The sequence below is a fragment of the Gallinula chloropus genome (assembly GCF_964237585.1).
Source record: "Gallinula chloropus genome assembly, contig: HAP1_SCAFFOLD_221, whole genome shotgun sequence".
Classification (NCBI taxonomy): Eukaryota; Metazoa; Chordata; class Aves; order Gruiformes; family Rallidae; genus Gallinula; species Gallinula chloropus.
The window spans coordinates 34,584-105,710 of record NW_028168274.1 but is presented as its reverse complement, the minus strand read 5'-3'; the positions used below and the strand labels follow the sequence as shown (position 1 = coordinate 105,710).

The window sequence follows — 71,127 nt, the reverse complement described above, 5'->3', positions numbered from 1 at the left end:
GAAAGCCCTGAGCCCCAATGTTCCTAGGGCTGCTAGTGGGCTACCTGGGGAGGTTTCAGCCCAGGAACATCATTCATCCTTCATAGATTTATTTGGGAGCTATTGCTGTATGTTTAGAATTTTTAAAGGGGGACACTAGTAGAGCCACAAAATGACACCAGGGACTCTTCAGACCATTCCAGTGGTTAGGAAAGCCCTGACCCCCAAGGTTACTGGACATGCTAGTGGGCTACCTTGGAGGGTTTCTGGCTAGGAAACTTTTTCAGCCCTTGCTAATTTTTTTTGGTGATCTACAATAAAGATTTTGGATTCTCCCTGTCCCTCCTTTTCTTAATAGTTCTATAAATACATGAATAACAATATTACTGGTATAAATAATAGTTCTTTTATATATTAATTAATATTAAGTATAAATATTAATACCAATGTTAATATTATTATCAATATCAATATTGATAATTCATAATAATTATATAAATATATTAATGACAAATGGAGTGACAGTGAGAATCTCAAACGTTTATTCGACTCAGGGGGACCAATGTAATAGAGGGTGAAGAAAAGGCTGAGGAACTTAGTGCCTTTTTTTCCACAGTCTTTAGCAGTAAGACCAGTTGTGTCCTGATTCCCAGACCCCTGCGTGGAAAAATGGAGATGTGAATCGGACCGAAGCTCTCATAATCCCAGGGGAATTGGTTAGTGACCTGCTCAGCCACTTAGATCTGTACAAGTCAATGGGTCCTGATAGGATACACCTGAGGGTACTGAGGGAGCTGGCAGAAGTGCTCCCCAAGCCACTTTCCCTTATTTACCAGCAGTCGTGGCTGACCAGGGTGGCTCTGCCTGACTGGAAGCTGGCACATGTGACACCCATCTACAAGAAGGGCCAGTAGGAGGTTCCCAGGGAACAAAATGCCTGTCAGCCTGACCTCGGTGCTGGGAAAGGTGATGGAACAAATCATCTTGAGTCCCATCACGTAACACATGCAGGCACCCAGGGGATCAGGCCCAGTCAGACTGGGTTTAGGAAAGGCAGATCGTGCTTGACCAAACTGATGTTTTTCTGTGACAAGGTGACCTGCTCTTTGGATGTGGGGAAGGCTGTGGATGTGATCTACCTGGACTTCAGTGACACCTTCATCACTGTCTCCCACAGCATCCTGCTGGAAGAACTAGCTGCCCATGGATTAGATGTGTATAGTCTTTGCTGGGTTAGAAACTGGCTGTACAGCCAGACCCAAACAGTTGTGGTGAAGGGAGTTAAATCCAGTTGGCAGCAGGTCACACATGGTGTTCCCCAGGGCTCAGTGCTGGGGCCAGTTCTCTTTAGTATCTTCATTAATGATCTGGCTGAGGGGATCAATTGGACCCTCAGTAAATTTGCAGATGGCATCAAAGTGTGTGAGTGTTGATCTGCTGGAAGGCAGGAAGGCTCTGCAGGGTGACTTGGACAGGCTGAAAAAAGGTCCTCCAGGGGAAATTCCTTTGAAATCTAAGGAACCACTAAGGACCCAACTAAAATCCAAGTAGTTGTAGAAGTCTTGAGTTTTATAATGAATGTTACTTGAAGAGCCATGCTTGTAAGGGCTTTCTGGATGTTAATGAGCCCCATGGTGTCTTTTCTTCTGAGTCCACAGACCTCAGACACCAAGAGGACAGTGAAGGAATGTCTCCAGAAGTTCAAGTCAGGAGTAATGCCCAAAGCACCTTGAAGCATTAACAGGCCCCACTGGGAGCCATTGCTGGCAGAACCTCTCCATGGGCTCAACAGAATAGACAACTATAGACAAACCCAGGCAAAGCACAGGCAGCTCTGATGCTGAGGACACCCTGGCTTGGTCTGATGAAACAGAAATGCGAAGTGCTGACCCCCAGCCCCTGGGCAGGGAGATCCTGACCCTCACCTGTGTCTCAGGGCTCTTCCATGGGATGTGGGGAGTGTGACACCAAGGGAAGCATAGGGTTATTACACATGGTGGCCTCTCTTTAGGTGGGTGCAAGGAGGCAATGATGCTTTATGGCCATGAGGACAATGTGTCTCCTCTGAAGCCTCTGTGGCAGGGACATCAGCTATAGCCAAGGGGTTAAGACCTCATTTCTATCAGACCATTTCAGCCTGCCCAGCACCCATGGCCATCTGCACCACAGCCCATCCCACACTTCCCCTTGCCTTGTCTAGTTCACCTACAGACTGCAGGCAACCACACCCCGTTCCCCACTTTGATTTCACTCCCTGATGTCCCTGCCTGTACTGCTGTCTTTCCCTCCTCACCAGCTGATGCTGGAAACACAAAGCTGCCAACTCATCCACACTTCCTCTGAGTGACTTCTAGCACCACAGCACTACCCTTAGAGTGACATTTCTTTATCCTCATGTCCACTCTGACCTTCAAAGTCACAGTTTTACATAGACTTTCTTATGTTCTTTCCACACAGAACGAAGTGGGCTTTCCCTCAGCCTCTATTCCCCAGGCTAAAGATGCCCTGGGTCTCTCAGCCTCTGACCTTCAAAGCTGCAGATTTGCTGTTGTGCTGGAACCTGTTGTGGTTTCGCTCCAGCCAAGCACCACACAGGTGTTCCCTCTCTAAGAGGATGTGTTTGGAAATTGAGGAAGGGGAAAGGGAGGGAAAAGGAAACCAAAACAACCCAATCCTTTTGAATTGGGATAAGAACAGTTTACTGGGACAGCAGAGAGAGAGAAACAACAGTAGGACTTTGTAGCAAAATATACAAAACTGGTGATGCACAATGCAGCTTCTTGCTGAACCGCACAGCTCAGACCTCACAGCTCAGAGCTGTCCTGAAACTAGACAGTGCCCAAAGCCACGTGTCCTGGAGGGGTAGCCTTATCCTCCCACCAGCCTCTCGTCATCTGCTGAGCATGATGTAATTGACATGGAAGACCCACTTTGACCATGTTGGATCACCTGTCCTGGCTGTGTTCCTTCCCAGCTTCCTGGGTGCCCACCACCCTTTCGTTAGCAGAGCAGCATGAACAACTGAAAGGTCCTTGAATGGTTGCACACAGTGAAATCATCCCTGTGTTATCAGCACTGTTGTCACCTGAACTCCAAAACACAGCATTCCACCCGCTGCTAGAAAGAAACCAGGCCACCTTTGTAGACACCAAGTGCAACACAACAGTGGGCTCACTCCTGTGGTCATACAGTAAGGATGATCCCATTGGTCAGTTATGTTCAACTGGGACTGCTCTGTCCTCTTCTAGGTACTTGTGCACTCCCAGTTGACTTATTTCTGGATCAGAATTAGAAAAAAGGCCTTGATGCTGTGCAAGCCCTGCTCAGCAGGGAACTGGCATGCTAATATAGAGTTTTTTGCTTATCAATCCAAACCACAGAATTATAGTGACACCAATATGAAAATTAATTCCATTCCAGCCAAAATCAGACCAGGAATAGAAGATCTGCAGAAGAGCTGGCAGCTGTGCTTGCCAAACCCCTTTCCATCATCTATCAGCAATCCTGGCAGACTGGGGAAGTTCCACTCAACTGGAGACTGACAGATGTTACACCCATAGACAAGAAGGGTCGAGGGGAGGATCCAGGGATCTACAGGCCTGTCAGTCTGACCTCAGTCCCAGGGAAGATCATGAAGAAAGTCATCCTGGGAGCTGTCATGCAGCTCATGCGTGATGGCCAGGGGATCAGGCCCAGTCAACATGGGGTTACAAAAGCTAAACCCTGTCAAACTAACCTGATCACCTTCCATGACATGGACGAGGGGAAGGCTGTGGATGTGTCTGCCTGGTCTTCAGTAAAGCCTTTGACAGGGTTTCTCACAGCATTCTGACTGAGAAACTGGCTGCCACTGGCCTGGACAGGTGGACCTTCAACTGGGTTAAAAACTGGCTGGATGGCCGGGCCCAAAGGGTGAATGGAACCAAATCCAGCTGGAGGCCGGTCACGAGTGGCACCCCCAGGGCTCAGTCCTGGGTCCAGTCTTGTTCAACGTATTTATCACTGACCTGGATGAAGGGATTGAATGCTCCCTCAGTGAGTTTGAAGATGACACTAAGCTGGGAGGAAGTGTTGATCTGCCTGAGGGTAGGGAGGCTCTTCAGAGGGATCTGAACAGACTGGACCGATGGGCTGAGACCAACGGGATGAAGTTTAACAAGGCCAAGTGCAGAGTGCTGCACATGGGACAGAACAACCCCATGCAACGCTACAGGCTGGGGGAGGTTGGCTGGAGAGCTATCAGGCAGAGAAGGACCTGGGGGTGTTGGGTGACACCAGGCTGAATATGAGCCAGCAGTGTGCCCGGGCGGCCAAGAAAGCCAATGGCATCTTGGCTTGTATCAAAAACAGTGTGGCCAGTAGGTCTGGGGAGGTGATTGTGCCCCTGTGCTCGGCATTGGTGAGGCCACACCTTGAGTATTGTGTCCAGTTCTGGGCTCCTCACCATAAGAAGGACATTGAGGTCCTTGAGCAAGTGCAGAGAATTGCAACCAGGCTGGGGAAGGGGCTGGAGGGCAAATCATATCAGGAACGGCTGAGGGAGCTGGGGATGTTTAGATTGGAGAAGAGGAGGCTGAGGGGAGACCTTATCACCACCTACAACTACCTGAAGGGAGGTTGTAGAGAGGTGGGCGATGGTCCCTTCAGCCAGGTGACAGAACATAGAACAAGGGGAAATGGCATGAAGCTGTGCCAGGGCAGGGTCAGATTGGATATTGGAACAGGCTGCCCAGGGAGGGGGTTGAGTCACCTTCCCTGGATGTGTTCAAAAAAAGGGTGGATGAGGTACTTAGGGATCTGGTTTAGCATAGGATGGGAATGGTTGGACTCGATGATCTTCAAAGGTCTCTTCCAACCTTGTGATTCTGGGATTCTGTGTTTCTTCTGCTGCAGCATTAAAATCCATTAGGGATGGCAACAGCTAAGTACTCTCACAACTAGCTTGACTTCCCTTGGTGGTTATTCCACATCAGACTTACTCCTAAAATCGCAGCCTGAAAGGGTAGGGATCAACACCTGTGGCTGCATTTGCTCTTAGTCACTGATGGGGTATTTTCAGCTCCTTTCTGGCCCACTGGGAAAGAGCAGTGGAAAGGGAAAAAATAAAGGGGAAAACAAATACTCCTGGTAGACTGTGTAACACAAAAAGTCTAATCATTTATTGTCAAACCATCTCCAGAAAACTGGGAAGGCATTTGAACCAAACTGGGAATATCTCAGTTGCTGTGAGTGCAGCTGAGCCCAGCCTGAACATACCCCAGCAGCCGCACTGTGCTGGGACAGGTCTTGCGCATCGCCAGGCACTTCTCCTGGTCAATGAAGAGGGAGTTGGATTTCACCACCAGGTCGTGCTCCAAGACAGACTTGTTATGAACCAGCCTTTGCAGCACGTCCTCGCTGTCTCTCAGCCGCTGCTGAAGGCTCTGGATTGTCTCATCAAGTTCACAGACCTCGTTGACAAGGCTGGAAAACAACAAAACACCCTGTTAACAGTCCCCTCAGAGGGATGAACAGGCCCAGGGGTTGGGAGTCAACTGTCTTTGAGCGCCTTCACATAGCCTCATGCCCATGTCAGGCTTCCAGGAGGTGTGAGGTTCAGGGTTTCCTCACAGGCTGCTGCTGGGCACTCTGGGCACTTACCGGAGCTGGGCAGGGTCCCGGCACAGCTCCATCTTTGGTCTGCGGATGCGTTTGTCCAGCCGGGTCTGAGCCACTTTCAAGGGAAACCCTTTGTCCCGAATGGCTTTTTGAATGGCTTCGATGCTCCTCTCCAGGTGGAAGATTTCCTGCAGTGTCTGCCAGGAGAGAGACACGTGTGCATCAGTTAAAAACTACATTCTCAAGTGACCACATCATTTCCCTTTCCCTCTGTCTGCAATAAACCCCAAGTTGGATACATGGGCTCAGACTCCTGTCGCTCTGCCACAAACAGAGGCACAGATCCATCAGCTGTGTCTCTTGAGGGAAAAGCCTCTCTCTGCCCTTGCTGTCACAGCAGAGGTTCCCGAGCAGTGTCCCAGCCAAAGGGAGAGCTTCAGGCTACCTTGCTCAGCTGGGCCTGAATCTTCCTCTTGGCATCAGCCGTCTCTGCGATGCGGTGGGTGAAGGCGCAGTTCACGCAGTGGAACTGCTGTCGCATCTCATTGTCTGTCCCCACCAGCAGGTTCTCGATGCTGTCCCGCAGCTGGGCAGAGGCTGCCCGTTCGCTCTGGGAGCGCAGGATGTTCTTGTCTGTGAACTTGGCCCATGACTCCGGCACTGAGATCCTGGCAGACAGCGGAGAGGAAAGGAGAGGTCCCTGCTAAGCCCGTGCTGCTGAGGGCACAGACCCTGCCAGGGAGCAGCAGGGACTGAAAGTAGGGTAAATCATTTGGCCGTGGGGAAGGGAGACATCTGGACACCACTGGATTGATAACACTTATCAAACCATGACATAGTCATAGAGAAAACTGGGACACTTACAAAAGCTCGGACAAACCAAATTCCCCCAGGAAAACAGAGATTTTCATCAGACCTCAGCTTGATACTAAACCAAGTGAGCACTAGATAATAGTCAATTCCCTGTCTGTATTCATGAGGAAGTTCACGCCTGTGCAGCAGCCCAGAACAAGGTCAGCAAAAGACGTTAGAGACCACAGAAGGTCCACTTCAAACATGCTGATCTGCCACACATTTTACCCGCCTCTGAATTTTGGCATCAATCCTTTGCAATTCATTTGCCTGGCTAAATATGTCCAAGCTCTACTACAGATAATTATTCAAACATCAGAAAAATGGAATCAATCTCTGCCCCTCCATAAACCACATGTGCCTGCATGAGCGGATTTACTCCTCAGCCCTTTGCCACTCTGGGCATTTCTCTGCAAGGGCTGGTTCAGGTCACTGTTCCTTTACTGCCACGCCCAAGCTGAATTCCTGGCCCCCAAAAGCAGCTGAACTCTATCCTAGGACCATGGTCTCTTTATCTTCTGTGTCATTTTGGCTCCCTGCCAGGCCCTCTGTATGCAGGGATGAACTCCCCAGACTTGACATCAATGACGAGCACTCAGGCAAGCACTGAGACATCTTGGAAACAGACATCAAATGTGTGTTTGCATGAGCTGTGCAGAGGTGCTGGGCTGCATTCATTTCCAGGCTGATCTCTGAGCCCTGACAGAATGCTGACCTGGGTGGGAGTCGGTTTTGCCCGCCCAATGTTCGGCATCCTGCTCCAAGCCAGGAGTTGCTCTCCCTTTATGGGGAGCGGAGCCAAAGGTCCCCTCTGAGGCGGGGGTCTCCCAGCGGGATGGACGTGCCATGCAGAGACACACGTGCTTACAGCGAGCTGGGGAAGAGCAGCTCCCTGCCAGGGACAGGCACCGCGCATGCTGGGGACGGGAAGCCCGGCGGGCACTCACGTGGCATCCACGCGCTCGACCCCTCGGAAGTAGCTGATGCTGGTAGAGCTGTTCCTCAGCTGGTGGCACTGCTCGTCGATGCGGTGAGCTGCCTGCTTGTTGGCCAGGTCTCTCTCCACATCGTGCTGGGCCAGCCTGTTGGACCTTCAACACACAAACAGCCACCGTCACAGGGGATGGAGGGGTGCAACGCTTTCCTCCCCACGCTGCTTCCCTGCAGCACCCCTTGGGCAGCTCATAACAAAGGCAAGTGCCTTTCGGCCCCACAGCAGGGGATAAGGAGCTCCTCCTTACACCAGCTGGGCTTCTGCCTGCTCCAGGTGCCGTCGCATCCTCTCTTGGCATGACCTGATGATGTCCAGTTCCTGGGCAGAGGCAAAACACCGGCCCATCAGCATCTGGGCTCAATTGCCCTGCGCACGCTCATCCCCATTCCCCATCAGCATTTGCCCTGTTGGCTTCCAAAATGCTTTCCTCCCCAGGAGAAACCTGATCCATGTGGGACAAGAGCAGGTGGCCTTGACTTTGGTGCCAGTCCCCACCATTTCTCACAACATTCAGCTCCACCAAAGGCAAGCATCTCTTGCTTTCAGCTCCCTTCAGCACACATCCCTCCCATTTCTGATGCCCCAGGTGGTTCGTACTCAAACCCAGTCATTTTGCAGCCCTCCTGCCTGCAGGAGCCAGCTGAAAAGGACACCCAGAATGGGTCCCAAATACTGAAAAGCCAAACAGCTGTTATGGACGTGGCAGCTCGGATTATTTTCCCAAAATACATTTTCATCTTTTCATAGTTTAAAGCCCAACTGATAAGAAAAACTGTTCCAAGGGAGTGGTGGCTTCACACTCCCAGGGCTACAATTCCCTTCCCAGTTCCACGATGCCTTTGCAGCGACTGTATTTTGCCATTCCCTGCGTTAGGATCCCATCTGTCCTGCCAGCTCTTGCCCTGCTTGCAAGAGCTTACAGCAGGCTATACAAGGCAGGCAGAGGGGGGCATGGTTTTAGGATTGCGGTTAAATACATTGCCTAAGCAAACAGAGCAGCAGTCCTGCTGCGGCCTCCTTGTCAATGGCATTGATGAAGATATTAATTAATGCTGGTCCCAGTACAGACCCCTGGGGGACACCACTTTTCACACATCTCCCTCTGGACATCCAGCCATTGACAACTCCTCTCTGGATGTGACCATCCCGCCTCACCAGGAGCCAGTGAGGGAACAGGGCTGCAAAAGCCTCTTAGAGCAGCTTAGGTACAAGTCCCTGGAACGCCTGATCTGCGTTGCCAGACTTACCACAAAGAGCTGTTTCTCCACATCATCACAGACCAGGTCGATGCCCATCCGCTTCTCCCGATGAAGCAGACACTCCTGCGTGACCTGTTGGGGACACACCGTCACTGCTGGCTGCAGGGACAGGCTTCCAGATAGGGATGGTCCCCACATCAATTGAAGGAAGAAAGGTGGGCACAGAGGTGACAGCAGGGGAGAAAAGGGCCCAGGGCATCAGCAGCGAGTTGCTGAGCTGCCATGGCAGCATTGCAGCACCATGAGGGAGCACATGTGCCCCTGGTGCCAGCCCAGCTCAGGGTCAGGCTTGATGCTGACCTCGCCAGGGCCTCATAGGAAGACCTGGGCTTTTGTCTTCTGAGCCGGGGCTTTGGGTAGAGCGCTTCTGGAAACATTGGCTTCACCAAGTGCTGCTCTGATGTGCTCAGCGTGTGCTGACAGGGGATGCAGCAGGTATCAAGGCATTTCTTTGTTACCAACTTTTGTAACTCAACTGTTCCAGAGCTGCAGTGAAGCTTACTGAGACATTTGAACAGCTGCAGATGTGTCGGCAGCAGGCTACAGCTTGCAGCCCCCGGGACAGAACGCTTACCTGGAGAGGGGCCTCCGTGTTGGCCAAGGCTCTCTCCAGCCGGCCCTTCATGTCTGCCAGAGCGTTGGTCTCCTCGATCATCATCTCCTGCTCGTGGCGCAGCTCTGACTTCCAAAATATGATGTCATTGACACGCTGTCCCAGTGTTTTGGTGGTTTCTCCCTGGGTTTTCCGTGTCTGCTGGTATTTATCTTGCATCAAGCGGGAGCTGTCAGCTGTCAGACACTCTGCAGTGTGCCGGACAGTCTCTGACCTGTTGTAGTTGGTCAGGTTGGACCTGTACCAGTCGCCAGGAGTGTATCTGGTGAAGAGGGCTGTTTGGTGGGAGATGGGAGGAAGTGCCTCTCTGGGGGTTAGCTTCTGAGAGCTTTTGGAAGAGGGACCCACAGTGGGTTTGGCCACTCTGGGCATCCAGGGGGAGCTGAAGCTGTTAGGCAAGGGGGAGGAAGGGAAGCGATTCTGAAGGCTGGAGGCTGTGCTGATAGGAGGCAGAAAGTTGCGGGGTGTTGATCTTGGGTGGGTGTATGTAGTCCTCAAGGGAGAGCCGAGCAGCTCCATTCTGGGGTTTTGGAGTGCTCGTGGAGATGCTGAACTCGCTGCTGCACTGCCGAGCTCTGTGGCAGCACTGCCAGGGGCCCGGTGCCCTCAGTGACACAGGAGCAGTGGGCCGTTGCCACGGGCGCAGGGTGCTCAGCAACCCGATTGTTCCCTGGAACACTCCCTGCAGCTGCCAGGGCAACAGGATGCGGCCATTGCGCAACCCAGGGCTCTCCACTGGCAACCCAGTGAGACCCCTGGGCAAGAAAATACCTTCCTGTGACATCCTAGTTCCTCTCCTGCACCACTTCTTGCCCTCGCTGGGCAAGCAGGTACAGCTGTTGGGCAGCTGTTAGTGATATGGTTTAGTCTTTGGTTGTCTTGTAAGGAGCAGGCAGTTGTACTCATGAAGCCTTATGGGGCCCTTCCGACTGCAGAGATTCTCTGATAGGAACCCAGTGCCCTCAATGGGCAACCCACTGCAGATTCCATGTAACCTAAAGCCTTTTCTGGGCCACTTCATCCTTTCCCTGGACAATCCCCAGTGCCCTTAATGGGCAACCCAGTACAGCATCCCAGTGCAAGCCCTGGGCAAACCAGGATCCTCACTGGGCAACCTGTTTGCCAGCACTGCTGGCCCTGGGCCAGCCCGTGGCCAAGCAGAGACCTCGCTGGGCACTACACCAGGGTGTTGGTGCCAGCACCACAGGTGAGGAGGTTCCCAGCATCCCCAAGAGCTCCACCATGGCACAGCCTTGTGCAGCACCATGGCATCATGCCCCAGTAACCCAGTGACATCAGGAATGGTTCCTGGGGAGGGCCCTTTCCCAGTTATTCTAGGCTTTACGTGGAGAAAAGGCACCCTGTCCCGCCACTCCTGCTTTCCATGGACACACACACACAGAGTTGCCCTGCTTAGGAAAGCCATGCCTCTGGTGCCAAAGCTCTGACATAAACTGTAACTCAATGTGTTTCATGTGTACAAAGTTTAACATGCTTTGATTTCACTTGAACCACGTCTTCTCCACATACTGCAAGGGGATCGATCTCTCTCTCTCCAGTGCCTGGAGTACCTCCTGCCCCTGTCCTTCACTGGCCTTGGTGTCTGCACAGTTTCTCACATCTCACTCTCTTCTCTGTTGGCAAAAAGCAGCTGCTTGTGCTGTTTTCCCTCTTAAATATGATTTACAGAGGCTCGGGATATGACTCGTGTGCTGGGCCTTGATCAGCGTCAGGTCCGGCCCTCAGTCAGCTGGTGTTGACTCTGTCGGGCCTAGGGCAAGCTTCTAGCTGCTGCTTGCAGAAGCCACCCCTGCAGCCCTCCCTCCTCTGCCAGAAACTTGCCACACTAAACCAAAACACACAGTTTGTCCCCGAGCAGCGACCATTTGAGCTCAGACACAAAACAACCTGCAGGCAGAGGCATTTTGCCACCAGAGAAGGGACCGAGAAGAAGCAACCAGCTGCGCAGACACCAAGGCCAGGCCCGAAGTTCACTGGGTGTATTAGTTGTGGTAGTTGTAATAAACCTTGTATAATCAATTTGTTAATCAAACCGGTAGGCAGTTAAACTATGTTAACCTCTGTAACTGAGCTGTTATGAATCACAGTTGATGTGAGGGTACAGGATCACGATATACAGGTAGTGTAGTTATGCAGTGTAGTTATGGGAAGCAGCTCTGGGAACTAACGGCTTGGGAAGGACAAGAGAGTCTGTGTCTTTTCCTTTCTTTTTCATAACAAAGGACTTACTTGTGACAGTCTCACACTATCTCTGGGAACAAGGATTCGAGGGCGGGATGGCATCCACCACCGATACATCGTTTATCCCCTTGTTACAGAAAAACTGACTCTCAAGGACATAAAGTAGCTGTGTCAGTTTGGTGAGGCTGTGCTGCTGAGACGGTTTCTTTAAGCAGCAGTTAGAGTTTTCTGCCAGACTAAACTATAAACAATGAGCAATTCAAGGCCAAAGTTGCTGCCTGAGAGACAGTCGAGCGCCTCTGAGAATCACATAGAGGAGAAAACAACCCAAAAGCAGCTGCATTTTGCCACCGGAGAAAGGAGCGAGAAGATGTAACGAGCTGTGCAGACACCAAGGCCGGGAAAGGGCAGGGGAGGAGGCGGCCCAGGTGCCGGAGAGAAAGATGCCCCTGCAGCCCCTGGAGAAACCCATGGAAAAGGCCGAGCCCCCACCTGCAGACTGTGGAGGGGCTCCATGCTGGATGGAGCAGGTGGAGACACAGAGATGCTGTGACCCTACATTGTAACAAGCCCCTGCCAGCACTTGCAGCCATGAGGAGAAACAGAGACACAGAGACAAGTGAGAGAGAGATTTGCACCAGAACAGGTTTGCTGGGGGAGGCTGGTGACCCCACAGAGGACTGGGACTGAGAGACATTGTGATTGATGACTGCACCCATAGCTGTGACCCACGCCAGGGCAGCAGGTGAATAGGTAAAGCCCTGGGGAAAGGATTCACGTTGGAGGAGTTCACGGAGGACGATCTCCTGTGGGTGAGACCCCACGGTGCAGCAGGGGGAGGGTGTGGAATGAATGCCCTCCCCCCTGGCTGAGAAGGAAACCAACTTGCAAGGGACTGACTGAAGCCCCCATCTCCCAGTCCCTGCCCCCCTGTGCTGCAGTTGGGGGAAGAAGGGAGTGAAATGATGACTAGAGTGAAGTCTGCTAAGAATGCAGTGGTGGGGGGAAAGTGTTTTAAGATCTGGTTGCGTTTGTTTTAAGATCTGGTTGTGCTCCCAACGCTGGTTTCTTCACTGTTCTTTGTAGTGTAGTGTAATAAAGTAGGTAGTTTCTCTCTTCTTCACTTTGTGTTGAGTCTGTTTTGCCCATATCATTGCTGACAGAATGATCTCTCCCTGTCCTTATTTTGTCTCCTGAACCTCTTAATATGTATTTTTTCCCCTGTCCAACTAAGAAGGGGAGTAACAGACTGACTTTGGAGGGCGTCTGGCCTCCAGCCAGGGCTAAACCACCACACTAATACACACCTGGAGGCATTCCCTGAGGACTAGTGCAGCTGCACTGCAGTTTTTGGGGGGGTAAAATGTGAGATAGATTTGAGGTTATTCTGTCCCTACAGAGGTCTGGATTTGCAGCAGGTGGCTTTTTGTTGTTTGGGGTTTTTTTTTATCAAATACTTTCTGACTCAGAGAAAGTGGAAATCGCCTTCAGGCTAATAGAACCAGTTGTTTTTTCTTTGCACGCTGAGGTTTACCTCCAAACTGCACTTTATTGAATGCACTTTGTAGATAGAACCTCTTCTTTTGTTACGTTGCAGTTAACTGGGGTTAGTACCAGGCTGACATCTGGCAGACAGCTGATTTTTCATGCACAGAACTGGGAAATAGTGGAAACCAGCAGGTGCTTTTTATTTATTACTTTTTCATTTTAGCTCTTCTAAAGGCATACAGGAGGAAAGAGACACAAGGAACTTCTGCTGTTATTCAGTGTTAGCTGTGTTTTTGGTGCTTTGCCTCTAAAAAGAGCAGTCTCAGATTAGTATTATCCTAAAATAATTCAATTTAAAGGAGCAGCAGAATGCTGGATCTACTTTTACTGCATGACTAGCGTTTTTCAGAGTAGCTCATAGAAAATCATAAACATCAGGGGAATCAGGATAGATTATTTTGTCAGTCTGGCTGCCTGAACATCCAGCCTGGAGGTTTTTACACAGCCTGTAACTGGAAGTTCTTAAAGAGTTGTGGCATCCTGGGAGGGTCTGAAGAGGAGGAATGCTGACGTCCTTGTTTGGCAGAGTCTCTGGATCCCATAAGGCAACAGAGCCCAGAGTTCCAGAACTGAACCACAGGCAGAATGAGCTCCGTGCACTGAACTACAGGGACTGAGGGTGTTCCAGAAGCGAAAGGTGCTGAAGCTGGATGGGTGATACTCTTTTGATGGAATGATAGGTGTATTTTGTAAAGGGAGCAGCAGAGACTTTTCTGGAACATCCTGTATGGTTCTCTGTGGAACTCACATTAGAAGCAGTGCTGTAGGATAGTGGTGCATCACATGGAATTGAAATATATGCAAGCAGACTGATAGATCTTCACAAGTATTGTCTGTCAGTGAAGAATCATGGTGGAAGGGCAATTTTCCTACCAACCTTTTCCAGGTGGCAGTGCTTGATTCAGCCCTTGTCACCAACTGCTTTATTTAGTGGGTGTAAAATTGCTGCTCTCAAGGTATGTGAACCATGAAACATAAAAGAGCATCAGAACCAAAAATGGAAACTAAAGCCATGCAAATTCTGATGTGTCCTGAAAGCAGTATTTGAAGAGTGAGGACACTGAGACTGGAATGAACTGGAAGTGTTTAAAACTCCCTTTTGCCCGGAGCACACAGCACACATCTCAGGGGTTTGCTGCATTCGGGCTGAGAGGCAGCAGAGCCCAAGGAGCCAGGCTGATGCCTGTCTCAGAAACACTTCCCATGCTGATGTCCATGGCCCTCAGAGCAAGGCCTGCAGTGAAGCGCTGGCTTCTGCCTGCCAGCCCTGGCTGGGCTGACTGGGCCTGAAAGCCCTGGCCCAGCCCTTGCAGAAGGAGTGTTCAGCTCTGCCCCTGCCCGGCAGCAGCCTGGGTCTGGCAGGCAGCTCCTGACAGGAATCTCTCCCAGCTGCCTGGATCTTGCCCATGCAGGGAGCTCCAGCAGGCAGGAGAAGCCCCTGCGCTTGGCCAAGGGCCCTGCTGCCTCACGGGGACCCCAGCCTTCAGCTCAGCTTGGTCGCAGCTGGAGCAGAGACTGGGCCTGGCCAGACCCCCATGGCCGCCCAGTAGCCTCATGACCCAGGCCTACAGTTCCCACAATGCCCCGGGAACCACCATGGCCGCCCAGCAGCCTCTGCTCTCTGACTCCCACCATGCCCAGGAACTATTATGGCCGCCCAGCAGCCTCTGGCCCACAGCTCCCATCACACAGCGGGGCCGCTGCTTCCTGCAGTGGGACCGTTAAGAGACACCGTCCCCCAGGCCAGCCCTGCCCCCGCAGGCCCCATGGCTGCCTCCCCAGGGCTGCCCCTGCCCAAGAGGGACAGCAGATGGACAGAGGGACGGGTTGAAAGATGGGCAGGAAGCTGAGGGAGGGAGGAGGAAGGAGGGAAAAGCTGGGAGAGATGGCAGCAGAGGCAGAGATCAGAAAGGAGATGGAGGGGCTGTGGAGAGCAGGTGCCTGAAGAAAACTGGTGCTGAGCAGCAGCCCAGAGGAGCAGCAGGGCCGGGAGGAGGGCAGAGGGACTGGGTGACACAGGCCACGCCAGAGAGCAGGACAGGGGGACACGGAGAGAGAAGAGGCAGAGGGGAGGAGAAAGGATTGACAGGAAACAGAGAAGGGCAGGGAGCAGGAGAGAGATGTGTGGAGAGAGGGAAACAGAGCAACAGGCTGCAGGACAGACAGGGAGGGACCGGGAGGGACAGACAGGCAGTCAGGGAAAGACAACATCAGCCAGTGTCTCTGGGCCAGAGAGGGGAGGATTGAAAGAAGAAGACCAGACAGCAGAGACAGAGAGGGAAACAGACATTTCCTGGTGGGCTGCAGGCTGGGAGGGAGGAATCACAAACTGAGGTCAAGGGTCTGGACAGAGCGCTGTTGGGGAGATGAAAACCAGCATTGATGGGCAACTGCCCCAATTCCTGAGCTCTGGTTTGATCTTTGAAACGTCCCGTGTGCTGGAGAGCTGCTGCAGGGAGTGACAGCGACTGCAGAGCGACGCTGAGACCCGCCGGACAGAGGTGGTGACGGTGGCTGCAGAGCAGCCCAGGTGAACCAGTTCTCTTGACTGTCAAAGCTGAGACCCCTAAATGTGGTAATCCCAAGAAAGGGGCACATGCACATGTCGATCGTGTTCACCTCTCCAAATCATGTTACTCGTCACCCCTGGGAGGGAACACCTGAGCCTGGGCTATAAAGGACAGTGAGGAAGTTACGCCTGGGGTAACTGCTGCCAAATTCCACAGCGTTCAAAATTCTGCTGTTTCAAGGAAATCCACAAGATGAGCCTGTCCAGCTGAGCCTTGTCTCTTTTGGGAAACTTGGGCTGGTGACCTGAGTTGAAAATGGCTGTGTGATCCCAGAAACCTCAAGGCTTGCCCCAGGGGAAGCCATGGTATCTATAAAGTAGAATCGTCCACTTAACAGGGAGAGAAATGGGGGAAAGCAAGGCTTTTCAGGAGGCAGTGTGAGTTCTTTGCTTAAACTCTGCGTAAGTCATATCGGAGAGAGATCCAGCAGCAGCATGGCTTTGTTTCTAAACGCTGTATTGGTAACACAGGGAAGAGATCCCTGGGTTTCTATCTGAAAGTTTGGAATTCTGGCCTAAGAAACGTTGGTTTAGGAAATAATTTTTTGGTACCAAGATGGGTTTCGCTTCTTCCAAGGAAGTTTTTCTCTGTTGTCCCTTTGGAAGCATCTTAAAGAACTGGAGTAAATCTGGAGGGATGCCCCTGCCTAGGGATAGATTAAAATGGTATTGTAATGTGTGGTGTCCCCAGTATCACTTGGTCAGTGGTGAAAATGGCCAGAAAATGGGACCTTGAAATATCCTACTCTATTTCAGGTGCTGTTGTTTTGTCACAGAAATGAGAACTGGACAGAGAGCGCATATGCGGGCTTGCTCTTGGCATTGCAAAGTGATTTGGATATTAGACAGAGATATGGTTGATGGATTTGGAACACCAGAAGAGAACCTGCACTTGAAGTGAGGAAAAAAATAGAAGGAAAAGGTCTGTTTGTGTTGTGCTGCTCGTAAGCTCAGAAAGGAGGGGGTGTGTTGCGAGGATTCTAAGATGAAAACCGAGTGTGTTTGTTGTAGTGACTGCGAGATGAGAAACACTGAAGCATCAGAGTAAACTACTTTGGAAAAGAAGGATTATTGCAACTTCCAGTGTCTTTAGAGCTAGATTGGCTTTTTTTTTGGATATGGGGTATTTTACTCACATGAAAGCAGCTGATCTCAGTAAAAGAATATTCCTGTTTCTAAGAAGAGGATAAAGTAGGCAATATAACAGTTGTGTTTGGCTTCAGACTGTTGATTGTTCCAGAAAGGGTGATACTGAATACAGCTGTGTTCTTAGGCAGGATTGCTGTTAAGTACCAACCATACCAGCAACCAGGGCAATGAAAGTCCTGTCCTGGAACTTCCTGTCTGGTTTGAAAATACCTGTGTGTGTGTATCTGCATGCTTGACTTTGTAGCTGTGAATAATCCTTCTGGGCTTAGGGCAACAGTTCATACCCATAAAATCATTTGCATGTAGAGCTCCAGCAGTGAGGCCAGAGTTGCAGACTGGGGCAGATGGAGCGCACAGAGAGATTTAATATCGAGGACAAAATGAGCTCCTGCTGATGGGATTCAGTAGCTTTAGTCCATTAATGACTATTTGATTGTGCAGGACATTTTTCCCCCTGCTACCTACTTTCTACCCAGACTGGGAACTCACAGATGGGTTTTGTATATAGGAAAGGTTCTGTTGACTATCAGAATTAGTAATCCTTTTTTTTTCATATTACAATGAGGTGTTTTTTGGTAAATGACACCACTTTAGATTTAAATGTACAAAATTATGAACCAGTTGGTGTGTAAAAGTAATGAAAGGGAGAGCAGAATGGCAAAGGGCTCCAGAGATGCTGTTACTTGACAACTGACAAATTATGTGGCAGTGAAGTACTTTAAAATGCTTTTAAATCCTGGGTTTCTGGACACTGGAGTTGGTGTAACTTTCATCCCCACCAGTCAATCCTGAGGCCCACATCCCCTAGTAGGACTTTGCTTAAGAGTGCCCTTCCTTTCCTAGCAGTAGGAATATATTTCCCAGTCAGTCTTTGATCTCTGTTCTGCATTGGTGCCTGCTGGGCTTGCAGTGAGGATCAGTCACTCTGCTGCCCAGCATGGCAGCCGTCCTGCTTGTCATAAACTGCAGTTGGGATTCTGGGAGGCAAATCTGTTCCTGGTTTCCCAGACTGGGACTTCAGACAGCGCTTGTGTGTTTTGGTAGGAGAGTGTTTCCTGTGATCAAAAGCCCAGTCTTTCCCCTTGATTTACTAAGTGATGTTCCTGGACTTTGAGGTTAATTTCCCTGTGAAAACCAGGAGTGTCTCAGTGCAGAAAGATCAGGCAAAGATTTAGGATGGGCCTTCTAGATAATGATGAAAATATCAAAAGCAGCTAAAGGACTTTGAGTGTTCCTAATCAATTTTACAATATATTTGTTTAATAGATGTGGAAGTAACATTTATTGAAGAATGCACAAAGAACAGTGTGCAGCCAGAAGAGAACATCGGAGTGGAAGAATGCTGAAGTCAGTCATGATGGAAGGCATGACTGAAGGCTTCAATTTCTTTCTTCATTTCCTAGGAAGAAGAAAAGACAAACCAGCAGTCAGCATGAACAAGAGCTTCAGGACCCTGCTTATTTATTCATCACAGGAATAAAGAATCTGTCCATACATGCAACTGTTAGCAATATTTAGCAAATACATGTGCTGCTGCCACCACCACCAGGTCTTTCTTTACTTCCACGGATGTTAAACACATGTATCTTTGGATCCTGTCAGCACAGACAAGAGAGACAGTGTGGATCTGTATCACGGGACCATGGCTCTGTATCAACAGTGGTTCCAACAGGTAGAAAGAGGAGACAGTTCCAGAAAAGCCCCAACTAAATGCTGGAAATGCTCCCTTCTGCACCCTGAATCATTACTTGTTAAAGACTTCTCTCTTCATACACAGAGTTTGCTCCTGACTGACTTGCAGCATCACTCTGAATAGGAGGCTTGGGGTTTTTTTGGTTAGAGCTAAAGTAGGAAACAAAGAAATCAAGTCTCTCTTAATTTAAGCATTACAAGTGAAGTCACAAAACCTCACAAGCCCGAGGCAACAGAAACACGTCCCTTCCCATGCTAAGCCACATCACTATGCTGGATGAGAGATGGGCCTGTTTGTCAGGAATGGCATCCCTGAATCCAAAGCATCCTCAGGGCTGCATAGGCAGAACAGAACGTCCGGTCTAACTCTTTGTCAGATGTGGAAGACAAGGGCCAAAGACCAGATCTTCCTCTTTTGCAAGGCAGGCTGAGAAGTAGAAGGAATTTGCTCTCTTCTCAGGCACAAGCAGCTCGAAGACAAATGGATTCAAGGATCTTGTATCTAAAGAGTCAATATCCAACCTATCTAAATGGACTCAAGGCTGGGAACGCCTGACTGGCACCATGGGTGCCTCTGGACGATTTCTGCTGAGTTCTGACAAGTCAGAAGTCCTCTCTTAGAGGAAGGGATCAGAGAATGTGACTATTAAACCGTCAGAGGCAGAAATCTCCCCCTGTGTCAAAATAAAGATGCTCAAGACAAAGGTTGTGGGGAAGGACTCCTGACAGACTGAGGTTAACTGCTTGGAGATGGCTGTGGGGGTGGACCCACTGTCTTCCAGTTCAAGCCGTTCCCTGCAGAAATTGCCAACGACTCTGCCAAGTACAACAAGGGGTTTGCAATACGGAGAAGTGGCCTCAGAGTGAAATGGAAAAGTCTTCTAACACAGGCAACTAAGCAGTGAAGAGTAACACCCTGCTAAGTGCCATGTCCAGAGCTCACACACACGCAGGCGGGACTCACGCTCGCTTAACAGTGATAGAAAGTGCTGTGAGACACAGGAAAGAATCACCTGCACTAGTTGGGTTCTGTCGTAATCTTCCCGATGCCGGTAAATGCACCGAGCAAGAACACCATAGAGTCTTTCCAAGTGAGAGACGGTGAAGTTCTTAGTTGCCACAGTGGCTAAAGTCAACAGTTGCTGAAGAGAAAATGGGAACAAGTTCAGAATAGCCCCAAATCCTCTGAACAGGCTCCTCATGCATATTTTCAGAAACTAACCAGTAACAACGCCAGTGACATCCTACATTTTCTACAGCAAAAGAAAACACGAGGGACCCTTCAGAGAACACATTAAATACCTCCCAAGGTTTAACTGGAGAAAAGGAGTTACTTTTTCATACTACAGAGGAAAGGCAGGCTAACATTTCAGGACAGATTTCGGTACTCATCTGGCTATCCCATCAAGAATCCCAATTGCAAATCAGCTGTTTCCAGAGCAGCACGGAATGCAGGTCAGGGAGCCAAGTTACATCGGCTGGCACCTACTTCTAGACTGGGTAAATGAGCAGAGTGACTCTGCCTGTAGCAAGTTGCCAAGCTTGCGCACAGTCCTGCCTGTTACCAAAGATGTGAATGTGATCATCTCTGGGAAAACAAAGTAGCAGCAGCACCTTCTTCCACTGCTGTGGCTGTTTAGCTTTGGTGTTGTGTGAGGCTGTGAAGATGGAGTTAAAAGAACAGCCATAGCACATGACAATATTCCTGCCTCGCAACTGCCCGTCATCAAACTCTGCCTCCTTCAGATCCACTAGCACCAAAGCCCTCAAGTTCATTTCACTCCACCTGGAGGTAAGACATATGTCCCACTTCCATATTAGCAACATTGAAATTCAACTTACTCTGAGCTCACTGCCATCCACAACCCCTGGCCCTCTGCGAACTCTCGCTGCGTTACCGTCACGGGAACAGCTCGCACCAGTCACAGGGTGTACCAAGGCACCTGGAACGGCACAAATAGCTGCAGTCGGGATTTCTGCTTCTCTGGGTGGGCTACAGGGTCAGTGAATTATCCTGGAATACAGTCTCTCTGCAGGGCCAGAGACAGAACTGTTGCCAGTTATTTCTTCACTGAGAAGCACTTGACTTTTACCTTCTCTCTGGCCAAAGTCACTGCTCCATCAACAGAAGGCACTCGGGCATACAAGAAAAGCACTAGAGAAAAAGGCAGGGTACAGCCGGGGGGAAATACACCAGCGTTGCCATGACAGTCTGGCAGGCTAACACTCACTCCCAAGTCATGTAGGTTAGGAAACACACCTTGCACTGCAAACAGGAGCATGTAAGCCTTCTGTTCAACAGGTGACTCTGGGGCCACACTGCTTGAAGTCCAGCTTTTTAACTCACACTGGTCATTACTGGGAAGATACTCGTACAATAAAAGGAAGTCAAAGGCTGTTTTCCCTTTAGGTACCATTTGAAAAACAACCTGCAGGAGCAGAACACCAGCATCTGCAGAAAGACACGACTTGGGCTTTCAGTAACTACAGGGGCAGCATCCTTACGCAAGAAACACACTGTGCTGACTGCAGAGAGGTGTTACAGGAAGAATGGAACCAAAGATGGCTCATCAATAGTGTAATCCAAAAGCAGCTTAAATGAGCTGCTTGACCTTAGCTTTTGAATCTCTGTCTTCAGAACCTTGTGCTCGTTGGCACCCCAGCATTTCACTCCTTCTCAAGCCTGAATGTTCAGGAAGCACCACACTCTCCTTCTCAGAAGCAGATGTTGCCCACCAGAACTTTCTCGCTTTTATTTTAAGTCCCAGATTTAGTTTCATGACCATTTTCATGTTGTTCCACCACATCAGAAACTCTCATTCAATCCATGCTACCCCAAGACAAACCTGTGAAAAGTTACTGAGAGAAAAACACCACAAAGCAAAAACTCTACAGCTACTGACTTACAGGTACCCACGTTTTGTATGTAGAATATCCTCACCTGCATTGCTTATGGACTCAGAACATGTAGGAGCTTGATTTAGAAGTAGGTCTTCAAAAAACCTTCTTCTTTCTCCCTCATCAGGACACTGGACATTGAAAACTTCATTTTGACCAATAAACAGCTCTCGTATCTATAGTCCAAAGAGGAAAGTTATTTCAGATACACGGCGACACACGCTCAGACTCTATTCCCAGAAGATGAGTACCTGTCTAAATTCTAACTTGTCACCTGAGTAAGACAGACTGTGAGGAGTTGTCTTCCTGCCCTTTCCAAGCATCTGATGACAACCACCTCTAGGTAAGCTGACCCCACATTTGAGACAAAATAGGTCTAGGATGCTCAGCATGGACTCTTGCTGAATTTTGTGAAGGAATACGCCTACAGATCGATTTACAAGTGACTAAACAGGAGTTGGAATTCAGCTATCGACTCTGTAAAGCTTTCACTTCTATGAAAAATGCTTATTCAAGAATTGAAATACAAAGTTACAGTCCATTGTTACAGTGTGACCACTGTACTTTCTCAGTAAAAATATCCCTTTTCAGTAAAAATGTTTTCAGTTTAAATAGGTTTCCCAGCGCCATTGCCAGCACTGCATATTCTTGACTAATGTTCAGACCCAACCATCTTGAACTCACATGAGTTCTTGTCTGAAGAAAACGGACACATCTGTCGAATAGGCAGGAGTGTGTGAGAAGGGGGGAAAAGTTGGGTCAAAGTCAATCCCTTTACTCAGAAAACACTGGAGACAAATGCTTTTGGCATTGCTTTGTCTAAGCAGATTTCAGGAGACCTGGCTAGGGTGCCCAAGTAATAACAGGATGCATTTGTTTAAGTACCCCAATGCTTCAAGGAGCTCTAGATGAACAGGAAATTGAATAAAAAGAGAAGGAAAAGTATTGATGTCAATACCTCTCTTGGGAGATCTGTGTAACTCACATCCAATGTTGCAAGCAGCAGAACTGGGGCAAATGATGGGATGTTCTGCAGTAGTCTTGTAAAGGTTGTTTTCAGTGGATCTCCAACAGCTTTCCACCACAAGTCAATAAGTGGAATATAAATGATACTTGGTGCCTTTCTTTGAGCTTCTTGCATCACCTGGTAAAATGAAAGCCTGGATAAGAAGACTGAGCCATTTGGAACAGGCTCGTAAGTAACCAGGGATCAGTCAAACGCTCTTACCAAATAGGAGTACACGAAAGCCAAAACACAAAACCAAACCACCCCCAGAACAACTCTCCAACCCAAAGGTAGAATTTTCACTTTGACTCAAAGATAGAATTTGTTACACAGACAGGAACAGAGCTGGTGTAAGGAACCTCACAATGTACATGATGTATGTGGTGGTGTGCCTGAAAAGACAAGACTAACCCTGTCTTCTTCAAGACAGCTTAGTTTGGGTAAATGGTTACATGATGGAGACCAGACCATTTTCAGTTCGGAGCAGGAACACATCTGAGTCAGTCGAGTCTGGAGCAGTCTGAACAGGCAGAGACCAACGTGAAAAGATGAGGGCTGATGCTGATGAAGTGGATTTCCAGGCAGAAGTAAACCAAACAGCACGTCCAAACCAGGCCACCTCCATTAACAATGAATGTCACTTCCTTTACTAGTTTAGAGACAGTTTGTGAATCCCATGAGCATAAAAAGAGGAGATACCTGTGCACACGTTTTTTCCCATGATGTGTTGCCAGCAAACAAAACAGGCATGTCCAGCGTATAAACAGGAAACTTTTCCAGGGCATGTATTACTGCAGGTGCCAAATGAGAAGTTTGCCCACACCCTGGCTCTCCAACTAGTAAGCACCGTGGCCTCACACAGGTTGGCTGGTAAGGAGCAGTTCTAGAACAAGGAGGAGGAAAGAACTTTCAGAGTGAAGTGATGAATAGACACACAGCTGTCAAAGGCTTTTCCCTAACCTCCTTTGTTTGTAAAGACTCTCTCTGTTCCAGCAAGTAAGAAGCTGGTCTGTGATCAGAAAGACTTTCAAAACCCATTTTCTTACCAACTCATCCCATAGCTCCCCTACGAAATCCCACCAATCCTGCTATTTGCTTGGCTGGGTGAAGCAACAGCTCTTGAATCACACAGGGGGACTGTCCAGCTCAAATACACACACACCAGCTGGTCAGTAACCTGATATTGGGCAGAACAACCCTCACTCAGGACACACCTCTCTGGATCTCTTCACCACCCGTCCACCCCAATTTTCAGCTGCAATTTGCCTATTGTTACTGGAGACGGAAGGAAGGGAGGGAGGGAGGGAGGGAGGGAGGGAGGGAGGGAGGGAGGGAGGGAGGGAGGGAGGGAGGGAGAAGAGAATTAGGAAAAAAAAATTGAGGTGGGCACTGAAACACGTTCCCCGTATCTGAAGTGCACAACTGATTGGTTAAATTACAGCTGTACCCGAAGTATGTGTAAGATTTACTCAGTCCTTCTCATTGTTTGAATTGTTTGGATTTTCTAGTCATCATTCTGCACTAGCCCGAAATACATTTGTCAAAAGCCCTTGTTGTGTGCTACACTGTTGTGCCTTTGCTGGCTGAAGTCCAAGATCCCAGAGACATAACCAAGCTCAGCAGGTCCGGTTTCTCTGGACAGCACAGCAACAGAGATTGAGAAAAAGAACTGACCCAACAGTAGTGGCAACAGGAAAACTTTTCAGCTGTTAGCTTATACAAGCTGCACATTAAAATGTCTGAAGATCAGCATAAACAGTTACCCTCTAGGATGGAGGAACTGCCTCTCTTCTCTTCTGGGCTTTTTATGCGGTGGCATTTCTTCAAAGGTTGATGGTGATCCTGGTAGGATATTTTCCAGAGATTAGCATAATAGCAGTTAACAAACCTCCATTTGTCTGGGGTGGAGCAAGTTTATCACTTTACAGACTCTCACCAACGGACAGACTAAACCGGCTCAGGCCTGAGGCTGTCATAGGCAGGACCTCACATCTGCTGGGCAAGCCGAGCCCCAGCGTATATAGTGCTAAACCACTCTGATCTCATGTACAAGTGTGCACTGCAATCCACAGGCAGTCAGGTTAAAACCCTAGGGTTAGAAATCATGGTAGCTAAAGCAGTATTTAGCTTAAACCACTTATACGTGTCTTGTGGGCCTGACATTCCTCAGACAGGCATTAGAAGCCTTCCCTTCTGCCCCTAGTTAAATGTTTTGAAAGAGCTACCTTGTACATTCAATCTTAGATCCATATTTACAACTGAGAAATAGGATGTTAGCTACTGTCACAAACAGGATGCTGAAGTAGAGAAGGCTGTTGTCGACTGCATATAGCGAGTCATTCACAGCTCCCATCCCACACTTCACTTTAGAATCCGGAACACAAACTGTGCGTGGTATTCCTGCAATGAAGGTGTGCCCCTGCCTGTTACACAGTGCTGCTGCCATTTCGCTGGAGAGGCTGGTGGATGGTGATGGCACAAATGAGCAGCTTTTGCTTTGGCAGAATGTTAAAGAAGTGAATGCTACTGTTGTACCTTGTTGGTGGTCCTTCTGTAGCGCAGACTCTGTGTGGGGAAACACTCTCTGCAAGGCCTGTAAAATCCTTGCGAGGGAGTTTTCAAGCAGCGGTTTGGCAATAGGGCATAGCGCTCGCCCAGGGGAAGCCAAAGCCCTCTGTGAAGCTGGAGTAATCTTCTGCATAGCCACAAAAAAATCCTCTGCTGTTATTTCAAGAGAAGCAACATCGATTGGCAGCTTCTCGTTACTTTCATAGATCTGAGGATAGTGGCGGCGCAAAGCACAGAGAGCAGCTTCAGCACATAAGGCTCGAATGTCAGCACCGCAATACCCTAAGAAACAAGACAAAAGCCAAATGGGACATCAGTCTCAGGCAGCACACCAGTCAAAGCCCAGGTTTCTGAAGTGCAATACTGAGAGACTTTGCCCGCAGCCAACAATTCACAGGTTAACAGAGCACTTCAAGAGGCACCGCGCTGCAGACAAGTTTTGTTATGTCACTCGCAGCCTGGTCTCCCACACTTAGGAAGCAGTCTCCTCATCAGAACTTTGCTCCTGAGGAAGATGCCCCAAACCCATTCAACGTTCTCAGAGACACAAAAAGAACATTCACGAAAAGAATCTCTTCCCTTCTCCCACGCCGTGCCAGGTGCCTCACTGCCACGCTGTGCAGCAGGGTGCAAGAGCCTGGGTACTGCCTGGTAGAAGCTCAGATTCCTTCGGACTCAGCCACATGCAGAAGCTCACTTTGTTTTCAAACTTACCAACACATCTGTCAGCGAGCTCTTGCAGGAACGTGCCTGGTGGCTGAGGCCTCCAATGTTGTGTGTGAATCTCAAAAATCTCCTTTCTAGCCTGGAAAGAAAATGGTTGTGGTTTGTCCTACGTTTTCTCTTAAAAAAAGCCAACCAAACCAACCAACACAAAAAGCCCCAGATCCTCACATGAATACAAATAGAGAGCAGTGTCTAGGTGGATACAGTACATAAACAAACAGGAACGTCTTTGGGAATGAAAACAAGTTCATTCACTCTGGCACCAGCCTTGGTAAAAGTTTTTCCTAGCAAAAAAGGAATGCTTGTGTGCACAACATTTCTTTCCTTTTCAAGATGTGAAAGCAGTAATTTATAGTTAATTGAGACATTTACTGCCAGAGTCACATACAATCACAGAGACCCAGTACCCGACCTTACTGCCAATGCAGCGTGGCTTTGTCCAAGTTGTCAACACTGATTTTCACCTGAACTGCTCTGCAATACCGCACTGTGACCCTGGTTCTGTTCTCAAGAAGGACTTTGTCACACCAACATGAAGGCTGAATTTCAATTCTGACCTTTGTATCTGGCAATCTGAAGAAGAACTCGCGGTCAAAGCGTCCAGGTCTTCGTAAAGCAGGATCTACAGAATCCAGCCTGTTGGTGGCTCCGATTACCACCACCTCTCCTCTGCTGTCAAAGCCATCCATAAGGGCCAGAAGAGTTGTTACGATAGAGCTAAGGGAAAAAACAGAATTTCCAGTCACTGGTTTACAACATTTTCTGATATTCTACACAGTCTTCTCCAATGATGACTCAAAAAGAACAAGCTTTTATCAGTGAGACACTGGTTAGCTAAAGACCCATTGGAAGACATAAAGAAACCAATAAGCTAACACAGGCCGTGTGCTCCTATCAAGCTTAGTGAATTGATTTCAATTCTTGTTGAAAAATACTCTGTAATTTAGCAGCAATTACTGGTTTGCAGGATCAATTCCCGTGACACAGCGTTAAACAGGTTCTGGTCTTCTTTTCACAGAGGTCGAGCAGCTTCTATGTAGATGCAAAAAAGGCACTACCTATGAATCTGGTCTTGTTTGTCGGACCGCACAGGAGCAAGGCCGTCTATCTCATCAAAGAAAATGATTGAAGGTCGCATCTGGTAGGCCTAGAATGGAAACACAGGATCCTGACATCATAATGCAAGCACTATTTTAAGGAGAAAAAATCCTTAAACAGGGTTTTTTTTCGCAGGGTTTTCCCATTTGCTCTATTTCTCTTTCCCAATACAGGTCAAGACCTCATGCCCCTAAATAACCCAGTGCAAAAGGAAACACTGACAAAACACGAAAGAGCAGGGAGTTCTTCCTAAAAATACTGACCACAGAAGTTTACAGTTACCACTCGGACAGAACACAGGGCACATTTCAGCCTTACCTGATCAAACAATTCACGGAGCTGTCGTTCAGTTTCCCCTGCCCATTTACTCAGGCAGTCGGCACCTTTTCTCATAAAAAAGGCTATTCTCCTGCCACCTCGGCTATATTCGTTAGCCAGCGCACGAGCAACCAGTGTCTTCCCAGTTCCTGGTGGACCGTAGAACAGACAGCCTCTGCAATGAAAACAAAACAAAACCCCACAAAACCCCCATTAAATTCACATATGATAACCCCCCTAATGGAAAAATACCTATTACAACCCCCATCCCTAAACTACACGCCTCTTCTCTCCTAACCAGAACTAGCGGCAACAGCTGAAGAGGGAGAAGGCAAAAAGAGATGGAAGTTCCGGGTTCCAACGCAATTTAACAAGGCAGGAAGTGCAATTGATAGAGAGAACGGAGATGTACAAACCCTGAGAGCACATCATAGCATCCCAGAAGGACACTTCCAAAACTGCCGACAAGCTAGCAGGGCAGGTTACAGCACAGCACAGCCAAGCAAGAATAAACCTTAGCACAAAATCCAAGACTGGCATAACTTGGAAATCACCAGTTCATTCTTCAGTGATATGCTAGAGAGACTGGCATAACTTGGGAATCACCAGTTCATTCTTCAGTGATACGATAGAGAGACCAGCATAACTTGGGAATCACCAGTTCATTCTTCAGTGATATGCTAGAGAGACCAGCATAACTTGGGAATCACCAGTTCATTCTTCAGTGATATGCTAGAGAGACTGGCATAACTTGGGAATTACCAGTTCATTCTTCAGTGATACGCTGCATTGAAATGCTTGTCTTTGCAGAAGGCAAGATTTGACAGTGAAGCATTGCACTGTCCCCTCAAAAGCTCTAAGTTACTGGATTTGCTCTCCCAGACCATGCATTGCTGATGCTAAAAAAGGTGCAGGTCTAAGGCTGGGAGAGAAAACTGCATTTCCAGATAAATACAGTCATCAGTGAGAACAGCTGAAACGTTGCTGTTTCAAAAAGAATTTCAGTGCATAAAGAAGCCAAACCCTGGAAGACTTTCCTTCCGTTATTTGTAATACTTTCAAAGTGACTGAAAGCAAAGAATTTGAAGTCCTATTTCACTGTAGCACAACTGAACTTTGCTGACCAAACACATACAAAGCTAACAATTACATCTCTACTTATTTCCTGACACAGAACTAATTTAGCAGCATAATAAGTGGACAGACTCTTATTTTACCCCAACCACAACCGCCACTGCAACGCTGTGGCTGCAATTCTCAAAGTCATGCTTGATCACTTGCAACAAAAGACTCTTGAGAGAGAACACTGGACTTGCAAGCAATGAATTACAGTTGACTACTGGTATAGTATTCCTTCCTGCTTGTAAACTAATCAAGTTGGCTTGTACCTCAAACTCAAAACAAGAACACCCCAAGCCCGCCTTTTAAAGGCAAGGCAGTGACAAAAGATGCCCTTGCTGCACCTGGATTCTAGATTCTACCCATTTTAAATAAATTCTTTTTTACTACTGCTAAGAAAACCCACCAACAAGGCTGAAGAGTTTGAAGCATGGAAACATATTGATAGCTCAGTTGAATACTCTCAGGAAAATGGGTTAATTAGAATGTACACAGTATGTGTTACCTTGGAGGCTGAATTTGGAATCTCTCAAAGACTTCTGGGTAAAGCAGCGGTAAAATGACCATCTCTTTCAAAGCTGAAATGTGGTCAGAAAGACCACCCACACCATCAAATCGTACCTAAAGAGAAAGTCAACAGAGCACATCTCATACATCACAGAAAGCTACCACCTTGACAAGGTTCCATCAGAAAGTCTGTGTCAGCACAAAGAAGAGCTCTGGGCAGTTTTCAAATTGCTTGAGAGCAGAACTGTAAACCCCCTTTCCATTAGGGGGGTTACCCATAGGCAGCACGTGACTGGAAGCTTTCAGAAACACTGCAAACACCTCTCTGGCACGCTGATCTAGCATTACTTACTGAATGGCCTGTTTGCATTGGATCAACATCAGCCTGACTTGCTCCCCTTTTCCTTCGATCTTTCTTGAGGTTTAGTGGAAGACACCTGATTTGAACGAAGGAGAGGAAGAGGAAAGCATTTGTTAGCATGCAGCTAGAAGATTTTTACATTTATAATGACAGCAGGTGAACCCAGAAGACCACCTAAGTGAGATGAACCTCAAAAAGAGGTAAATATTTGTTCAAATGGTTTACATTTAATGTCCAAGAGTAAGCAAAGGAAAATGGTCACTCCAGACATGAAGCCAGGCTAACTGACAACTCTCAGCACTTACGAATATCCATGGCAGACCACACAACACACAGATGAATGCAAGCTGTGAACAAGGAGTTCCACAGATGCAGACTGTGAACTGACCATGACTTGGGTGATAGAAGAACCCCCCAAAGCACACTTCCAAGTACACACTAAGTAATATCAACATTTAAATGAATTCCATCTCAGAATTTCCTTTGAGATCTATTAGTTTCAGACAATTGTTCTCCTGATGAATCTCACTTCAAAGCCCTTACACGATTTCCCTTGTGACAGGGAAATTTCATGTTTCTTAGGAAGGTAAAATGTTTAACTGTTTTGCAAAGAAATGGCATAAACAAATGATTCATGGTGTCCTCTCTCTCACACACACACATAGAAATGGAGTTTCACCTCATGTCATATATCCACTCTGTGGAAAGTCAAACCTTCTAAACCGGTTTAAAAAGACAGTTTCATGAACCCCTCCTTCTCTGTCTGCTCTTGAGGATGCTGAGCAAAGTGCTCCTCATATCTAGCAAGAGACAGCGTGCTCCATGCTCTCGCTGCTTACAGGATCCAAACCCCCTCTGTCATGACTGTGGTCATTTAGAATTTCTAATTTTATTTTGCCTTTTTCTTGGTGAAGGACAGTTTCCTACTCAAACATGAACTGATTCCAAAGAGAAGCCAAAATCAGTACTTGAGTGATTAAGTAAATCCACACAGGGTCTCCCTCTACCTAAATTAGTTTTAAGAAAGTAACTGGTATCCTCCAAGCTTAAAAAGTCTGAGAGCAAAATGTTTTTTCAGAGGGACATTCTGGCTTCAAGTCAAGAAGGAGAGAATTTCAGTTACATCATCTCAGCCCCACCCTCCATAATCACCTCATCGAGGACAACAAATGCTGCATTTCAAATAATTAATGGCTAATAAAAAGTATGGCCTCCCCCCTCAATACTTGCTTTCCTTCTACCCTTGGACTACCACAGCAGTAATCCTAACGTTCATCTGTAATTCCCACCAATCCAAAACCTCTGGAAGCATTAGTCAGCAGTGTCACTGACAGCACTACTGAGAAATAAGGACCATCACCAAACATTCATGAACCTGTCAGTTCTTTGGCTGCAGGAGTCTTCTAGTCTTTGAGGACTTCCAAATGGGGACCTCTGTCTGGCATCTGAAGAGCAGTCTGAAACTTTGCTCTTACTTTGCCTTGGTTCTGTTGAAAGCAAAGAGAAGTTGAGTGCCTGTATGCATTTTCATTCCAAAACCATCTCACTGAAAGAAATCAGCTCTGAAGGGAAACCCTGCAGAGAGACTACTTTTCAGTGGTGGTTGATAGTCCTCAACAGGTTTCCTCCTCTCTCGAAGGTGATAACTCTTCTGAGTATCTTCTTCATCCTTCTCAACACTTTCTTCTGGCAGAACAACTGTACATTGAGATAAGACTGAACTTCTTCAGTACTCTTGTAAATTAAATTCAAAATGCACTACACAGAGGTTCTGTCCTTGCTGAGATGACTGGGTGGCTTCTCATCGGTCTTAGTAACAACAGTTCTGTCATCTTCTTTAGCTGAGGCTTGAGGCACAAAGGCTTCAGTTTCTCTGCTGTTCTGCTCCCCGTGTCCTTCCCCTTGCTCTGCTGGGAGAGCCCTGGGAGGGGCCCAGGTGGCTGTTCCTCCTCCATTTGATTTGGGTGCCTGCCATTGCGTACCCATGCGCTCGTCTGGGCCTGTGCAGGTAGGGCTTGGATGGGCTGACGGCCCTGGGAGCAGCCCACTGGGGTCTTCTTTGGGCTCCCCCTCCTGCCACTGTGTCTCTGAGCTCCGCTGTGGGGGTGCAGGGTTGGTCCATCACAAAACCTAACACTGGTTGGCTCAACTACCACCACATCCTTTCCTGTCCTTAAGCACCCTCTTGCCTCGTTCTGTCCCATCCAGAAATCTCCTACAAGGATCGCTGGGCCGACTGCCCTCATCACAACCATCATTCCCACTAAACCTTCACATTTCCCCCCTCGCTCCAAGTATAAAGTCAATATGGCCTTTTACATTTTTACCAAATAAACTCACTGCTCATTTAATTGCCCACTGAGCTCTGGGGTGACAGCTCCTAATTACAGGCCTGGGCAGCAGCTGCCTCCAATCACCAGCTAAACACAGAAAGGAACACCACTCTCTTCTCCCCTGCCGATCTTCACACTCTGCAGGAGCTTTCCATACACATCTGGCAACCTGCCTTACTTCCTGAGAAGTCTCTCCCTTCTGCTCACAAGCAGGAAAACTGGCACGCTCCTGTTGTAGTGAGATTGCTCTTCCTCATTCTGAGGAATAACCTCTCTTTGTACTCCCACCTGTGCACAGCCATCTGCTGCCTTTTATCTTGGAAGCATTTTGGAGAAGCCTGATGATTATTTTCCTCTCTGAATACCTGTTCTGAGCTCACTGCAGTACAGCCCTGAAGTACAGCCCTGACTATAGCTTGTAATGCCAATAGCAAGACGGATCATTGTTTTAAAGAGATTAAAAATACCCCACAGTTCAGCTTGTGTCAAGTGATTAGGACAAGGCTTTTGGCTCGAGCATAGGAAAGAAAACTTAAACCAGAACTAAGCCACAATCCCACCTTGCTCATCAGTTATTTCTTTGCCAGCTCTTGGCACTTCTTTCTTTCCCTTGGAGGTCCCATTGAGGTTCTCCTAAATAAGAAAAAAACCAACCCCCAAACCAGAAAGATCAGTCACAGGCATGCAGAAAACCTGACGTGTGTATTTTATCGGGTGCCCCTGTAGTAACATCATCACCGTGCTCCTTATAGACAAGCGACTGAAGTAAGGTACAGGAGGAGAGAACAGGTACATCACTGGCACCCAGGAGCAGTGACAAGAATTCCTCCTCTAAAATGGGACTTTGTACATGTGACACTTAAATACAAAGCCCAGTCTATCAATTAATCACAGATCAATAATCCAAGAACCCAGGCAAAACCTAGGAAAAACAATGTCTAGCAGATAAAACATGCATCTGGGCACTTGAGGGACGATGTACTCGCTGATCCTTAGGGGTCTCTCCCACCTCAGGATCTTGTATCATTCTATGAAACTACCTGCAATTCTGCTTTGATTAAAAACAAACAGGTAACTCAGATCTAAACTAAAACCTGTGAAAGCAGCCTATGAGGATGTTTCAAAAACAAAGTGCCCCTCATTCAAAAGGACAGCAGAACCTAAATTCATAGAGCAAAACTAAGATGTGAAGTGAAAACCCAAGCCCTGAAACAGCTGTATGCAAAGAGCATGCATTCAAACTCACAAGGCAGTTCAGAAAGCGTAGTAGAAGACATGGATTTCAGCATAACACTGCTGAAGAAGAGTCTTCCACCACCCACCCTTACGACTCTCTCTGTAGCCCAGCCGTAAGAGGAAGATGTTACATTCCAATTAGGGAGCAAAACCTCATGTTCTTTTAGAGTAGAACGGGTTTTGGAACCGCTAAATTAAAATCACAACTAATTCATTTCCCTATCTGGACTACACCAGTTATACAAAAAGAACAGAACACATTAGCAGCGCCCACGCTGTGGAATACCCCAGGGTCTTCTCCCATTTGTCCTCTGCGCCTCTTCCCCATGTCGTCCACTTTCTGCTGAACTGCTTCTGCAGTACTAAGACAAAAAGTTGATGTAAGAGCAAGGACAGGAAAATACAAACCAAAACACTGAAAACAGTACACAAAATCAACATCTGAACATAGCATGCACAAGCCAAGAGTCACTGGCAGAATGAAAGACAGGCAGAAACACTAAGACCACTCTGGCTGCATCCAACTTTCCTCAGTATCTCAACTCAACTGAGCATTATAAAAATACTCTTAAGTATGGAAGAAAAGTTGAAATGAAGGCACTTCCAATGCTAAGAACACTGATTTGGAGGGCAACTTAAATCTACCAAAAGTCACAAGGTGAAGTGGTCCTTTTGATTCACAAGGCAACACAGAAACCCACCCAGCACATACACAGAAGACCCTCTCAGATGAGGATCTTTCCACAACTGGCAATCCAAAAGGAAGATGCCAGGGGCCAGTGTGAACACTGTCTGTACCCAAATTCTCTACACATGAAGCATCTTTCCAAATACGTCCTCCTTAAACAGCCACCAGAACCTATTCCCAAAAAACTCCTTTTAAACACAGAATCATAGAATTGTAGGGGGTTGGAAGGGACCTCCAGAGATCATCGTGTCCAACCCCCCCTGCTAAGCAGCCTACCTAGGACAGGTCGCACAGGTCGGTGTCCGGACAGGTCTGGAGTATCTCCAGAGAAGGAGAGATCCCCCTCACAGGGGATATGCTCCAGGCCCTTAGTCGGTGTAGCTGTGAAGAATAAAAGGCCAGCCCTCAACCAACTCAGGGTATTAAGACTGAGCGATTACAGGACCTACTGGAGGACACCCTACCTGCTCAGCAGTTACAGAATGCTAATGAGCACCTCCAGGTCCAATCCCAGTCAGGCTCTATTATGACATGTACCTGCATGTCACGCTGACCATTGTGACTTACCACAGAAGAAGAGAATGATGGGAGTTGGAAGGGCCCTCTTCACAGCATCTAGTCCAACCCTCCTGCCAGAGCCGCATCTCCTACAGCAGGCTGCCCAGGACAGCATCCAGGTGGGCTTTGAGTAGCGCCAGAGATGGAGACTCCGCAACTTCTGGGCAGCCTGTCCCAGTGCTCTACCACCCTCACAGGAAAGATGTTCCTCCTGATGTTTAGGTGGAACTTCCTATATATAAGTTTATGCCAATTGGCAAGGTTATTCCAGCCCCTTCTGCTCCAGCTAAACTCCCAAATGCCAAAAAGCTCCATCGCTTGCTGCTTCAACAAAAGATCAGCCCAGTATTTACCACACAGCATCCTCTCTCACTGCTTCCCTCCTTGAACTGTGTATGGGATTTGCACGGCAAAGTTTTGGTAGGGGGGCAGGGGGGAGCTACACGGGAACTCACTCTTGAGCAGCCTGCTCCTCAAGGTCTGCACCCTTCAGAGGCACATTACAGGATTTCCTTCAGGGGACAGCATTTCTCTACAAAACCAAAGGGAATTCCAGCTAAACTTTTTTATGACTGTTGAACTTTTGGCATTTCTGCAAGGAGGACCTATCACCCTGACTACACGAGGAAAGCTGTGATGACAACGAGGGGGCTCTTGTTCAGTTCACAAGCTAAAGTTTCTTTGGGAGTGCACCAAGCTAAGCTGCGTTCTGAAAAGGGCAGAAAACTTGGTAACATATCTTCATGAGACAGGCCTTTTGACGAGGATGACTTCAACCACCTGTCTCTTTACTGGGACACCCCAGGAGCGCAGTGCCAGGGGAGCAGCCCGGCCCTGCTCCAAGCGAGCCCATTGCTCAGCCCAAGGCCTGGCTCCAGGGTGAGGGACCCCACAGGGCCACAAGTATCACCTAACAGTCCAAGCAAGTGCCTCTGCCTGGAATAGGACTCACTGGGGGAGGCTGATCACTAGTCTGTCCTGGCTTATTTATGTAATGGTGGTTCTGAGTCCTGGTCCAAGTGGCAGCAACAGGAGAAGGGGCTGCAGTTCCTCGCAGCCAGCGCCATCGCTAAGACACCAGGCCAGTACAGATGACAAGTAACTTCACTTGAGGGAACCAGGAAAGGCCACGAGTCTGGGCCACATACAGGAGAGTCTGGGGAGGTCTGAGCCAAGGGCTGGGCTGGTGGGCAGAAGGCACAGCTACTGGAGAGGCCATAGGCCTGGGGCCCATCTGTGTCTGCACATGATGTAACTGAGAGGACAGGTCATTCAGGGCCAGTTAGTGGCTTGACTGAGCATCTAAGGAGAGGGAGAGGGCTATACAGAACACACGCACGCACACGTGCACACACATGGGATCAAAATGCCAACAACCAGAGCAGGGCTGTTGTGTACCTCTGGGGAAAGCAGGGTCACTACAGGCAAACCGGTGCCCATAAACAAAAAATACAGACATGCATGTTGCACATACACACCTCTGTGTGCATTTTCCCTCTAATGGTTTTTCACCCCCCTAGCCAGAGAGGCAACAAACATCAGGCCCTTTGTACTGTCCACAAGGTTCAGCCAGACCGAACATGCAGCACTCTGAAATGAGGACATTTTAACTAAGAGACTTTCTAACAGCAGCGGCTGTTGGTGCGCTCTTAGCGGGTGGGGGCAGTGCCGGCGCCGCAGCGGGATGGGGCTGCTGGAGCAGAGCGAGGCCGCCTTCGGCTCCTCGGACCTTTACCGCATCCTCGGCGTCCGCCGGGAGGCCTCAGCCCAGGAGATCCACCGTGGTTCCCACCACGCCTCGCTCCGTGTCCACCCTGATCGCGCTGAGCCCGATGCGAAGGAGGAGGTGACGCGGCGGTTCCAGATCCTGGGTGAGGCGGACGCCGTCCTGAGCGACGCGGAGCAGCGTGCGGTGTACCATGAGCAGGGCACGGGGGATGAGGAGGGCGAGGCCCTTCGCGGCGAGCGGGACTGGCAGGAGGACTGGCGGCTGCTCTTCAAGAAGGTCTCTCTGAAAGACACTGAAGACTTTGAAAAGAGCTATAAAAATTCTCAAGAAGAGCTGAAGCAGCGTACGTGGATTTTGAGGGGGACATGGACAGGGTAATGGAGTCTGGGCTGTGCCTGGACTATACAGACGAACCCAGAATACGGAAAATCATAGAAAAGGCCAGCGATTCCGGAGAAGTCCCATCCCACCGAGGCTTTGTAGAAGAGTCGAAGCAGAAAAGGGTCTCAAGAAAACGCTGGGCAGAAAAAGAAGCGAGAGAGGCAGAAAAGATGAGGAACGAAGCGGGCCTCAGTGGAGAAGATGATGTGAAAGCGCTGATTCAAAGCAGAAATCAACATTGAAAAATGGAAACGGAGGGCTTGTTGGCACAACTGGAAGCAAAATACAGCAACAATGCTAAAAAAGGAGGAAAGAAGAAAAAATAATTAAATTTTTGTGGAGCTGGCTGTGTTGTGTGCTGTCTCCTCCACTTGTCAGTAAGAGAGTTCCCTGAAGTGTCTCCTTCCCTTGTTATTCCTCAAATTCTTCCCTGAAATTCTGTTTTCACTGCCATGCCTGGGAAGCCAGTGCTTATCCTGATTTCCTTAGACAACTAATGCCTTGTGCTCTCTATCCGCAGTACCTCATGTGATCCCATGGTGCAAAAAGCCCCGTGACATCTGCAGTGCTTCCTGATGTTCATTATCAGTTATTTAACATTATTTGAATTGCTTGTTGTATGCTATATAACAAAATATTGTCGATTCCCCATTGTTTTTCAGTCTTTATCTATTCTTGCTTGTAATGTTTTGGTTGGTTGCTGATGTTCTCTTTTTGTATTTATGTTGGGGAAAAAAAATGTCTCTTGAGAAATGGGATGTTTATGCTGTGACCTTCTGTCTCTGGAATTTGGAATGGCATTAAAAGGATGCTGTTAATACAGCAAATGTTTCATTGCCACCTCTGTTACATTCATTCAGATGCAGCTTGTCCGGTGTGAAAATCAGAGTTTCATTGAATTGTGGATTTGACCTTTGGAGTTGCAGCAGGTACTTTGCATCTGCTAACTAACAGTCCTTTTGTTTTGATGCAATGTTGCTTTATCCACTGTTGCCTGTTTTTTCACTCTTACTCCAAAGGATACAGTTTTAGTAGATAAATGCTAAATTCAGGAATGGGTTATCATTTAAGCCCACTCCCACATTTTGAGGATTTGAACATACTATTGCTGTTAAACATGGTGGGGGGGAAGTGTTGCAGCAAGGAGGGATGCAAGCGAGCTGGGGTTTTGCTGTGATCTTATTTGAGATCTGCAGGCACTCTTTGTTTCCAATGAAACGTGCTTCCACTTCCATGTCCCTCCTCCTCTTTGCAAAAATAAGGTGTTACATTCTTCTGCTAAAAGCATGAAGAAGACTTCCATCTTCTTTCTTTTCAGCCCTTCAAGTACCTGAGAGGAACATACAAACAGAAGGGGAATCAATTTTTTAAAAGGGTAGACAATGGCAAGACAAGGGAGAATAGATTAAAACTAAAGGAAGGAAGGTTTAGATTAGATATTAGAGGGAAGTTTTTTTACAGAGAGAGTAGTGAGGTGCTGGAACAGGCTGACGAGAGGTGGTGGACTGATCAGCTCCCGTGGCAGTAAGGACAGCTACGGCTGACCATGGCCACACACTACACCAACGCACTGCTCTATCCCTACTATGTTCAGTTCTGACTTGCAGCTGCCACTGCTCAGCCAAACCCACCCCCTTTCAGACCTGCCAAGTGCTTTGATGTCAGACAGCATATCCTTGGGAACCAAATCCTTCAGCCCTTCTGCAGAGAGGAGGATATTTGCATCATTCACCGCCACACCAACCACCTGGTCTGGTTTCACAGTCCCCAGCTTAAAGCCCTCTCTGTCCCCATCAAATTGCCCAACACGACTGCACAGCTCCGACCAGAAAGACACCGGAAAGATGTCCCTGACAGACATGGAGAACAGTCACTCTGCTCAACGTAAGCAAGGACACAGCATGGAAAAGCAAACTGTTAGTTCTCATCCAGGCTTTTCCCTCATCTGATATTTTAACAGCAGTTCAATCCCAGACACATTCTGCAGCACAGCTGGGTCACTTGGGGCCACACCAGTATGACCACACGAGACCCAGCAGTCGCAGCAGAGCAGAGATGCTGGAGGAAAAACACCAGGTACTGACACACTTGTAAGAAAATTGAAAAAAACCTCAAGAAGGACCCCCTGAAATAGAGAGAGAGAGAGAGAGAGAGAGAGAGAGAGAGTGTGTGTGTCTGTGTCTCTGTGTCTGTGTGTGTGGGGGGGGGTGTCTGTGTGTGTTTGTGTGTGTGTGTGTGTGTCTGTGTGTGTGTGTCTGTGTGTGTGTGTCTGTGTGTATGCACAAAGACTCAGTAACAGAAAGGGGTCAGCCCTTCCTAGAGTCCTTCCAGTTAGAAATGGCCTTATCCCCACTCAGCTCCTTGGGGGCATAAAACCACCTTGCCAGGCAGTGGTTACATCCTGCTGTGTCGGCTGTCAAATATTCCTGCTGAACGAGACAGCCAGCAGACTGGGGTACAAAAGACAACGCTCCCAGGGAAAGACAGCTTCACAGACAGATGCACAAGACAGCTGGATGGACCACGACCTTGCCCAGACACGTGGCTCTCTTGGAGGAAGAACCCCGCCGAGAGGCACCTTCATGGCTGGCAACAGAAAGGGGGTCAGCTCATGTGTACCTCGGCTTTGTTCTTTCCTTCCAAGCAAGAACCAAAAAGCCACAGAACAGGAGACATGACCCTGGCTCTGGAAGCGCACGGACATTCCCAGCTACACTGAGTCCTCTGGCAATTGCCACCCATGGGCCAGAAGCCCTCTCAGCCCTCCCGGACCCGGCTCTGGCTCACCTGGCACTCATTCTCCATGGACCACAAGTGCACCAGACCTACTGACTGCCCAGAAAGGAGTCACACTGTGCCACAAGGGACACTGCCCAGCCTGCAGCAGACATATTAGACTCTGGGGGGGAGGCCTTTGTTCATGCAGCTCCTCAAGTGTCACGGTACCTTTGTGTCAATGTTTTCTGCCTCCAGGCTGTGAACAACTTCAGCAACGGAACCAGCTACACCAAAAGGCTACAGAGAAATTCAGAAGCATCTGCAGCAGCTTGTTTTAGTCACCCTAAAAGAATTCTAGTTTTTTGCTTGTTAGCTTAGAAGATGATTTTGATGTTAAAGGAGTTACAGCAGCTCTGAGAGTATAAAGCACCTTCAGGCCATTAGCAATAGGTAACTAGGACGGTGTCTGCCTTGATCTCTGTGGGAAGCTTTATGGGCTCTGTATTAAAACAGTGGCTACTGGCTATGGACCTGGACTGAAAAAAACATGATAATCACTTTCAGGAAAGAACATAAATACGCTGAGCATTACCCTCCCTTCTTTATATTCAAAGGAATCAATGAAGTTAACCAATGATTTCTATACAATAAGGATATAGGTAAGGTGAGACGACTGAAAACCAATCAGTACTTCAAGAAACAAAGCCTGAGCCACACAGTAAACCCCTACACCGCTGTCAATTTGGTCCCATTATCTCCCCCCCAAATGACCTTCATCACCTGAGGAGGAAGTTGTGGTCCCATAAATGCAGCCAGCTCACTAGTAGCCACCCGCTGACCAAGGAAGGAACAGGGATCAGATGGTGCTGGGAACTAAGGAGCACGTTCTCCAGGTCTCCAATCACAGCACCTTGGGAAAAGGGCTGTGATCTTGTTTTGGAGTTTTCCCTTCAGCCAACTCTTGGATTAAAACCCATCCTACAATTCTCTGGGAACAGGTGACATGGCACAAAGACACAGGCAGAGACTTCACCAAGACTACTGACCGGACACCAGGCAAGGGTCTTCCTACAGCGACTGTCCTCTTCACAGCAGGAACTCATCCTCCCACCATCGATGGCTCCTCTCAGGTTCTCACACAGCCAGAGGCAGAGAGCAGACAACCAGCAGCAGCTGAAGGCCAAGCACTGAAAGGGAATAAATGACACTGAGACTGTCAGGTTTCACAGCACTGAATCACCCCAACAGGAACCTGCTCCTAGGACAAAAGGAGAACACTTGGCAAGAAGGGAGATGTGAAGACTGGAAAGGAAATATATTCTAAACACATCTGGTATTTGTTCTTCCCTGATCAAATACAGTACCTGAGCTCGCTGACTGGGAGCTGTTTGGGTATCAGAGAAGTGAACTGAGGCATCGTTCATGTTATAGCAAAGTTCATTAGTGCCTGTTGTAGTTTTGTGTGGCTGGGTTCAGGTGGAGCAGGGGGGCTGCAGGGGGGGCTGCTGCAAGAAGCAGCCAGAAGCTCTCTGCAGGTTCCACAGAGCAAACACCACCCAGCTCAAGGCTGGAGTCAATGCTGACGGAGGCTGAGCCCATCAGTGATGATCAGGGTTCCTCTGGGAATCACACTTAGGAGGGAAAAACCCACAAGCAGCTGCTTTGTGCCCCCAGAAAAAGGGAGTGAGAAGATGTAAGAAACTGTGCAGGCACCAAAGCCAGTGAGGGGGGTGGAAGGAGGCACCCCAGGTGCTGGAGAGAATGATGCCCCTGCAGCCCCTGCAGAAACCCATGGTGAGCAGGTGACCCCCACAGCCCAGGGAAAAGGCCCAGACCCCACCTGCAGCCCGTGGAGAGGCCCCACGCTGGAGCAGGGGCAGACAGACAGGAGCTGCTGTGACCTGCATTGGATCCAGCCCCTGGCAGCACTTGCAGCCTGTGGGGAGAGACAGAGACACAGAGATGAGTGAGGGACAGAGAGATCCAAGCTGGAGCAGGTTTGCTGAGCGGGGGGGCTTCTGACCCTGTGGAGGACAGGATGGAGTAGTCTGGGCCTGATAAATATTCTGGGATTTTATGACTGCACCCATAGCAGTGACCCATGTTGAGGTAGCTGGGGAAGAGCTGAAGCCCTGTGGGGAAGGACTCATGTTGGAGAAGTTGGGGAACTCCAAACAAAAACAGAAAAAAGAGATGGAGGAAGGGACAGGGAAAGGGGAAATGGGGAAAAAAATCCCAAACAGAAAAAAAACACAACCCAAGGGAAGACAAGGAGAAAGGGGCGGGTAGGGAAAAGAGAAATAAAAGAAATAACCCAAGAAAAAGAGAAGAAGGAAGAGCCAGAGGAAGGGGCTGGAGGCAGGTAAGTAAAAAGAAACCAACCAAAGAGAAACAGAAAGAGCAAGATGAAGAGGTGGGTGGGAGGAGGGTGTAAAGAGAAAAAGACAAAAGGAACGATCAGGAGAGATCAGGTTGCTTATGGGTGGGTCAAAGGGCTTTGTGGGGGCCCCTCGAGCAGCTCTGGGTGGCCAGGCCTCTTTGGCTGCACAGCAAGGAGAAGCTCTGTGTCGGGGAGCCTTGGGAGCCCCTCAATGAGTCTGCCTGAGACTCCTGGAGAGAACCCAGAGCGCCCAGAACACGCCAGCCAGCTGCTCGAGCAGCTCCAGAAAAGCTGTATGGCTGCTGGGAGCCCCACAGGGCTTTTTGGAGCCCCCTGAGAACCTCCTCACTGCTGGGGATATTCTGATGCCCCTCGAGCAGTCTGCCCGAGGACCTGGACAGACCCCAGAGTTCCCCAACAGCTCTAATAATCTGCTCAAGGGGCTCCCAAAAAGCCACAGGGATGGGATTTTTGGGATCCTGGCGAGGGACACCGGTACATCGTGACATTTCTGGGCCATCTGAGCAGCCCCTGCACTTTTTAAGGGCTGGAGTGACAAGGGCTTTGGTCTGATCTTCAGGCACCTCGCCTGTTTGCCAGGACCCTTAGTGGGGGGCACCCCAGGGCCCCCAGGCACCACCAGCAGCTACAGCAGCCGCCGTTTGTGCCATAGGGACCCATAAGGACCCAGAGAAACAGACAGAGAACCACAGAGACTCATAGAGACCCTAACAGATCCATAGAGACCCACAGCGACCCTGAGAGACCTATAGAGACCCACAGACAGCCACAGGAACCCATAGAGACCCGTAGGGACCCACAGAGATGCACAGAGACCCATATGGACCTATAGCTACCTATAGAGATTCATACAGACCCATAGAGACCTACAGAGACTCATAGAGACCCATAGGGACCCACAGAGATCCACAGAGACCCATAGAGATCTATAGAGTCCCAGAGGAACCTATAGAGATCGACAGAGACCTAAAGGAAGCCGTGGAGACCAAAACCAGACCCATAGGGACATGTAGAGACCCACAGAGACCCATATGGACCCATAGAGACCCACTGGGACCCACAGGGACCTATAGAGACCCATAGAAACCCAGAAGGACCCATAGAGACCCACAGTGAATCACAAAGACCCATAGAGAAACAGAGACCCATAGAGTCCTATAGGGACCCATAGGGAGGCTTATGGAACCATATGGATATACAAGGACCCATAGAAACCCACAGAGACCAAAAGAGATCCATAAGGACCCATAGAGGCCCACAGAGAACCACAGAGACCCACAGGGACACATAGGGACCCATAGAGACCCACAGACACTCATGGAGACTCACAGAGACGCATAGTGACCCACAGAGACACACAGGGACTCATAGAGACCCATAGGGACAAATAGGGAACCATAAGGACTCATAGAGACCCACAGAGAACCATGGTGACCCACAGGGAACCACAGAGAACCATAGAGCCCCATAGAGACCCAAATGGACCCACAGAGACACATAGAGACCCATAGAGACCTTTAGGGACCCATAGAGACCCATACAGACGCATAGGACCTACAGGGACCCAAAAGAAACCCCCAGAGACCCACAGAGATCTATAGGGACCCCTAGAGACCCACAGAGACCCATATGGAACTATAGGGACTCTTAGAGAACAAGAGAGACCCATAGGGACCCTTTGAGGCCCATAGAGATGCTTAGATACCCATAGGTACACATAGAGACCCACAGAGACCCATAGGGACCCATAGCGACCTAGAGAGACTCTTAGGGACCTATAGAGATACATAGAGGCTCATAGAGACCCATAGGGACCCACAGACACCCATAGAGATGCACAGGGACCCATAGGGACCCACAGACAGACATAGGAACACATAGAAACACATGAGGACCCATAAAGACCTATAGAGACACACAGGGACCCCTTAGACACCCACAGAGACCCAAAAGGACTCATAGAGACCCACAGAGACCCACAGGGACACATAGAGACACAGAGACACCCACAGGGACACATACAGGCCCACAGGGACACAGAGAGACCCACAGAGACCTATAGGGACTCCTAGAGACCCATAGAGACCCATAGAGAACAATAGGGAAACACAGGGAACCACAGAGAACATCAGAGACCCACAGGGACTCATAGAGACCTTTAGAGACTCATAGAGACCCAGGGGGACTAATAGGGACCCATAGAGACTCAGAAGGACCCACAGGGACCTACAGGGACCCATAGAGACCTGTTGGGACACATAGAGACCAACAGATACTTACAGTGACCCACAGGGGCCCATAGAGACCTTCAGAGACCCACAGAGATCCAGACAGACACATAGAGACCCACAGGAACCCATAGAGAAGCATAAAGCCTCATAGGGACCCACAGAGACCTATAAAGACCCACAGGGACACATAGAGACCCATAGGGACCCACAGAGAGGCACAGAGACACATAGGGACCCATAGAGACCCATACAGAGACATAGCAACCCAGAGAGACACACAGGGACACACAGAGACCCATAGGAACAAACAGGGACCCCTTAAAGACCCACAGAGAACCACATGGACCCACAGAAACCCATAGGGACCTTTATGGACCTATAGAGACTCATAGAGACACATAGAGACTCATAGAGACACATAGGGATCCCCAGGGATCCATAGAGACCCATAGAGATCTACAGAGTCAGAGGGGGACCCATAGAGACCCACAGGGACTCATAGAGACTCATAGAGACCCACAGAGACCTAAAGGAACCCGTAGAGATTGAAAGAGACCCACATCGACCCAGAAAGACCCATAGAGACTCATAGGGGCCCACAGAGACCCATAGAGTCCTATAGGGAACCATATGGAAATATAAGGAACCACAGAAACCCATATAGACCAAAAGAGATCCACAGAGACCCAGAGGGACCCATAGACAACCACAGAGACCCATGGACACTCATAAAGACCCATAGCGACCCACAGAGACACACAGGGATTCATAGAGACCCATACGGACAAATAGGGACACAGAGACCCACAGAGAACCATGGTGACCCACAGGGGACCACAGAGACCCGTAGAGCCCCACAGAGACCTACAGAGACCTACAGGGGCCCATAGCAACCCATAGAGACCCATAGAGACCCATAGAAAACCACAGGGTCACATAGGGACAAATTCGGGGGAAAGGGCTGGGCGAGGGGTCGGGAAGCACAAACAAAGGGAAGGGCAAAAGGCACGGGGGGAATCGAATAAAAAGCAAAACAAGAGAAAGGAAACAGCAAGTGGAAGGGGCAGGAAAGAGGGAAGGAAAAACCCCAAAACCAAGAAAAAGGGAAAAGGAGAGGACAGGAGGTGGGGACAGGGACGGGAAGAGAAAAAGTCCCAACTACAACAGAAGAAAAAGCAGGAAGCAGCGGGGGGGACACGACATGGAAACACCCCCCAACAACCACCACCACCAAAGAAGGAAAGAGCGTGAAGAAGGGTGTGGAGGAGGGGGTGAAGAAAGGAAAATAAAAGAGGAGAAAGGGGGGAGGAAGCAAAGGAACCCCCTGCCAAAAGAGTAACTAAAGAGCACGATCAAGTTTCGTGCAGGGGGAGGGGGGTTATGGGGGGGGAGAAGTAGGGAAAAAACCACCAAAGAGAAATGAAAAGGAGTGAGTGGAAGGGAAGGATTCTGGGGTGGGGGGGAGAATCTGGAAGCAGGTGGAACACCTCAGTGCTGGGGGTATTTGGTTGCCCCTCCAGCAGTCTGCGCGAGGACACTGAGAGACCCCAGAGCTCCCCAACAGCTCCGGCCATCTGCTCAAGGGGCTCCCAAAAAGCCACAGGGATGGGATTTTTGGGATCCAGGTGAGGGACAGTAATGTGTCCAGACATTTCTGGGCCATCTGAGCAGCCCCTGCACTTTTTAAAGGCTGGAGTGACAAGGGCTTTGGTCTGATCTTCAGGCACCTCGCCTGTTTGCCAGGACCCTTCTTTCCCCTCACAGCCCCCAAGAGCTGCTGGGGGGGGCTGAGGGCACCCCCAAGACCCTTCCCTGCCCGGGAGGGGCTGGGAGGCAGATGGGGTGGGGCAGAGCACAGGCAGCCCCTACGTCACTTCCTGGAGACTCCAGAGAGTCCTTAGCAACCAACCATCCCCAGGGACCATGGTGCTGCCACAGCCCGGCCCAGGGGCCCCCCGGCCCCTGCAGACTTCTGTCCTTCCCCACAGCGTCTACCCCCAGGGAAGGACCCAGCCCGAGCCTTCAGCCCAGGGACACTGCGCTCCTGGGGGCTGAAGCAGAGCTGCCCACCGCCCAGCGCTCCTGTCTCTCTCTCAGGCTCAGCCAACCTGTGCCCACTGCCTGCCCAGCAGCAGCAGCCCTTCCCTGCAGCCCAGGCACCCTCAGTGGGGGGGCACCCCAGGGCCCCCAGGCACCACTGGCAGCTACGGCAGCCCGCTCTGCTCTGGCATATATACACATATACACACACAGCTTGAGAGTATTGGAAGGTTGATGCCCGGCACTGTGTGCACTGTACACATCACCTTGTCTGTGTTTTGGGGCTTTACTGTATTTCCCATTGGGTGTAGCCTTGCCCTGTCTGTATGTTACGGGGTGGGACTGCACTGTAAGTCCCGTGCTGTCCTCTTGCTCTCTGCAGTGCACTTTGTGTTGTATTCCAGGCGCTGCACTGCACTGGATGGTGTTGCACTGTACAATGTACAGCGCGGGTACGTCCGGAAGCGCACTGTGCACTGCACGCTGGGTGCTCTCCTGCACGCTGCAGGGCTGCCTGTCACACAGCTTGTGCCTATTTGATCCCAATGTTGGAAAGAGCAGTTGGAATCCAAACAGAAAGACTAAAAAAAGCACAGGGCTGGAAGAAATAAGAGAGGCAGGTGGAAGAGACAGACAAAGAAGAGGTTGAGGAGGAGGAAGAAGAGGACGGGGAGAACCAGGATTCCAGAAATGAATACAGAGAATGACACGTGGAGGAGTAGGATGTGGTGGAGGAAGATGCAGAGGAGAAGGATGACAGATACTGAACAATATGAGAAAGAAAAATTTAGGAAGAATAAAGAAAAGTGCAGTATAAATAGGAGGAGGAGGATGAGAATCAAAGAAGCAGCTGAGAAAGAGGAAGAAGAAGATGAAGTACAAGAAGATTCCAGACAGGAATACAGGCAAGACTATGAGGATGAGATGGAGGCAGAGGTAAGTGGAGGAGGAGGAGGATGAGACAGAGGAAGAAGTGGATGAGGAGAAAGAAGAATCCAAGAATGAACACAGGGAGGAATATGAGGAAGAGCAGGATTAGGAGGTGGATTTGGAGGAGGACCGACAATGAACAGGAGGAGGAGGAGGAGGAGGAAGACAGACAATGAACAGTATAAGGAAGAATACTAAGGAAGAATAGAGGTAAGTGCAGTGAAAATACAAAGAGCAGAATGAGACAGAGGAAGAAGAGGTTGAGAAAGAGGAAGAAGAGGACGAGGAGAAACAAGAATCCAAAAACGAATACAGGGAGTAACATGAAGAAGAGGAGGAGGATGAGGAGGACAGAGAATGAACAGTGTGAGGAAGAATACTAAGGAAGAAAACAGCTAAGTAGAGGATGGTGAGGAAGAGGATGAGATGGAGGAAGATGACGACAAGGAGGAAGAAGAAAGGAGAAGGAGGTGAAGGTGGAGGAGGAGGAAGACAGTACGAGGATGAGAATGAGACAGAGGAAGAAGAGATTGAAAAAGAAAGAAGAAGAGGAGAAAGAAGATTCCAGAAAGGAATACTGAGAAAAATATGAGTAGAAGGTGGAGGAGGATGGGTAGGAATAATAAGGAAGAATACAGGTAAGTGGAGTAAGTGGAGGAAGACGAGGAGGAGGAGGAGGAGGAGATGCAACAGCAGCACCAGAAGCAGCACCAGCAGCAACAGCAGCAGCACAAAAAGCAGCAGCAGCAGCACCAGCAGCAGCAGCACCAGCAGCACCAGCAACACCAGCAACAGCTCCAACACCTGAACCCGCAGCAGCAGCACCAGCACCAGCAGTACTACCAGCAGCAGCAGCAGCAACACGAGCAGCAGCACCAGCAGCACCAGCAACAGCAGCACCAGCAGCAGCACCAGCAGCAGAACCAGCAGCAGCACCAGCAGCAGAACCAGCAGCAGAACCAGCAGCACCACCACCACTACCACCAGCAGCAGCAGCAGCACCAGCAGCACCAGCAGCACCAGTAGCAGCAGCACCAGCAGCACCAGTAGCAACAGCAGCAGCACGAGAACCACCAACAGCACCAGGAGCACCAGCAGCACCAGCAGCACCAGCAGCAACAGCAGCAGCACCAGCAGCACCAGCAGCACCAGCAGCACCAGCACCAGGTGTAGCACCAGCACCAGCAGCACCAGGTGTAGCACCAGCACCAGCAGCAGCAGCAGCAGCAGCACCAGCAGCAGCAGCAGCACCACCAGCAGCAGCAGAACCAGCACCGGCACCAGCAGCACCAGCAACAGCAGCAAAAGAAGCACCAGCACCAGCAGCACCAGCAACACCAGCAGCACCAGCAGCAGCACAAACAGCACCAGCAGCAGAACCAGCAGCACCAGCAGTAGCAGGACCACCACCAGGAGTAGCACCAGCAGCAGCAGCACCAGCAGCAGCAGCAGAACCAGCACCGGCACCAGCTGCACCAGCAACAGCAGCAAAAGAAGCATCAGCAGCACCAGCACCAGCAGCAGCACCAGAAGCACCAGCAACACCAGCACCAGCAGTAGCCGCACCAGCACAAGCGGCAACAGCACCACCAGCACCAGCAACCAGCAGCAGCACCAGCACCAGCAGGAGCAGCAGCACCAGCAGCACCAGCAGCAGCTCCAGCAGCACCAGCAGCACCAGCAACACGAGCAGCACCAGCACCAGCAGCACCAGCAGCACTAGAGGAGGAATACTAATAAGGAACTAAAGGTAAGAGGTGAAAAACTACGAGGATGAGAAGGAGACAGAAGAATTAGAGGTTTAGAAAGAGGAAGAAGAGCACAAGGAGGAGGAAGAATCTAAGAATGAATACAGGGAGAAACATGAAGAAGAGGAGGAGGATGAGGAGGAAGTTGAGGAGGACGGACAATGAACAGTTTGAGGAAGAATACTGAGGAAGAAAACAGGTAAGTAGAGGAGGACGAGGAAGAGGATGAGATGGAGGAACATGAAGACAAGGAGGAATAAGAATCCAAGAAGGAATATGAAAAGGAGGAGGAGGTGCAAGTGGAGGTGGAGGCGGAGAAGGAGAAAGACAGACAATGAACAGTAGGAAGGGGAATATGAAGGAAGAACATAGGTCAGAGGAGGAAGAATTCGAGGAAGAGGATGGCACAGACAAAGAAGAGGTTGAGAAAGAGGAAGAGGAGGACGAAGAGGAAGAAGACTCCAGAGAGGAATATGTGGAGGAGGAGGTGGAGGCGAAGGAGCATGGACAGTGAACATTATGCGGAGGAATACTGAGGAGAATACAGGTGAGTGGAGGAGGACGAGGGATTGGATGAGACTGAGGAAGAAGAGGAAGAGGAGGAAGAAGGATGGAAGACAATATGAAAAGGAGAAGGAGGTGAAGGTGGAGGAGGAGGCGGAGGAGGAAGACAGACAATGAGGAGTAACAGGTGGAATACTAATAAGGAACTAAAGAGAAGAGGTGGAAAACTACAGGGATGAGAAAGAGACAGAGGAAGAAGAGGTTGAGAAGGAGGAAGAAGAGGACGAAGAGAATGAAGATTCCAGAAAGGAATACTGAGAAGAATATGAGGAGGTGGAGGTGGAGGAGGAACACAATGAACAGTACGAGGAGGAATATTAAGGAAGAATATAGGTAAGTGGAGGAAGAATACGAGGAAGAGGATGACACAGACAAAGAAGAGGTTGAGAAAGAGGAAGAGGAGCACGAGGATAAAGAAGATTCCAGAAAGGAATAGAGAGAAGAATATGTGGAGGAGGAGGAGGAGGAGCACGGACAATGAACAGTATAAGAAAAAAAATTAAGGAACAACACAAGTAAGTGGAGGAGGACGAGGAAGAGATTGAGACAGAGGAAGAGGAGGACGAGGAGAAAGAAGAATCCAAGAAGGAATACAGGGAGGAATATGAGGAAGAGCAGGATTAGGAGGCGGATTTGGACGAGGACCCACAATGAACAGGATGAGGAGAAAGACAGACACACAAGATGAGGACAAGACAGACAAGATGAGGAGGAATACTAAGGACAAACACAGAAAGAGGGAAGATGAGGAGGAGGAAGAGACAGAGGAAGAAATGGTTGCGAAGCAGGGAGAAGAGGTCTGGGAGAATGAAGATTCCAGAAAGGAATAGTGAGAAGAGTATGAGGAGGCGGAGGAGGGGGAGGCGGAGTTGGAGGAGGACGGACAGTGAACAGTGTGAGGAGGAATGATAAGGAAGAATACAATTAAGAGGAGGAGGACGAGGAGGAGGATGAGATGGAGGAAGAAGAGGAAGAGGAGGAAGAAAAATCCAAGATGGAATACGAGGAGGAGGAGGAGGCGGAGGAGGAACACAGACTGTGAAGAATAAGAGGAGGAACACTAAGGAGGAACTAAAGGCAGGAGGAGTAATGATACAGTGATAAAAATAGGACAGAGGAAGAAGAGTTTGAGAATGAGGAAGAAGAGGACGAGGAGGACGAATTATCCAGGGAGATAAACAGGGAGGGATATGAGGAAGAATAGGAGGAGGAATCCAAGGAGGAACATAAGAAGGAACACAGTAAGTAACACGAGGAGGAGGAGGAATGCAAGGAGGAACTGAGAAGGAATATGAGGAGGATGAGGAATACTTGGAGGTGGAGGAGGAGGCGGAGGATGGACAATGAACAGTATGAGGAGCTCTAGGCTGAGGAAGATGAGGAGGAAGAAGAATCCAAGAAGCAATACAGGGTAAGAGGAGCTGGAGGAATATGAGGAGGAACAGAAGCGCCAACAGAAGAAGGAATAGGAGGAATAGGAAGAGGAGGAAGGAGTGAGAACACTCCAGTAGCCACAGAAACTGCACTGGGAGAAAGAAATCTCCGAGCTGTACCTTGTCTTGGTTCCCAAAGTTGAGCTGGCTCTGGCAGGTGTCTGTAGGCATCAGCACGTCCCTGGCCTCAGGCAGAACAGTCTGGGTCATGTTCAGCAGCTTTTAAGGCTCTGTCAGAGTTCAGCTCAGAGCTGCAGGGGAGGGAAACAAACTCAGCATCGGCTGGGAGCCAGGAAATACTCTGCTCACACCCTCCAGACAGGTGGCACACTGCCAAATCTGCACAAGAATTTGCCAGCACAAAGAAAAGGGGGTGGAAAAGAGGGGTGAACTTACTGAGGGGCTGAAGCTCTGGGGCTGCCGACTCCACACGAGGCCCAGATGGCTCCGGCAGGGACTTGCTGCCCAGGCTGCGGCAGATACCAAAAGCCCCGGCTGGGCGGGGGAGCGGAGCTGCAGGGAGAGGGGGTGCCGGGGGTGGGGAGAGGCTGGAGGGGGAGAAACTCCCCCCTGCTATGGGGAATGGAACAGCCGCCTGGGAAAGGAGACACCTTGTGCTGGGGGGAGGGGAGCTGTGAGAGCCCGAGGAGCAGCAGCACAGCCCGAGACAGGGGGTGTGGCAGCCATGTCAGTGGGGGTGCTGCCTGGCAGCCGTGTCAGTGGGGGTGCTGCCTGGCAGCCGTGTCAGTGGGGGTGCTGTCTGGCAGCCGTGTCAGTGGGGGTGCTGCCTGGCAGCCATGTCAGTGGGGGTGCTGCCTGGCAGCCGTGTCAGTGTGGGTGCTGCCTGGCAGCCGTGTCAGTGGGGGTGCTGTCTGGCAGCCATGTCAGTGTGGGTGCTGTCTGGCAGCCCTGTCAGTGGGGGTGCTGCCTGGCAGCCATGTTAGTGGGTGCTGTCTGGCAGCCGTGTCAGTGGGGGTGCTGTCTGGCAGCCGTGTCAGTGGGGGTGCTGCCTGGCAGCCATGTTAGTGGGTGCTGTCTGGCAGCCGTGTCAGTGGGGGTGCTGTCTGGCAGCCATGTCAGTGGGGGTGCTGTCTGGCAGCCGTGTCAGTGGGGGTGCTGCCTGGCAGCCGTGTCAGTGTGGGTGCTGTCTGGCAGCCGTGTCAGTGTGGGTGCTGCCTGGCAGCCGTGTCAGTGGGGGTGCTGCCTGGCAGCCATGTCAGTGTGGGTGCTGTCTGGCAGCCATGTTAGTGGGTGCTGTCTGGCAGCCGTGTCAGTGTGGGTGCTGTCTGGCAGCCGTGTCAGTGTGGGTGCTGCCTGGCAGCCGTGTCAGTGTGGGTGCTGCCTGGCAGCCGTGTCAGTGGGGGTGCTGTCTGGCAGCCGTGTCAGTGTGGGTGCTGCCTGGCAGCCGTGTCAGTGTGGGTGCTGCCTGGCAGCCGTGTCAGTGGGGGTGCTGCCTGGCAGCCATGTCAGTGGGGGTGCTGCCTGGCAGCCATGTCAGTGTGGGTGCTGTCTGGCAGCCATGTCAGTGGGGGTGCTGTCTGGCAGCACGGTTTCAGCCACGCAGGCACTGTTACAAGCTCTGCATCTCTTCAAGGCTGCCAATTGCCAGTGATTACTATTTCCAGCCTTGAAGAGATGCACAGCTCTCCCCATGTCCTGGTTTAGATCACACTGTACTTCAGGTCACTGGAAACACAGACTGTGGTGGCAAGGTTCAAGCATCACTTTTCTGACAGGGAGAGAAGCAGGAAGCAGGATCACTGTGAACAGTCTTGGCTCATGTAAAGCCATCCAACACTTGGCTGCAATTTCTATCTTAATTTGGTGGGTATGACAGAAAATACAGAAAGCCACAGAATGATCAAATTGCAGCAAATCTGTATTTACACAACCCACTTAATACATGCCATTCATTGGAGTCCTGTTTTATAACACAGAGAATAAATGTGCACTAGATGTTCAAAGTTCCTGCTCCTTCTCTTCTACAGAAAATCCCCCATGAAGATTTAAAATGTCTAGAGTCCCTTTTCCTGAGGGACATCGTAATTGCAGAAGCCCAGGCACTGTCCCTGCCAATACAGGCTCTGCTCCTGTCCTGCGCTGTGACACACACCTTCCCTCTTGGCTCCTCTGGCCAGAAAAGCCCAGCACCTACGCACAGCAGCACACGCAGCGAGGGAGTTTTGATCCAAAAGCCCTGAGGAACTAAGAGTACAGGATTGCTCACCCCTACCCACATTAAAGACCATCTCAGCTGGGAGTTTTGCAGCTCAGGGGACCCGGCACAGCCCCAGCAAGGCAGCATCACCTCTGCCACACCGAGAGCCTCAAAAGCCGGTGAAGGGGAAACCACCACAGTGTCAGCACCCCAAATATAGAACCCTGCAGGCCTGTCTGACTGGGCAAAAGGGTTTTAGCCCACTGGTTTCTACCCAATACACAGTGAACAAAGCATCACCCACAGATGCTGCTGGCTCCTGTGCCCCAGTACGCCCAGGCACAGACAGGGCCAGTTGTCCCCAGGTGCCACGCACAGCTGGTGGTGCTGGGGAAGCCCCGGTACCTTCTCCAGCACTGCTGAGAAACCCTTTTTGTCATCAACTGAGTCAAACTTGCACATAGAGTCAAGGCTGGGTCACCCATCACTGGGAGAAAGTAGGAGGATTAATGAGGTCATAAAACCCCACTTTTGACCAGAGGAGAGAATGTTGCAGAGCAGCCTCAAATTCCCTCCCCGCAAGGACTCCCCTCATCCCTTGCAGGGGGGGCACAGATCCATGAGAGCAGCAGAACCACATACCTGGGTCTCGCTCAGGGCACGGCAGGTCCGGGGCTCTCACCGTGCCCCTTTGGCTCTTTCACTGCCTGTGGGCAGGAGCAGAAGAGACAGTGCAGGGAGGGAATCTGCCCTGATGAGATGTCAGCGCTGCTGCTGAACAAAGTTTGGTTTGTGTGACATGAAAATACTCCGAAGCAACCTACAGGAGTTTCCCCAGCAGAACTTCTTGTTGGGAGAAATCTTGCAGTTCCCAAAATTTATGTCCCTTTGAATCGAGATGATCAGGAACCCAAATACCTTTTATAGTTCCCAAATGCATTTATAAAGCATTTCTCTTGGCTATGAAAGCCCTGAGCCGCAGCGCCAGAGGGGCTGCTTGTGGGCTCCCTGGGGAGGTTTCAGGCCAGGTATGTCTCTGTGTCCTCGCTCTTTTGTTTTGGGAGCTGCTGCTGGACGTTTGGCATGTTTGAATGTGAAGGAAGGTAGAGCTGAGAAATGACATAGGGCACTGTTAGGACTGTTCCCTGAGGTATTAAAGCCTGGTAGGTGATTTCTCCCTCGGGTTCTTACTGACAGGATGAGAAGAAGGGACTCGGGCAAAGCTCTGGCTGTGAGGGCGTGACAGGAAAGGAAGTGGTTGGTAAAAGTGCCAGGGGGTTTTGGTGAACTCTCGGCTGCCCGTATGATTGGAGAGGGATCCTCCAGCTGTTACGCGGTCATTGAACAAGAACTGGGGCTGGGGAGCGATCGGGGTGAAGCTGCCCCCGTCCCCTCACTCTAGAAATGATAAACAGCAGCTGAAGGAGCAGCACCGTTGGGTCACGAACTGGCAGCGATGGGGATTTTAGCTTCCCAACGGAAACAGCGTCACAGCGCAGACCTCGGCCTGGCCTGAGGGACGTCCCTCAGCACCCTAGCAGCCTCGCCGTATCCCCCCCCTCTTCCCTGGTACGGCACAGGCAGCTCCCATGGGTCCCAGAGACACCAGCAGCAGCAGCAGCAGCAGCAGTAGAACCAGCAGCACCAGCAGCAGCAGCAGCAGCACCAGCAGCAGCAGCAACAGCAGCTCCAGCACCAGCAGCACCAGCGCCACCAGCAGCAGCACCAGCAGCAGCAGCACCAGCACCAGCAGCACCAGCATCAGCACCAGCAGCAGCAGCACCAGCGCCAAAATCCTGTTTGAGAGCGTGACTTGGGGATGAGGCTGCACTCGGTATCGAGTCCCGCTGTGCCTGAACTGGGGGGAGGATAAAAGACAACCCCAAAAGCTTCCCACTCCCTGCCTCAGTTTCCCTTTGGTCAGCAGCTCTTACACCGGCTCAGCTGCTGCTCTTCAGATTCATGGAGAAAAGATGTTACGTGGAGGCGACGGCACATCGAGGCATCCAGAGCTCCAGAAATGGGAGGGATATACGGAAGGGAAGGGAGGGAGGGAAGGAAAAAGCCTCTGAAAGGAATAACTGGCGCGTTGTATTTAAATATCAAGGAGGGATTTGAGGTCTCATCCTTACCAACACCAGCCAGTTTCTGCTGCTCCAGTGCTGGTTCACCTGACTGTGTGCTTTCGGAGATGCGCATGTGCAGTTTTCCCGCCCCACCTCCCCACAGAAAGTACTAGAAAAGGAATCCAGTGAACCCAGTGGTTCTGCCATGATGATGGCTCATGACAAAAAAGAAGACTCCAGCCAGTTTTGACCAGGCCTGGGGACCCACCTTAAGCTTAATTTGCTGAGCAATGGGTGACGGGGTGGGAAAGCTGTGGACGGCCTGCATTGCATATTCCAAAGCTGATCGGTTTTGCATTTCCAAAATCACAACAAACAAGGGAATGTATTAATTTGATGGTACCAATTTGTGATGCATTTTTCATTTTGTTAACTTTTGCTTCATGTGTCCTTGTGATCCTCACACATATTCATCTTGTAAATGTTCATGTAAAGTATCATTGTTTTGTTTTCCTCCAGCCCCTGAACTACAAGGGACAGCAATAGGACGTGATTGGGATTTTTGCAATTGGACAAATTCAAATTGTTAATTAATGTCTATAGAATGTTCACAGTTCTTATTGACTATTGCAAATGCAATTTGAAAACTGTTTATTGTTTGAATGTTTTGATTGTCACTATTGAGCTATTGTGCACACACTTTTCTTTTCCTTCCTCCTTACTCTATCTCTATCCTCTATCCATCACGGAGTACCATCTCTGAGATGGCAATGTTGAGCCACGGGGTGGACTCACGCAAGCAGAATCAAGGGACCCATTCAGACTCCCCATTGGGAGACGGCCGGAAACCCTGACAACCTAAAGGTTCTCTGCCGAAGAATAGTCAGTTAAACTCTGTTAACCTTTGTAACTACGCTGCTATTGATCGCAGTCGATGTGAGGGTATAGGATCACGATATATAGGTAGTGTAGTAGTAATAAATCACTTTTCTTTCTTTTACTCATTGGAGAGTGATCCCTCTGTCCTTCTCTCAACTCCTAAGTATCCCAATGTATATTTTCTCCCCTTTTAGGCTGAAAGGGGGAGTGAGCGAGCGGTTTGGTGGGCGTTTGGCCTCTATCAGGGCCAAACCCACCACAGTCCTTTTTGATGCCCAACGTGGGGCTCGAGGAATTTGAGATACAAACACTAATTGGATGAGGGAATGGGCAGAAGAGACTGAACACAGCTGGGTGGTGGAAGAATTCTAGAGAATTTCTGTTGGGATGAGGATTGTGAGGACAATTCTCATAGATGTGATTCGCAAAGGCGAGGGGTGGAATGTTGCAGTTTTGTGTAGCTGTGCTGCTGAGATGGCCAAGAAAAGGGGATTGTCCTGCCCAGCTCTGGTTTGATCAGCAGAAAGGACTCTGCTGGACAGAAGGATTTCTCCCTAGCCAAGGGAGGGAAAGTCAGAGAGGACTTCAGTATCTCTCCAAGTTTGTTCCTTGGAGCTCCAGGGACAACTTGCAGGAGCCTGTGGGGCATGGAGTATGTGATGTATTCACCTGCTCCTCTGCTGTGAGCTGGGCTGGGCTCCTGGGACGGTGGAAGCTCATGAAACATTGCAGAGCTGCAGAGAGACAGCTCTGCCCAGGAGCAGCTCCTCTGCCAAGCACACAGGGCTGGGGACACTGCCTGTAGGCAACAAGGGGAGACCTGTGAGGCTGGGAGAGCTGATGGATACTGAGAGCTCACTGGAGCAGAAATCTCCACAGCCTCTCCCTGGTATGTCTGTGGGTGCAGGGCAATGCAGGTTCTGTTCCTGGAGGGACCTCCTAAGCCTGGGACATGGGGCAGTGTGTGGGGTCTGTCAGGAGGACAGGTTCTCTATAGGACCAGAAGGTGCTGCATGGAAGGGATGCCCTTCTGCCCCATCAGAGGGACAGGGCAGGACAGCTGTCTTCTCCTGGGCATGGTTGCAGAGTTGTGAATCAGATTGTGCACCCAGGGTTTCCCAGGGCTGTCCTTACCAGCAGGGTCCCTGCACCCCAGGGTCTGTGTGCTGGGGCAGGAACTCTGCTGCTTCCAGGGTCAGCACTCAGCCTGCCTGCTGGGCTTCCATCAGCACTGCAGAAAGAAGCTGTGGGTGGAAAGTGTGACCTATGGAAGGACAGTGTAGGCTCCTTCTGCTGGCTTTGCACACATCCATTAGTGGGGCTGACACTGAACTGGCCTTCACTTGAAGACTCCCATCCATAGGACTTGGACTTCCCTTCTCCCAGCAGTGACACGCTGAAGCCAGCACAAAACAGACCTCCCAAAAGGGACCTGCAAGAGTTTTCCTGAACTAAATTAGAAGCATGGAATTTTCTTTTTCCCTCAAAGAAAAGTTCCCTAACTTCTCATTGTGCCTTTTCTTCCTTGGACAGGTCTCCACAGTTGATGGCAACAGATGTCCATCAGCCAGTTCCTCCTCCTGGCCTTTGCAGACAGACGGGAGCTGCAGCTCCTGCACTTCTGGCCAAGACTGCTGGGACAGTGGCTTGGGGATCACTTCTGCCAGCTGCCCCAGTGCCCTCAGGTGTATCCCATCCAGACCCATAGACTTGTGCAGATCTAAGCAGCTGAGCAGGTCAGTAACCAATTCCCCTTGGATGATGGGTGCTTCAGTCTACTTCCCATCCCCATCTTTCCACTCAGGGGTCTGACTATCAGGAGACAATTGTCATGCTGCTAGGGACTGAAGCAAAAAAGCATTAAGTACCTAAGCATTTTCTTCAACCTCCGTCACAGTGGTTCCCCCCAGATCCAATAAAGGTGGGAGATTCTATTGTTAATACTTTAAAATTTTTAATAGACTTTATTTTTTTTCAATTCTTTAAGTACAGTAAGAAAAGGAGGGACAGAGAGAATCTCCCACCTTTATTGTAGGTCGCAAACAAAAGTTGCAAGTGCTGAAAAAACTTCCTGGCCTGAAATCTCCCCAGGTAGCCCACTAGCAGCCCCAGTAACCATGGGGGTCAGGGCTTTCCTAGCCAAGAGAATTGTCCTAGGAATGGCTCACGTCATTTTTGGACTTTACTAGGTTCCCCCTTCGATATTTCTAAACATACAGCAATAGCTCCCAAATAAATCTATGGAGGCTGAATGGTGTTCCTGGGCTGAAACCTCCCCAGGTAGCCCACATGCAGCCCCGTGAACCTTGTGGGGAAGGGCATTCCCAGCCAAGGGAATGGTCCTGTAACACCAGACATCATTTTCCAGCTCTACCAGTGTCCACGTTCAAGAAGTGGAAAACGTCCATCAATCTCTTCCAAACAAAAGGTTTGAGAGCTACAGTATCTTGTGAGCCTGAAAATCTTCCCTGGTAGGCAGAGCAAAAGCAGCCCCAGTAAATTTGGGATTCAGATTTTTCGTAGCTGCGGAAATGGTCCGAAGAGTGTGTGATGTCATTTCCGGGCTCAGCCAGCGTCCAACTTCGAAAATACCAAATGTCCAGTAAGAGCCCCAAACAAAAGGTGTGAGGGAGGAAAGAATTTTCTGGCAGGAAATCTCCCCAGGGAGCCAGCAGGCAGCACCAGTAACCTTGGGGCTCAGGCCCCCCTTCATAGGTGAAGGAACAGTCCTAAGATTGCCTGACTTCATTGTCAGGCTCTACAAGCGTCCACCTGTGAAGCTGATAAATGTCCAGTAACAGCTCCCAAACAAATTGATGTGAGGTCTGGAAAAGGTTTTGTGGCCTGAAACCTCCCCAGGTAGTAGAGTAGCAGTACAAGAAACCTTGAGGCTCAGGGCATTCCTAGCCAAGGCAACGGTCCTAAGAGTGCCTGACGTCATTTTTCAATCTACCAGCAACAACCTCTAAAACTGCTAAACCTCCAGCAACAGGTGCCAAAGAGGAGCGAGGGCTTGAAGATATTCCTGGCCTGAAACGTCCCCAGCTATCCCACTAACTGTGCTTGAGGTAGTTTTCCAGCTCTACCAGAAAAAGGTTCAAAAATTCTAACTACCCAGCAAGAGCACCCAAGCACAAGTTGCAAGAGATGAAGGATCTCCCTGGCCTGAAACCTCCCCAGGTTGTGCACTGGGAGCACCAGTAAAGCTGACCCCTTCACACGCTGCTTGGCTGTAGCAGCAGCTGAGGAGAGAGATTTCATGGTTATGAAACTGGATCATGTTGAACTGCTGTTTGTTGTCAGAGAAATCTGTCTGTGCCTGTGAGCCCAGATGATGCCAGGAAAAGTGTTGGGAGTCCCAGGAGGCCAGTGAGGGAACTGCTGGGCTTGGGGAAGAGCAAGGTTCTCCATGCAGGGTTGGATCTCCAGAGACTGCTTTTCCTGCCTGTCCAGAACTATTTAGGAGACCTCTGTACAAACATCCACTGTAGAATGCTGCTACAACATCTTCCATGGACTGAAAAATGACAGAAACAATTTTTTTCTGTATGAAAAAATCCTCCATTGTGAAATTCCTTCAAAATTTTCATCACCCAATTCAAACCTCTCCAATTGCTTATACAAGACTTAATTTTTTAGAGAAAATTACCTGAGGAGATATACTTGTAAGGGCTTTCTGGATGTTAATGAGCCTCATGGTGTCTCTGGTGAGTCCAGAGACTTCAGCTACAAAGAGGAGAGGGAAGAAACCTCTCAAGAAGTTTAAGGCAGGACTAATGCCCAAAGTACCTTGAAGCACTAACAGGCCCCACTGGGAGCCATTCCTGACAAAGCCTCCCCAGGGGCTCGTTAGAGCAGACAACTGGAGGCCATGAGGACAAACCCAGGCAAAGCACAGGCAGCTCTGATGCTGAGGACACCCTGGCTTGGTCTGATGAATCAGAAATGCCAAGTGCTGACCCCCAGCCCTGGGCAGGGAGATCCTGACCCTCACCTGTGTCTCAGGGCTCTTCCTTAGAATGTGGGGAGTGTGACACCAAGGGAAGGACAGGGGAAGGACACATGGTGGCCTCCCCTGGGATGGGTGCAAGGAGTCAGCCATGCTCCATGGCCATAAGGACAATGTGTCTTCCCTGAGGCCTCTGTGGTAGGGACATCAGCCACAGCCAAGGAGGCAATGACCTATCAGGCACTTGTAGCCTGAATAGCACCCTTGGCCATCTGCACCACAGCCCATCCCACACGGCCTCAGCCCTGTACCTGGTTCTTTGTAGGCTGCAGGGATGCAACACGCTTTCCCACCTCATTATCACCTAACAATGTCCCTGCCTGTACTGCTGTCTTTGTGTCCTCGCCAGCTGTTCCCACAAGCACAAAGCCACCAGCTCGTCCACACTTCCTCCCAGTGACTTCTTGCACCACAGCACTACCCTCAGAATGACATTTCTTTATCCTCATGTCCACCCTGGCCTTCAGAGCCCTCAGTTCACATGGACTTCCTTTCTGATGTTCTTTCTCTGTAGCACAGAGAGCTTCCCTCAGCCTCCCCTTCCCCAGGCTAAAGAAGCCCGGGTCTCTTGGCAGACTTTCCCTGACCACATACATGTTCCTCCTCATTCCTCCAGACTGGGAAGTCCCACACTGGGACTGACTGCTCCAGAGGTGGCATCACCAGTGCTGAGTCCAGATGGACCAGAAGGGCCCTTGTCTGTGCAGCCACACTCCTCCCAGTGCAGCCCAATGTGCTCATGGCCAGATTCCTGTTCAGCACCTCTGACTGCTATGGCAGCCCCTGCAATGCCCAAATTCTTCTCCTTGTGGCCGGTTCTCCACCCATCACGTCTGAGCTGTCTTGATGTGGGGGTGTTGTGCTGGAACCTTTTCTCATGGTTTCACCCCAGCAGAGAGCCGAGCACCACGCAGCCGCTCTCTCTCTAAGAGGGGGGGTGTGGGGGAATTGGGGTTGGGGGGAAAGGAAGGGAAAAGGAAACCAAAGAAACCCTAAACCTCATGGGCTGGAATAAGGACAGTTTACTGGGACAGCAGAAAGAGAAACAACAACAACAGGACTTTGTGGCAAAATACACACAACAGGTGATGCACAGTGCAGTCTGTCACTGAACCCCACAGCTCTGGCTGCACAGCTCACAGCCATCCTGAAAGCATGTGTGTCCTGGAGCTGAGTTCTCCTGCCCCCACCACGCTCCTTTTATGGTGTGATCTGAATGAAATAGGCCTTTTTGGGCAGTTTGGGTCACCTGTCTTGGCTGTGTCCCCGTTCCAGCTCCCAGGGTGCTCCCCACCTTCCTGTTACTAGTAGAGAATGAACAACAGAAAAGTCTGATTGCTTGGACACAACTAAAGCCTCCCTGTTATCAGCACTGCTCTCATCCTAACAGCCAAATGTGGCACCACATGGGCTGCTAGAAAGAAAATCAACTGCATTCCTCCTGAAACCAGCCCACCTTTGTAGACAACAAGTGCACCACAACAGTGGTCTCATTCCTGCAGTCATGCAGTATGGATAATCCCCTTGGTTCGTTATGGTCAGCTGGTCCTGTTCTGTCCCCTTCCAGGCACTTGTGCACTCCCAGTTGACTCATTTCTGGAGCAGAACTAGAAAAAAAGGCCTTGATGCTGTGCAAGCCCTGCTCAGCAAGGGACAAATGTATTTATTTAGACTTTATGACTTACAAATCCAAAACACCAGAACTATGGGGGCCACCAGCATGAGAATTAATTCCAGCCGCAGAGAAAATATGGTCAGGAGGAGGAGATCTCTTCTGCTTGGAAATCTTCCTGATGTTCCTGTTAATCAAATCCCAGAATTTCTCAAGGTCTCTCTGAAGGGAATCTCTATTTTGCTAATAGTTCAGCATGTGCTTGCTGATTTCTCTCTAACTGATGGTGCTTCTAACAAAATGACAGCAGTAAGTGCTAAAGAACCTGGGACTCTACTGCTGGACATCTAGCATGTTCAAGAGTGGATGATGGTAGAGCCTGAAAATGACATTTTGAGGACTGTTCCTGTGGCTCGGAATGCCCTGAGCCCCAAGGTTTATGGGGCTGTTAGTGGGCTACCTGGGGAGGTTTCAGGGCACCTTTTGCCATGGAGCTGGTGCTGCACATTGAGCAGTGTCGAAAGTGGACACTATTAAAGCTGGAAATTACATTGGGCAGAGTTACATCCACTCCCATGGCTACAAAAGCCCTGACCCCATGTTCCTGGGGCTGCTAGTGGGATACCAGGGGATATGTAAGGCCATGAACATCTTTCATCCCTCACACCTTTAGCTTGGGATGTATTGCTGTGCATTTAGCAGGTTCAGAAGTGGACACTGGTATGGCCAGAAATGACATCAAGCAATGTTAAGACCCTTCTTTTGTCTCTGAACGCTCTGAGCCCTAAGGTACTGGGGCTGCCAGTGATCTGCCTAGGCAGGTTTCAGGCCGGGAGAATCTTTCATTCCTCACACTTTTGTTAGGGATCTCTTGCTGTTTGTTTAGCAGTTGGAAGGTGTATGCTGGTAGAGCCCCAAAATGGCATCAGGTAGTTTTAAGACTGTTCCATTTCTAAGGAAAGCCTTGAGCCCTGAAGTTACTGGGGCTGCTAGTTGGATACCTAGGCAGGTTGAAGGTCAGAAACATCTTTCACACCTCAAACTTTTTCTTTGGGAGTTATAGCTGGACATTTAATGTTTTTGAAGGTGGACGTTGTTAGAGCTGGAAAAAGACCACAGGCAAATTTCATACCATTGCATTGTCTATGAAAACCCTGTGCCCCATGGTTAATGGGGTTCTAGTGGGCTACATGGGGAGTATTTATACCCTTAAATGTTATGTATGAGGCTATTGCTTTACATTTAGTGTGTTCAATGTTGGATGCTGGGAGAGCCCGTAAATGCCCACAGGCATGTTAGGATTGTTCCCTAGGAAAAAAAAGCCCTGAACCCTAAGGTTACATGGGCTGCTAGTGAGCTACCTAGATAGGTTTCAGGCCAGGAACATCTTTCAGCACTCAAATCTGCTTTGCAGCCCTACCTGCACATTTAGCACTTCCTAAGGTGGACGCTGGTTGAGCCTGAAAACGATAACAGGAGCTTTTAGGATCATTCCACTGTGTAGGAATCACAGAATCATAGAGGCCCAGAATGGCCAACGCTGGACTCATTCAAGGAGTTCCCTGTCATTCTTGAACTGAGAAGCCCAGAACTGGACACAACATTCCAGGTGCGGCCTCACCTGGGCAAGGGAGAGAAAGGCCTCTCTTGACCTACTGAACACACCCCTTCTAATACACCCCAGGATGCCATTGGCCTTCTTAGCCAGGAGGGCACATTGCTGGCTCATGCTGGTCCTGCAGCATATGAATGGAGTCAGCTTTCAGAGGAGATTCTCTCCAAACCAACTTTTGTTCAGACACATAGAAAGGTCACTTATCAACACACTGAACTTCTGAGACAACTGTTTATTAGACATCTGAAAGATGGGAAGTTTTCCAAGTCTCAGAAGACACTGGAGAGCTCAGCAGCATCGAAATGACAAAAGAGCAAGCAGAGGTGGAAACCTGCTGAGAAAAGTGAATACAAGTATATAGGCTACTGAGAAGACTAAACAAGCACCAAAATCATACTAAATACAGACTGGTCCTAATGTGAGTTCCATGGCCAGTGATCTGCCAAAGATGAGCTGCTTAGAAACATCCAGTCCTCAGTTTCCACAGGGCATCCTTGAGCTCCTGGTTCCTCATGCTGTAGATGAGGGGGTTCACTGCTGGTGGAACCACCGAGTAAAGAAATGATGCTAACAGGTCCAGAAATAGGGAGGAGATGGAGGGGGGCTTCAGGTATGCAAAGAAGGCAGTGCTGACAAACAGGGAGACTACAGCCAGGTGAGGGAGGCAGGTGGAAAAGGCTTTGTGCCGTCCCTGCTGCGTGGGCATCCTCAGCACAGCCCTGAAGATCTGCACATAGGACACCACAATGAACACAAAACACCCAAAAGCTAAACAGACACTGACCACCAGGACTCCAGCTTCCCTGAGGTAGGCATCAGAGCAGGAGAGCTTGAGGATCTGGGGGATTTCACAGAAGAACTGTTCAACAACATTGCCCTTGCAGAGGGGCAGTGAAAATGTGTTGGCTGTGTGCAGCACAGCATGGAGAAACCCACTGCCCCAGGCAGCTGCTGCCATGTGGACACAAGCTCTGCTGCCCAGGAGGGTCCCGTAGTGCAGGGGGTGGCAGATGGCAACGTAGCGGTCATAGGCCATGACCGTGAGAATATAGTACTCTGTGGAGATCAAAAATAAAAAGAAGAAAAGTTGAGCCACACACCCTGTGTAGGAAATGGCCCTGGTGTCCCAGAAGGAATTGGCCATGGCTTTGGGAACAGTGGTGGAGATGCAGCCAAGGTCAGTAACAGCGAGGTTGAGGAGGAAGAAGTACATGGGGGTGTGGAGTCGGTGGTCACAGGTTATGGTGATGATGATGAGGCCATTGCCCAGGAGAGCAGCCAGGTAGATGGCCAGGAAGAACCAGAAGTGCAGGAGCTGCAGCTCCCCTGTGTCTGCAAAGGGCAGGAGGAGGAACTGGATGATGGAGCTGCTGCTGTTGGACATCTGTGTGGAGACTTCTCCAAGGTGGAAAAGGCACAGAGAGAAGTTAGCAACTCGTCCTTGAGAAAAACCTCTTCCAATTCTTAGAGAACACCCTTAGATTTTCTGTCTGTATTCAGGAGGACTTTTGGCAGGTCCCATTTGGGAGGTCTGCTTTGTGCTGGCTTGAGCGTGCCACTGCTGGGAGCAGGGTGGGCTGTGGGCTGTGGAGAACTCAGTCCTGCCTGGCATCAGTAAGGAAATAGGAGTGTGTGATCTCCTGTGGATAGGAAGGAGCTGAGGAGTGTTTGCCCTGTCACAACTCCCTGACATTGCTGCTGCAGTGCCAGTAAACCTTCCCCTGTGTGCAGAGTGGGGGGAGCTGCTCTATCCATCAGCCCTGCTCTCAGCTGCCCTGTGCTGGACGCTCTGTGATCACACCCTGCATTTCTGTGCAGAAGAAACTGGACCCCACAGAGAGCAGAGGAATCCAGTCTCGCAGGGCAGAGCTCCAAAGCCCTCCTGCAGTCTCATCCTACCCAAGGAGGATCTCAGCTCCCCACTCCCAGACAGGGACACAGGGGGCTCAGTGCAGCTGCCCACACACAGGTGATGAGTGGCATTGCCACGGCCTCAATGCCGAGATGTCTCCTGCATGAGGTTCCTCTCTGGGACACAAGAGTCCCCATGAGAGTGGTGCCATTGTGGGAGGCAGCCTGCAGCCCAGCAGGAGACCCCTGGAAGTCATCAGTCCTACAGATGTGTGTCCTGAAGTGAGGGTCAGCTCATTGCCACTGCCACCAATGGAAGTGACCAGAGCACCAGGTAACAGTGGGACAGAGACAGCAAGGACAGCAGGTGTAACAGTGAGAAATGCTCCAGCCAAGGCTGGAAGGACAGGGACAGACAGACAGACAGGCACTCAGGAGTTTCTCGTCATGGTGTTTGTTTTGCCCAAAAGAAGACTCAGTCTGAAACCCTGGATCTCTTGTTGCAGTGTCTGTGCTGTGTGGCATAAACCAGGAGTGTCTGTGGGAAAGTGTCAGCACTGTGGAGGATGTCAGGGAAGTCCCAAATCCCCACTGCCAGGGCATTTCTGGGAGCAGCTCCTCCCTGCCTGACAGTGTCTCTGCCGCCTGGAGCTGTCCCTGCAGCTGCTTCTCTGTGATCATGTCACCTCCTGCTCGTGCTCACAGACCTCATCCAACCTTCCCTGTGCTCAGCTCTGCTCTGCAGACCCCTCCTGGCATCAGGGCACTGCCCCAGGGAACCTCTGTGTGTGCAGGGCTCAGCCCAGGCTCCAACAGCTTCATAAGAATCAAGTTTTCACTGCATATTCTCAAGGGGAGAAATAAGTTCTCATCTACACAGCCCCTCAGCACAGCCCCCAGGAGAGGAAAAGTCAAAGCAAAGACTCTGCCTTTGGAGAAATATTCTCTTTGGCATTTCTCAAGGATCAGCTCTGGCTGGGAGCAAAGCTGACCCAGGCAGCACTTTCTTACAGCAGAAGGACCTTACGTTGCCCTTCCCTGGGTCACTGCTTTAACCCAGAGGTGCTGTCTATATCCCTGTGGAAAGCCCAGCAGGCAGGCTGAGTGCTGACCCTGGCAGCAGCAGAGTCCCTGGCCCAGCACACAGACCCCAGGGTGCAGGGACCCTGCTTGCAAGAACAGCCCTGGGCACCCCTCATCCATGCCCAGGAGAAGACAGCTGTCCTGCCCTGTCCCTCTGATGGGGCAGAAGGGCCTCCCTTCCAGGCAGCACCTTCTGGTCCTATAGAGAACCTGTCCTCCTGACAGACCCCACACACTGTCCTATGTCCCAGGTTTAAGAGATCCCTCCAGGAACAGAACCTGCATTGCCCTGCACCCACAGACATACCAGGGACATACTCACAGGTAGAGTGCTGAGGAGATTTCTCCTCCAGTGAGCTCTCAGCATCTGTCAGTACTCTCAACCTCTCAGGTCTCCCCTTGATGCCTACAGGCAGTGTCCCCAGCCCTGTGTGCTTGGCAGAGGAGCTACTCTGTGGCAGAGCTGTCCCTCATCATTGCTGTAATGTTTCATCAGCTCCCACTGTCCCAGGAGTCCAGCCCAGCTACAGCAGAGGGGCAGGTGAAGGCGTCACGTACTCCTCGGCTCCTCTGAGGTATTCCCGAAGCTCCAGGGAACCAACTTGGAAAGACACTGAAGTCCTCCCTGCCATCTGCTCTCTAGGCTGGGGAGAAATCCTGTCCAGCAGAGTCCTTTCTCCTGATCAAACACGAGCTGGTCAGAAGAATCACTTTTTCTTGTCTCCACATGAGACAGGACCCCCAGAAGATGACGGGAAGGGGACTCTTTCCCCTTGGTGAGGGTAAGGAGTATGGCAAGTGACTCGAGGCACCTCATCCTTGCTTTGTAGCCCTGGGGCTGGAAAAGGATGCAGCTCAGGCCCATGGCTGCCTCGAATCAAGGGAACCTGGGGTTCCTCTTGCCCCATTTGCAGTGGGCACAAAAGAGGCACCTGCTTCCTGGGAGCTGCTGGTCCCAGCTCCCAGGGGAATTAATGGAAGGAGGCCAGGAAGGAGATGTTCAAACACCAACACCCAGTGAAACCTGAGGGGCCAGTGGTGCTCCAAGAGATGTGCAGGGAGATCCAAGGTCAAGGAATCACAGAACGTTAGGAGTTGGAAGGGACCTCTAAAGGTCATCTAGTCCAACCCCCCTGCCAGAGCTGGATCACCTGGACTAAACCACACAGGAACACATCCAGGTGGGTGTGAATGTCTCCAGAGGAGGAGACTCCACAACCTCTCTGGGCAGTCTGTCCCAGGGCTCTGTCACCCTCACAGTGAAAGAGTTTCTCCTGACATTCACATGGAACTTCCTCTGCTCCAGCTTTTACCCATTGACCTGAATAAGGCCACCCCTCAGTCTCCTCTTCTCCAAGCTAACGAGGCCCAGCTCCCTCAGCTCAGAGGAACTGGCCAGCATTGCCCCTCTGCAGAAAGAGGACCAGCTCAGAGGAAACTGGGACAGGCTCCTGGAATGGCTGCATGTGAAACGTGGCCAGGCAAGATCCAAGGATTCATACAGGGAGGCACATGCCAGGGGGTGGCCTGTCACTGGGAAGCTTGCCCCACCTGGCTCTGGGCCTGTGAACAATGCTGCCTGCGGCTAGAGCGGCACCCCATGGAAGAGACCCCCCTGCAGCTGAGAGAGAAAAAGACCCTTTGGGAGGCCTGGCAAATCGACTCTATTGGAGCCCTTGGGAAGGCGGAGGGGAAACAATAGGATTAGTGGGAGTGGAAATCATTTCTGGCCTAGTCCCAGCCGAGGCATTTCCAGGAGCAGCAGGAGAACATCCAGGGCAGGCCCTGACCAATTGGTTTCGCTTTCTGCCAACCCCCAGTCTGTTCAGTCAGACCAGGGCAGTCATTTCACTGCTGCCAAGGGGCAGGAGTGGGCCAAGGAAGGAGGAGGCAGGTGGGGATTTCACTCCTTGTGTTACCCCCAAGCTAATGGGATAGTGGGGAGAACTAATGGGCTTTTGAAAGGGTTTTTAAAAGCTCACAAGCCACACTGGGCAGAACAACTCTGGGATGCAGTTCCCGAGTCAATGATTTTTGGGGAATAAGTGGATGTCCTGACTCAATGCCGTTTTTCCCAAACCCCCCAACTTTCATCCCCAAACCCCACACTCCCAGCACCCCAGAAAAGCCACTTTCTCTCCTGGTCTGCCAGTCTTGGTAGAAATGCCGACCATTGGGACCGTTCCCCTCATACTGGCTGAGCCCCTCAACAAACACGCTTGGAAAGCAAAAGATGTTCATGGGAAGGAACACAAAGTCAATACAAGGTGGATTATTCCATCCTTCTAGTAACAATCTGCAACCAGTTCCTTAATACAAACTGAATCTGGGTTTTTTCTCTTCTCTTTTCCAGATGGAATCTCTGACACCTGCTTGAAGGAATAGATGAAGCTGTTAATTGTCTGTATAGTTTAGTTAATAACTGCTTTGTTAATATCTATAGGAGGTTTAGCAGACTATCACAAACATTGTTTTGGTCGACCATTCTCACCACCTTTAATATCTGGGGAAACTTTTGTGCCCCCCTCTTCAGCCTGGGGTGGCAAAATGGATGTATAACTTTAGTCCAGCAGGTGCCCAACGCTTTTAACCTGACAAATGGTTGGGGATGTGGGAGCCCTTCAGGATTTAAAGACTGGCCATGGACGTTGAAACAATATCCCAAAAATGGCTCCTGAGTGATCTAAGTGACATAACCATTGGTAATGGTTCATTCTATTGGAATGAGGAAACAAACCCATGGAAAACCCCAGTTCCAGAAAAGGGGGAATATTGTCTTAATCGGAATGACAACAATGGAGGTTTTGTGGGTCACAGTGTGTGTGATTGGACCTTCAGGTGTGGAAATCCTTGTATCTTCTCTGGGTGTCAATCCATTAATTGTGCAACTTACAATCACTCTTCCTGTCAGAGGTGACATGTTATGGTATATGTTGAGCAACACCACTGATGAGCAAAACTCATCCCTCAACGGCTAAATTGGGCATGGGTCAATGAAAGTGGTCATCAAAACCAATTTGATGTCTTTTGGTCTAATAGGAATCGTATGGGAGTTGAGATATTGAGGGAATCCAACCCTTTGGCTTGTGGCAGAACCTGGTTGGCATAACCAACCAGGAAGTTACCATTCCGTTTGGGAATTAAGGTCTATGATTACCTCAGTTGATATCGAGGGTCCCTTGATGTTTCTATAGCAGGTGGGAGTAGCCAGTCCTGGGGAAAAGACAGGTGGACCCTCCAATGTGTCGTACAACATTTTGGACCTGCAGCCTAGAATCCTAACGAATGGATTAGGGCTGCTCGAGACCCAATCTATAATCTAAATCGCATTATTCCTCTACAAGCCATCGTAGGAATTATTACTAATGACACAGCTCATGCCCTCCTTCTATTGGCCAATCAGGGGGCACAAATGTGAGGAGCAATATTAACACATCACATGGTTCTCAATTACCTGCCAGCCAAAGGAGGAGGCAATGGTGGTAATAAATGATTCGAATTGTGGTTTGAAAATAGATGACAATGGCAAGGTTGTTAATCAAACCACAGCCAGAATACAGAAGTTAGCCCATGTCCCCGTTACAACATGGGAAGGCTGGGACATTGATATGTTGTCCTGGCTCCCCATTGGGCCATGGGTTAAGGGATTCCTATTTTATTTGACATGTGGATTCACCACATCATTGTTTTTACACGTATTATTCCATGTTTTATACAATTGATTCAACATGTCGTAGCCAATAGGCAATTTGTAACTCCTGCTTCACCTGAGGGCGTTAAAGAAATGCCCAACGACACTGTCAGCAGTATGGATCTTATTAAAGAGGGTGTTTTTACTTGCCTTTGCTTAAATCTAGAACAGAAGTTTTGAGACCCCAACAAAACATGTGCCTTAGACTAAGGGGCTGTGGAAATCCATTTTCCTACTGTGTATGCCGACCCCAACCAGAACAGACCAGGGCAGCAGACCACATGAACCACAAAGGCCACAATCACTCTGCTTTGTATCACCAAAACCACACAGGTACCAGAATGCATAGATGTTCTGAATTGATGATAATAGAATCACAGACTGGTCTGGGCTGGAAGGGACCCCAAGGATCATACAGTTCAAACCCCCCTGCCACAGGCAGGGCCACCAACCTCCAGGCCTGGAGCTACACAAGGCTGCCCAGGGCCCCATCCAGCCTGGCCTTGAACACCTCCAGGGATCAGGCATCCACCACCTCTCTGTGCAGCCTGTTCCAGCAGGAAGAGATTTACATTTTAAGAAGTAAAAATGCAATAGTTAATTGGATGTTGCTAGCTATTGTGACCATGCTGTCTCTTTTCCTTCTTCCTCTCTTTACCTCCTATCATTCATGCCACCGTGGCATAACATGAAGGAATCAGCCATGTGGAGCCATAGCGTGGTCTAGGGGACTGTGTCAAACAATGAAGAGACTGTGTCAGGTGTTTGTCTCAACACTGCTGGAACATTACACCACCAGCTCTCACCACTGTCAGCGATAGAGCAACGGTCAGACTGCAAGACCAGATGCATCCTGCCTTCCTGTGGACCTGAATGCAGAGCTGATTAAATTTAACCCAACCACTGTGCATGTGCCCAGACCCGGGGTCTGGGAGAGACAGGGGCCAGAGACCCCTGAAGACCACCTAAAACCTCCCAGTGATGGCATTGGGCAGACACACCACCACTGAGTGGAGGGTGCAGCTAAATAAAGTAGCTCTTGGAATATGCTAATTGATTCCTGGAAGGAGTGAATACAACACAATAAAAGAACAGAGGTGACCGACATGGAGGGAACGTTGCCCCACCAGACCTGAAGACATTGGCCTGACAGGACACTGCAGCTCCATGGTGGTAGATATCGCATTTCTTTCCCCCCCCTTCTCTTGCACACTTGTTGTTGGCCAAATAAAGTGACTTGACCCTTGACTTGGTTTTGAGTCTTAATTCTGTTCCTGAAAATTGTGAAGACCTGGTCATGGCAAAATTCCTAGTTGGGAATTACTCAGGAGTTAAGCCCAGGTGCCCCAAGCCACCCAGAGGAACCTGAGGTCTTTTGGAACACAATGGTGTGTAACTTCTGCCAAATTAGTCTGGTTTTGGATCCTGACAACTACTTGGGGAGGTTTCGGACCAGAAACATCTTTCAGCCCTCACACCTTATCTTTGGGAGCTATTGCTGGACGTGTTGCATTTTTGAATGTGGATGCCTGTAGAGCCTGAAAATGACATCTGGCTTTATTAGGACCATTCCCTTGACTAGGAATGACCTTAGCCCCAAGGATACCAGGGTTGCTTGTGGACTACCTGGGGAGGTTTCTGACCAGGAAACTTGCTCAGCCTTCAAACCTTTTGTTTGCCACCTCCAATAAAGGAGGGATATTCTCCCTGGCCCTACTTATGTTATTAACTCTATAATAACAAATAGCAAATTAATTAAATCTATAATTACTTAATTGTGACAGAGGATGAAGAAAAGGCTGAGGCCTTTTTTCCTCAGTCTTTAGTAGTAATACCATTTGTCTACTGATACCCAGACCCCTGAGTGAAAAGATGGGGACAGAAAGTGGATGGAATCCCCCAGGACAACCTGGACGACTGGCCCGCTGTCATGGATGGCTATGTGCTGTTTAGGAAAGACAGGCTAGGGAGGCGAGGTGGAGGAGTTGCTCTTTATGTGAGAGAGCAGCTGGAATGTATTGAGCTCCACCTGGCTGTTGCCTTTCTAGGCGTGGCGACCTGGTTCAGGAACGGCACGGCGGCCACACTCTGGCCGCTCGGGCCATCAGCTCACAGAC

The 71,127-nt window shown here is 49.8% G+C and overlaps 3 protein-coding genes and 1 pseudogene across 4 annotated transcripts; 1 reads left to right on the top strand and 3 right to left on the bottom strand.

Annotated features, from left to right (window-relative positions):
- Positions 1–5,195: 5,195 nt before the first annotated feature.
- On the bottom strand, positions 5,196–9,814 carry LOC311204645 (tektin-3-like; the record flags this gene model as incomplete). Its single annotated transcript, XM_084281044.1, has 7 exons — positions 5,196–5,442; positions 5,620–5,774; positions 6,023–6,245; positions 7,377–7,520; positions 7,671–7,741; positions 8,671–8,754; positions 9,257–9,814. The coding sequence occupies 7 exons, from the start codon at positions 9,812–9,814 to the stop codon at positions 5,196–5,198; spliced, it is 1,482 nt and encodes a 493-aa protein (XP_084137170.1).
- An 8,297-nt stretch (positions 9,815–18,111) lies between these two features.
- LOC311204644 (ATPase family AAA domain-containing protein 2-like) lies at positions 18,112–29,176 on the bottom strand (the record flags this gene model as incomplete). Its single annotated transcript, XM_084281043.1, has 11 exons — positions 18,112–18,162; positions 19,469–19,597; positions 20,070–20,241; positions 22,038–22,068; positions 24,895–25,209; positions 25,642–25,732; positions 26,211–26,370; positions 26,712–26,800; positions 27,070–27,244; positions 28,694–28,809; positions 29,048–29,176. The coding sequence occupies 11 exons, from the start codon at positions 29,174–29,176 to the stop codon at positions 18,112–18,114; spliced, it is 1,458 nt and encodes a 485-aa protein (XP_084137169.1).
- Positions 29,177–35,555: 6,379 nt separating this feature from the next.
- LOC311204646 (dnaJ homolog subfamily C member 9-like) lies at positions 35,556–36,307 on the top strand (annotated as a pseudogene). Its single transcript has one exon. The product of its transcript is annotated as a dnaJ homolog subfamily C member 9-like (transcript).
- A 26,535-nt stretch (positions 36,308–62,842) lies between these two features.
- LOC311204643 (olfactory receptor 14C36-like) lies at positions 62,843–63,769 on the bottom strand (the record flags this gene model as incomplete). The annotated part of the gene is made up of 1 exon (XM_084281042.1): positions 62,843–63,769. One exon carries the CDS (start codon positions 63,767–63,769, stop codon positions 62,843–62,845), a length of 927 nt encoding a protein of 308 aa, XP_084137168.1.
- Between the last annotated feature and the right edge of the window lie 7,358 nt (positions 63,770–71,127).